At 33.8% G+C, this 60,948-nt stretch overlaps 11 protein-coding genes and 1 non-coding gene across 23 annotated transcripts in view; 6 read left to right on the forward strand and 6 right to left on the reverse strand.

Annotated features, from left to right (window-relative positions):
* Nucleotides 1–1,939, reverse strand: part of LOC140964749 (large ribosomal subunit protein uL6m-like) — a 5,227-nt gene extending 3,288 nt beyond the window's left edge. The window contains exon 1 of the transcript XR_012172919.1: nucleotides 1–1,939. This exon is cut by the window's left edge and continues 816 nt beyond it. The gene's annotated coding sequence lies outside the window, so the exon portion shown is untranslated.
* Nucleotides 1,940–2,708: 769 nt separating this feature from the next.
* LOC140965189 (GATA transcription factor 19-like) lies at nucleotides 2,709–4,311 on the reverse strand. The gene is made up of 2 exons (XM_073425302.1): nucleotides 3,364–4,311; nucleotides 2,709–3,249 (listed from the first exon to the last, which is right to left on the reverse strand). Exons 1-2 carry the CDS (start codon nucleotides 3,793–3,795, stop codon nucleotides 2,986–2,988), a joined length of 696 nt encoding a protein of 231 aa, XP_073281403.1. The 5' UTR covers nucleotides 3,796–4,311; the 3' UTR covers nucleotides 2,709–2,985.
* A 9,402-nt stretch (nucleotides 4,312–13,713) lies between these two features.
* Nucleotides 13,714–15,206, forward strand: LOC140964690 (uncharacterized). Its single transcript, XM_073424561.1, has 4 exons — nucleotides 13,714–14,474; nucleotides 14,602–14,691; nucleotides 14,824–14,891; nucleotides 14,995–15,206. Exons 1-4 carry the CDS (start codon nucleotides 13,818–13,820, stop codon nucleotides 15,119–15,121), a joined length of 942 nt encoding a protein of 313 aa, XP_073280662.1. The 5' UTR covers nucleotides 13,714–13,817; the 3' UTR covers nucleotides 15,122–15,206.
* A 2,615-nt stretch (nucleotides 15,207–17,821) lies between these two features.
* On the reverse strand, nucleotides 17,822–23,069 carry LOC140964701 (uncharacterized). The gene is made up of 8 exons (XM_073424573.1): nucleotides 22,580–23,069; nucleotides 22,408–22,503; nucleotides 21,285–21,395; nucleotides 20,737–21,046; nucleotides 19,881–19,971; nucleotides 19,119–19,461; nucleotides 18,875–19,023; nucleotides 17,822–18,542 (listed from the first exon to the last, which is right to left on the reverse strand). The coding sequence occupies exons 1-8, from the start codon at nucleotides 22,871–22,873 to the stop codon at nucleotides 18,029–18,031; spliced, it is 1,908 nt and encodes a 635-aa protein (XP_073280674.1). The 5' UTR covers nucleotides 22,874–23,069; the 3' UTR covers nucleotides 17,822–18,028.
* Nucleotides 23,070–24,276: 1,207 nt separating this feature from the next.
* LOC140964466 (U-box domain-containing protein 5-like) lies at nucleotides 24,277–29,559 on the forward strand. 6 transcript variants are annotated; one of them, XM_073424286.1, is made up of 7 exons: nucleotides 24,277–24,518; nucleotides 24,630–24,867; nucleotides 25,499–25,584; nucleotides 25,765–25,950; nucleotides 26,092–26,199; nucleotides 26,991–28,084; nucleotides 28,617–29,559. In XM_073424286.1, the coding sequence occupies exons 3-7, from the start codon at nucleotides 25,528–25,530 to the stop codon at nucleotides 29,281–29,283; spliced, it is 2,112 nt and encodes a 703-aa protein (XP_073280387.1). In that variant the 5' UTR covers nucleotides 24,277–24,518; nucleotides 24,630–24,867; nucleotides 25,499–25,527; the 3' UTR covers nucleotides 29,284–29,559. The 6 variants fall into 6 exon arrangements, with proteins under 6 accessions (XP_073280387.1, XP_073280389.1, XP_073280388.1 ...); XM_073424287.1 differs by having other exon boundaries at nucleotides 24,289–24,399; XM_073424290.1 differs by lacking the exons at nucleotides 24,277–24,518; nucleotides 24,630–24,867 and adding exons at nucleotides 25,120–25,166; nucleotides 25,248–25,405.
* Nucleotides 29,560–31,450: 1,891 nt separating this feature from the next.
* Nucleotides 31,451–31,524, forward strand: TRNAN-GUU (transfer RNA asparagine (anticodon GUU)). Its single transcript has one exon. It is a non-coding gene; the product is annotated as a tRNA-Asn (tRNA).
* A 178-nt stretch (nucleotides 31,525–31,702) lies between these two features.
* Nucleotides 31,703–33,668, forward strand: LOC140964538 (basic helix-loop-helix protein 79-like). 3 transcript variants are annotated; one of them, XM_073424402.1, is made up of 6 exons: nucleotides 31,703–32,095; nucleotides 32,218–32,430; nucleotides 32,552–32,686; nucleotides 32,773–32,844; nucleotides 33,210–33,422; nucleotides 33,519–33,668. In XM_073424402.1, the coding sequence occupies exons 1-6, from the start codon at nucleotides 31,772–31,774 to the stop codon at nucleotides 33,585–33,587; spliced, it is 1,026 nt and encodes a 341-aa protein (XP_073280503.1). In that variant the 5' UTR covers nucleotides 31,703–31,771; the 3' UTR covers nucleotides 33,588–33,668. The 3 variants fall into 3 exon arrangements, with proteins under 3 accessions (XP_073280503.1, XP_073280504.1, XP_073280502.1); XM_073424403.1 differs by having other exon boundaries at nucleotides 33,531–33,668; XM_073424401.1 differs by having other exon boundaries at nucleotides 33,210–33,668.
* Nucleotides 33,669–34,779: 1,111 nt separating this feature from the next.
* LOC140964539 (anaphase-promoting complex subunit 10) lies at nucleotides 34,780–36,917 on the forward strand. The gene is made up of 5 exons (XM_073424405.1): nucleotides 34,780–35,120; nucleotides 35,362–35,515; nucleotides 35,722–35,792; nucleotides 36,480–36,584; nucleotides 36,672–36,917. The coding sequence occupies exons 1-5, from the start codon at nucleotides 34,945–34,947 to the stop codon at nucleotides 36,739–36,741; spliced, it is 576 nt and encodes a 191-aa protein (XP_073280506.1). The 5' UTR covers nucleotides 34,780–34,944; the 3' UTR covers nucleotides 36,742–36,917.
* Nucleotides 36,918–37,505: 588 nt separating this feature from the next.
* Nucleotides 37,506–40,624, reverse strand: LOC140964409 (tubby-like F-box protein 5). Of its 3 annotated transcripts, none has more exons than XM_073424173.1 (5): nucleotides 40,338–40,624; nucleotides 39,419–39,757; nucleotides 39,253–39,340; nucleotides 38,473–38,602; nucleotides 37,506–38,375 (listed from the first exon to the last, which is right to left on the reverse strand). In XM_073424173.1, the coding sequence occupies exons 2-5, from the start codon at nucleotides 39,731–39,733 to the stop codon at nucleotides 37,724–37,726; spliced, it is 1,185 nt and encodes a 394-aa protein (XP_073280274.1). In that variant the 5' UTR covers nucleotides 39,734–39,757; nucleotides 40,338–40,624; the 3' UTR covers nucleotides 37,506–37,723. The 3 variants fall into 3 exon arrangements, with proteins under 3 accessions (XP_073280274.1, XP_073280273.1, XP_073280272.1); XM_073424172.1 differs by having other exon boundaries at nucleotides 39,419–39,790; nucleotides 40,338–40,623; XM_073424171.1 differs by having other exon boundaries at nucleotides 39,419–39,855; nucleotides 40,338–40,623.
* Nucleotides 40,625–45,223: 4,599 nt separating this feature from the next.
* Nucleotides 45,224–47,412, forward strand: LOC140963725 (serine/threonine-protein kinase SAPK7-like). The gene is given in 8 exon segments (XM_073423102.1): nucleotides 45,224–45,542; nucleotides 45,670–45,744; nucleotides 45,864–45,965; nucleotides 46,061–46,198; nucleotides 46,282–46,374; nucleotides 46,573–46,677; nucleotides 46,771–46,869; nucleotides 46,993–47,412. Coding segments are annotated over 8 exon segments (1,059 nt in total). The 5' UTR covers nucleotides 45,224–45,422; the 3' UTR covers nucleotides 47,320–47,412.
* A 350-nt stretch (nucleotides 47,413–47,762) lies between these two features.
* On the reverse strand, nucleotides 47,763–54,169 carry LOC140963724 (ferrochelatase-2, chloroplastic-like). The gene is made up of 10 exons (XM_073423101.1): nucleotides 53,962–54,169; nucleotides 52,847–53,171; nucleotides 52,600–52,743; nucleotides 51,878–51,979; nucleotides 50,916–51,019; nucleotides 50,706–50,832; nucleotides 49,795–49,947; nucleotides 49,127–49,227; nucleotides 48,788–48,989; nucleotides 47,763–48,595 (listed from the first exon to the last, which is right to left on the reverse strand). Exons 1-10 carry the CDS (start codon nucleotides 54,009–54,011, stop codon nucleotides 48,371–48,373), a joined length of 1,533 nt encoding a protein of 510 aa, XP_073279202.1. The 5' UTR covers nucleotides 54,012–54,169; the 3' UTR covers nucleotides 47,763–48,370.
* Nucleotides 54,170–54,754: 585 nt separating this feature from the next.
* LOC140965148 (TOM1-like protein 5) lies at nucleotides 54,755–60,409 on the reverse strand. 3 transcript variants are annotated; one of them, XM_073425214.1, is made up of 10 exons: nucleotides 60,089–60,409; nucleotides 58,999–59,117; nucleotides 58,530–58,608; nucleotides 58,300–58,398; nucleotides 58,103–58,216; nucleotides 57,378–57,556; nucleotides 57,161–57,236; nucleotides 56,893–56,978; nucleotides 55,747–55,914; nucleotides 54,755–55,352 (listed from the first exon to the last, which is right to left on the reverse strand). In XM_073425214.1, exons 2-10 carry the CDS (start codon nucleotides 59,097–59,099, stop codon nucleotides 54,980–54,982), a joined length of 1,275 nt encoding a protein of 424 aa, XP_073281315.1. In that variant the 5' UTR covers nucleotides 59,100–59,117; nucleotides 60,089–60,409; the 3' UTR covers nucleotides 54,755–54,979. The 3 variants fall into 3 exon arrangements, with proteins under 3 accessions (XP_073281315.1, XP_073281317.1, XP_073281316.1); XM_073425216.1 differs by lacking the exon at nucleotides 60,089–60,409 and adding an exon at nucleotides 59,905–60,071; XM_073425215.1 differs by lacking the exon at nucleotides 60,089–60,409 and adding an exon at nucleotides 59,288–59,308.
* Between the last annotated feature and the right edge of the window lie 539 nt (nucleotides 60,410–60,948).

Raw genomic sequence — 60,948 nt, forward strand, 5'->3', positions numbered from 1 at the left:
TGTGGACGATAATGGCTTGATGAACATGTCGGCGAGTTGGTGCTGAGAGCGAATGGGAAGGAGTTTGAGAGTGCCATGCGTAATCTTATAACGAACAAAATGACAATCGAGCTCGATGTGTTTCGTATGTTCATGAAAAATGGGGTTGGAAGCAATATGGACTGCAGCAGTATTATCACAAAAGAGAAGAGCCAGAGGTGTAACTATAATGTGAAAGTCCGAGAGAAGCTGCTGAAGTCAAGTCAGTTCACATGTTGTTGTTGCTAGAGCTTAATATTCGGCTTCAGCTGAAGAACGGGAAACAGTCGACTGTTTCTTGGACTTCCAAGAAATAAGAGAGTCGCCTAAAAAAATGCAGAAACCAGTTGTGGACTTGCGGGTGTCAAGGCAGGCTCCCCAATCAGCATCTGAGAAAGCTCGTAAATGCAATGAAGAAGAAGCAGAAAAGAAAATTCCTTGCCCAAGCGTGCCTTTGAGATAGCGAAGCAAGTGATGAACAACCTGTAAATGAGGCATTCGTGGCTTGGAAATGAATTGACTCGGTTTATGTACGACAAAGGTAATATCAGGGCGAGATAATGTGAGATATAACAAGCGCCCAACAAAGAGAAGGTCTTGCGAATGATCAGGCATGATCTCGCCTTCAGTGGAACTGAGTTGGATTCGGGGAACCATGGGAGTGGAGGCAGGCTTAGAAGCTAAGAAAACAGTGTCATCAAGTAACTGTAAGGTATATTGCCTTTGAGACAAACAAATTCCAGTAGCAGCCCGTGCTATCTCGATACCCAGGAAATAACGCAGCATGCCCAAGTCTTTGAGTTTAAAATGAGAGTTTAAGAACTGTTTAAGGGACGCAATTGCAGTATAAGAAGGGCCAGTAATGATTATATCGTCAACTTAGACAAGCAACGTGATGAAGGATGAACCCGTGCCTTTGGTAAACGAGGAGTAATCAGACTTTGATTGTTGGAAACCACAATCAAGTAAGGCCTGCGGAAATTTAGTGTAGCACTGTCGTGAAGTTTGGCAGAGTCCATAAATCTATCGATTCAACTTGCAAACTAGATGAGGAGAACGATGTTCCCCCTGTCGAGCATATCCCATTGGCAAATCCATGTATACTTCTTCCATCAAATCACCATTGAGAAAGGCATTGTTCACCATCTAATCGAACCAAATTCCAACACTTGATCGCAGGCAAGGCTAATAAGACTTTTACTGTGACTGATTTTGCAACTGGTGAAAATGTATCAAAAAAATCGATACTTTATTGTTGGGTGAAGCCCTTAGCAACTAAACGAGCTTTGTAACGCTCAATAGAACCATCATCCCAGAATTTGATTTATAAACCCACTTGCATCCAATAGAGTGTTTACTCAAGGGAAAACACACAAGGGACCATGTGTTATTCGCCTCTAAGGCATCAATTTCACACTTCATAGCAGCACGCCATTCAAAAACCTTGACCGCTTGATGATAAAACTTGGGCTCAACATGGGAAGATATATTCAGTGCAAAGGTTTGATATCTAGATGAAAGGTTTTCAAAAGAAATAGATTGAGATATGGGATACAGAGGAGAATTGGAAGAAATGAGAGAATGAGGGGTGTTGGTGAGAAAATTACAGTATACTCTTGTAGATAAGAAAGTGGAAGAGACTGTCTGGAAGAACGACGAGGAGGCACAACATCTGAATGTGCGGAAGCTAATGGTAATGGGGATGATACAGAGGAATCTCAAACGAAAGTTGTAGGAGGCCTGGGTAGAACTAACTCAGGAAAAGGATCAACAAGAGAATAAGAACGTGAGATAGAATGAAAGGGGAAAATGTCTTCGTGAAAAACAACATCCCGAGAGAAAAATATATGTTTGTTTTCGAGATCGTAAACCTTGTAGCCTTTAATTCCTAGTTGGTAGCCAAGGTACACACATGTGCGAGCCCGAGGATGGAATTTAAAACTATGACAGGATGTGGAAACAAAAGCGAGGCAACCAAAGGTGCGGAAGCATGAGTAATCGGTTGGAGAACCATAGAGAAGCCCATGAGGAGAATTAAGTTTAAGCACTAGGGATGGAACTCAGTTGATAAAAAATGTAGCGGTAAGCACACATTCATTCCAAAAATGGATAGGAACTTTGGATTGAAAATATAAAGAACGAGCCACATTTAACAAGTGTTGATGTTTGCGCTCCACGACAGAATTTTGTTGGGGACGATCCACACAAGAAAATTGGTGCAAAACTCCATGTTGGGCAAAAAAATCTTTAAATTCAAGCTCCTTAGCATTGTCGGAGCGAAATAACTTGATAATAGTATGAAACTGAGTTTGAACCATTGCAAAAAATCTTGATATGACAAAGCTCATATCAAATTTATGTTTGAGCATAAAGACCTATGTGAATCTAGTACAATCATAAACAAGAGTCACAAAAAAACGTTCCCCATTATCATTGCATGAGTTTCGAAAATCGTTTTTTCAAAAATAAAAAATTATTAAACGTACGCATTTCGTGTGTCGGTCACTGATATAAATAATATATCAAACTTATATAAATATAAATAAATGATAATAATCAATCATGATATAAATAGTAATAATTTAATTTAATTTAACTTTTGAAATTCGACAACAATCGTCAATAGAACATCTGAATACATAGAAAATATATAACAGGCGCATATAAAGAGAACCCATTGGTCTCAAACTTGTCGTATTAATATTAATTAATTAAAGAACAATGCAATATGTTCTGAGACAAACAGAAAAAAGGTACCAACAACATTAACATACAACAAAAGTGAAAGTTTGTAACAAAAGAGAACACTCCCATCCTATGTAAGAACCAATGGGACCAAAAAAAGAAACAGCTGACACGTTGGATTTCTTGACCAACGGTCGCCATCGAACGGCGGGATTAATATCAGTAGTCAGTAATTTAATTGATTGGTTTTTTAAGATTCTTGGGACGAATGATCAACTTAATTCATGATGTAAAGTTGTGAACAAGACTTGGCCTGTCTGTGACGTTGAACCGCCACGAAATCGAGTTGCGATGATCGTCTTCTTCTGCTAATCGGAACTCGTTTGTGTAGGAAGAAGGATGATAGAGAGTTCTCTGAGGTGGAGCCGCACATGAATCATTCATCGCGTTTTGAGGGTCGCCGCCGCCGCCGTTGGTGATGGAGGCGGCTGCCGTGGCTCTTCTCTCTTCTTTCTTGAAACGTATCCCGCATGCATTGCACAGTGACTGCGATAATATAACACGTGAATTCAATTAAACTAGCTAGAGTAACTAATCACTAGGACAACAGTAACGATCGATTTAAAAAACAATTGAAGTCATAAGGTAGCTGTTTATGACCTTAGGGCCTCTGGGACCGTTCCTCCAGAGAGGAGTAGAAGTGGTGTCGCAATTAGCACATCGGCGGGCCAGGAGAGGATCCCTGCCGGAGTGTCCAATATTATTTCCTCCACGGTGACTCTTGACAGTGGTCGGCGGCGAAGACATTTGTTTAGAAGGTGGAAAATTGTTCCATCCAAAGCCAGGAATGCAAGAAGACCGCTTTTTCTCATTACTGATCAGACGAGTGGAAGGCGTGCCCAGAGAAAGAGTACAATCAACAGAAGACGGCGGAGAATTAGTAGCGAAAGAGTACATATCCCCTTCATCGAAGTCAAGATATCCATCATTATTCTTGGAGAAAAGCATCGAAAATGAATTCCCACGAGTAGGATGGTACATGCCACACGTACAACCCCCCACCATGTTCGAACTACCGCACCTGTGCATCATTCTTGAATGTTTTCCACTCAAATATATCCCTACTTTCTTGAACTTAAACACACGGGTTTTCTTCTTCTATTCTAAAGAAAGAACAAGTTCCAGAAGATGCGAAGAATATCAAGGCAAAATTGATGCCGGGAAACGAATGTATACGGAGAGAAATAAAATGGCCGAAGTGGGGGGATCTGTAATTCTTATCAAGAAAGAAGTGGGTAAGAGCAAATAGTGAATCGAAAGTGATGTATGATAGTGATAATAATACATTATTTGAACAACAACAACATAGAACAGAGCTGGTTCGAGTGTACGACAGATCAGAGATATAGTATATATATTTATCTGTTAGCTTTATTAAAGCTATTGAAATGGCGAAATGTCAGTCGCAATCTGCAGCGTTCCACGTTCAGATTGATTGAGAATATCTGATCTTGTTGAAATATTGCATAAGCATAACAAAACTATCAGTGAAATTACGTGAAACTGGATACACAGAAAAAGAACACAGGTTACAGCTTGCAGTGCGTAATCTAGTGAAAGAAAGGAATATTTCATACAAGGACACCAGAATGTGTGTATATATAGAGATGATCGGGTATTGGAGATATGTGTGTGTGTGTGTGTGTGTGTGTGTGTGTGTGTGTGGAAGTAGAGTGATATAGTTGGTGATTGGGCAGTCAAAAGAACCCACGTGACTAGGGGGGAAACAGTCTTCCATTGCTCACAAGTTCAATGCATCAAACTTGGTAATGGTCAAAATTTTCCTTATAAACAAATTATTTTACGATTTCACGTGTAAAAAATTCAATAAATAAATAAACTATTATACTAAAACTAAACCGATAATTAAATGAACAAAAATAAAATATTTGTAAATTACATGACCACGAATATTATTTTTTGTCATGAAAAAGGGACAAGAGATTTGAAAGACTAAAGGTCGACGGGGTAAGATTTTATTCTAAGTAAAATTCAAGGATGTAATCATATATATGTAAGTACATTATTCATATGCATGCCGACTAGTTGTTATAGACGATCCAATCATTTTAAAAAAAAACAGAAAGAAAGAAATTTATATGTGCATAAAGTTATAAATTTTGGCAGTAAAATATATCAGTCATTTTCATATATACATGCCATATTCAAATTAATTAATTCAAAGAAAAGCGTAAAAATTATGTTTTCTCCATTTACTTGCAAAGTGTGTAAAATATGTAAAGAAAAGAATATATCGAAGTATGTTTGAATGTATTAATTAATTCATAGGGGACAATACCAAAAAGTGAAAAGGGTACTAGTAAGATTTATAATCATCCTCTATACGTTTGTGGATTTAATGAAATCTTTAAGTATTAAGGTGGTTTTATTTTATTTTAATGGAAGGAATTAAGTAAATAATTCTATTAATTTTTATATGAAATCTTTAAAAATTTATATTCTTCTTTCATCATGAATAAGCAACAAAACAAAACAAATTTGAAGAATATTAAAAAATATGTATATATAGTTGGATTAATTGTTCTACGCTCGATTAAACTACGTACCGTTTGTTAAAACACCAGAACTTTTTTGAATGAATATGTTTTTATAAATATTATATTAAAATAAATCATGAATATAAATATGATATACTAATTTATAATTGCATAATGTTTTTATTAAATTATTTTATATATTTTTAGGAAACTATTATTATTATTTAATTTTAATTGAAAATTTATTCATTTAATCTTAAATTAATAGAAAAAAAAAGTATAAACACTTTTTTATACTTAAATTCATACTAATCTCACTTAAATTTGAACAACTTGAAGCCCGACTTCTACTCTTTGACACGTTTTATTTATTTTGAACTTTTGCTATAATTAATATAAATTGCAAATTTGAATGAGAATATTTTTTTTAAAAAAAAAAAGAAAACATCAAAAGGAGGACCCTTACATAGAGATGCAGAGGGAATCGGATCGTCTTGAGATTGGAGTCTCTGTATGTATACAGTTTAATGTAGTGTTCCACAAAACTGGAAATTAATTTAAACAAAATCCATCAACTATTTTCATGTACAAATTTATTCTTAATTTGTCATCTATTCATTTTTTACATTACTGAAAGTTTGTAAATTATATTTCATAAAAAATTTTGCGAGACATATCTTATATTTTGAGTAACCGATGAAAAAATATTATTTTTATATAAAAAAATATTACTTATTATTAAAAATATGAACATGATTGACATCGTCTCAAAAATAAAGATTCGTGAGACCGTCTCGAATAAGATCTAATAATTATATTTTTTTTATACAATTTGTATTTTGTAATATTTTCACATAGATAAAAATTACTGTCTTTTTATTTGTACTTGTGAAACATACCAAAATTGCATCCAATTTTTAATATATATATATATATACATATATAATTATCGGGACCCAAAACTGGACCTAGTTTCTAAAAACCTCAAAATAATAACATCAAATCTTCTTTAACAGAAACCCAAAAAAGGTCTAATCATTGCCGTTGATCCACGTGGCACTTGATGGGCTTACCCCTTGCATGAATGCATAATTTGAATGATCTGTATAATTTAATCATGGATAGATATCATACATCGAGATTCTGAAATTCCTCAAACGCAACGACATGCATCTGGGATGATGACTCAATCCCAGTTTCCCAGTTTTTATATATCATACCCAAACAAGTTAAGAATATCTTTTCGACAGTGGACGGAATCAAGAAACTAATTTTTGTTCGTAAAATACAGAATAATATATGACAATTAAGTTCATTTTTGGGACTAAATTTTTTTTTTAGTACTAGATTATATTTTTCTTTTTTATTTGGTTATCTGAGCTAAATACAAAATTTTTAATGTTTCTGTTTTTTGTCTTTATTTTTTTTATATGAGCTAAATAGACTAAATACAAATTTGAACAAAAATCTCAATAAAAAAAATTTAAAAATAGAAATTAAGATGTAGCTAGGGAGAGCTATCAGATGGCTCCACACTCGACTGTCGAGACTCAGTACTATTGGTTCAATAGAGCAAAATTGAGCACAAAGTGTGCATGTTACAAAGATGAAACAATTATGATATCACGAGTAAATGACGTAAGATGATAAATTATAAAATAAAGATAATATAATGATTTATGAACTTTAATGATCGTATAATTTGAGTTAAAGACGAGATAATGCAATGATGTTGAATCAAATATTTCACACTAAATAATAACACGCAATGCAATACATGATACGAATTGAGGTTCGAGTGCTGGTCAAATATGGGGTAATTAACGAGGCCAGTAAAGTTGGTAAAAGGACAAATTTGAAAAAAATACATCTGTACATGTTTTAGTTAAGATTCAGTACCTAGATGATTTATTTTATAAATTAATACCTGACAACACTACAAACTTAATTTTAACCCCCTACAAAGATAAATTTACTTTTTTGCCCTTTTATTATATAAATAAATATATAATTTTATCCACCAAATTAATTGTGTGTTTCCATCTACCAAAATATCAATACCTATTATGGAGTTTCATATACTTGATTTTGTTATTTGAATACTCCAAATGTGTAAAAAAATACTATATTTTTGAACAATCACTATAAATTCAATCATTGTTGGTTTTTCATTAAAAATGCATTATGATTACTTATCCATGTCATTTTATTTTTTAAAAAATATAGTTGCTCACTCATTATGAAATAAGATTAATTACTTACTTTGACATATAAAGTATTTATTTTGAAGTTCCAGATACTTGATTTGACTCTTTAAATACTCCGAATGTGTAAGAAAATACTGGATCTTCGAACGATCATAAATTCAGTTATTGTTTGTCTTTTCATGAAAGGTGTATTTGGATGACATATTCATCTCATTTAATATTTTTTTGTAAAAAAAATTAAATTCCCAACTAAGCATGTAAATTTTAAAGTACTTATTTTTACTTGAGAAATACCTATTTTGAATTTGCAAATACTTGATCTCATAAATGAGATACTCACAAATATGTATTAAAATACTGGATATTCGAATATATAACGTAAATTCACGAAGTATTGGTATTTCAATGGAAAATGCATTTAGATGACATATTCATCTCATTTAATATTTTTTTGTGGAAAAAAAATACAAATTCTAAATTAAGCATGAAAATTTTAAAGTACTTAGTTTTACTTGAGAAGTAACTAATTTGAGTTGGCAAATACTTGATTTCGTAAATAAGATACTCACAATATGTATTAAAATATTAGATATTCGAATAGGCAACGTAAGTTCTACAACTGTTGGTATTTCCATGGAATATGTATTTGGATGAGAAGTACCTAATTTGATTTTGTAAATACTTGATTTGATATAGAAGATACTCATAATATGTAATAAAATACTGGATATTCAAATATGCAACGTAAGTTCACCAAGTGTTGGCTTTTCATGGAATATGCATTTGGATGACATATTCATCTCAATTATTATATTTTTTGTAAAGAAAAATCATAAATAAGTATGAAAATTTTAAAGTACTTAGTTTTACTTGAAAAGTATCTAATTTGAGTTGGCAAATACTTGATTTCGTAAATGAGATACTCACAATATGTATTAAAATACTGGATATTCGAATAGGCAACGTAAATTCTTCAAGTGTTGGTATTTCCATGGAATATGCATTTGGATGAGAAGTACCTAATTTGAGTTTGCAAATACTCGATTTGGTACATGAGATACTCATAATATGTAATAGAATACTGGATATTCGAATATGCAATGTAAGTTCACCAAGTGTTGGCTTTCCATGGAAGATTCGTTTGGATGACATATTTATCTCATTTAATATATTTTTTGTAAAAAAAAATTCCCCAAATAAGCATGAAAATTTTAAAATACTTAGTTTTCCTTGAGAAGTACATAATTTCATATTGCAAATACTTGATTTGATACATGAAATACTCATAATATGTAATAGAATACTTGATATTCGAATATGCAACGTAAGTTCACAAAGTGTTGGTCTTGCTATGGAAGATGCATTTGGATGACATATTCATCTCATTTAATATTTTTTTGTTAAAAAAAACAAATACTAAAATAAGCATGAATATTTAAAAGTACTTAATTTTACTTGAGAAATACCTAATTTCATATTACAAATACTTGATTTGGTACATGAGATACTCGTAATATGTAATAGACTACTGGATATTTGAATATGCAATGTAAGTTCACAAAGTATTAATCTTTCCATGAAAGATGCATTTGGATTACATATTCATCTTATTTAATATTTTTTTGGTAAAAAAATTTCTCAAATATGCATGAAAATTTTAAAGTACTTAGTTTTACTTGGTAAGTATCTAATTTGAGTTTGAAAATACTTGATTTCGTAAATGAGATACTCATAATATGCATTAAAATACTGGATATTCGAATAGACAATCTTTCCATGGAAAATTCATTAGGATACTTATTCATGTCATTTAAATAAATAAACATAGTTCATTATCCATCATGGATTAATTGGTAGATGCATTATGAACATAGTTCGTAAATGAGCTTGAAGTTTGCACTTTAAGCATATCTATCGATTCTTGGATTAATGATTTATAAAATACTCATCAATATTACTTTACAATACTTTTTTATATTCATTGAATGACTTATTTGATAATTATACTTATTTGACATAATACTTATTGGTAATTATTCATTATACTTATGAGTATTTTTTTTCTTTATACTTATGAGTATTAATTTATAATATCATTAATATTCATTTACAATACTTGTTGGTATTCATTAAATGACAAGGCAATACTTCATTTGATATCATCTTCATTAGTATTCATTCATAATATTTATTGGTAATCATTCATTATATATATCAATATTCTTTCATGATACTTATTATCAAATTTGAATTTTTAAAGGGTAAAATCAATTATCAGTGAAATCTAATTATGTAATACTTGTAACAATTTAGGTATCACATTTTTATTTCACGGATCTTATCATGTATTAAATTAGATGAATATGTCATCCAAATGCTTATTCCATGGAAATATCAATACTTGGTGAATTAACGTTGTCTATTCGAATATCCAGTATTTTAATACATATTGTGAGTATCTTATTTACAAAATAAAGTATTTGCAAACTCAAATTAGGTATTTCTCAAGTAAAAATTAGTACTTTAAAATTTTCATGCTTAGTTGAGAATTTGTTTTTTTTTAAAAAAAATATTAAATGAGATGAATATGTCATCCAGATGTATCTTCCATAAAAATACCAACATTTGGTGAACTTACGTTTCTTATTCAAATATCCAGTATTTTAATACATATTGTGAGTATCTCATTTAAGAAATCAAGTATTTGCAAACTCAAATTAAGTACTTCTCATTTAGGGAGTAAAATTAAGTATTGGTAGACTCGAATTAGATACTTTTCGTAATAATTTAGGTATCACATTTTAACTTCACAAACGACACATCAAAAGTCACTCAATATTACTTGAAACTATATTTTTTTATATCCCAAAATAATCAAAATTGAGTCTTAAAAAGGTGAAATCAAGTATATGTGAAATCAAATTAGGTACTATTTGTACAAATTTAGGTAGTACGTTTTTTATTCACAAATCTCACCATCAAAGAACATTAAATATTATATTCGAACTATATATTTTGACATACTCAATCGAATTTGAGTATTTAAAAGGTAAAATCAAGTATTTGTGGACTCAAATTATGTATTATTTGTAATAATTTAGGTATCACATTTTTACTTCACGAATATCATCATCGGCGTCACTTAATATTAACTTCAAATTATATTTTGGTATCCTCAAATAATTGGATATGAGTATTTACGGGGTAAAATCGTGTATTTATAGATTCTAATTAGATAATATTTGTACCAATTTAAGTATCACATTTTAACTTCACAAATGACACCATCAAAAGTCATTTAATATTAATAGAAACTTAAGTATTTTCTTACACATTTGAAGTATTCAAATAGCCAAATCAAATATTTGAAACCCCAAAATAGGTATTTTATCAATCAAAATAAGTATTTTTTCTAATTCAATAATGAGTGAGAAACTGTGTTTTTTAAAAAATTAGATGAATAAGTCATCTTAATGCATTTTTAATGAAAAGAGCAACAATTATTGAATTTATTGTGATAGTTCGAAGATCCAGTATTTTCTTACACATTTGGAGTATTCAAAGTGCGAAATCAAGTATCTGAAACCTCATAATAGGTACTTTGTATATCAAAATAAGTATTTACTTTTATTCCATAATAATTGAGAAACAATATTTTTTTAAAAAATTATATTGTAAATGGAGAAGACACATATAAATTTTGTGAATAAAATAATATATTTATTTAAATAATAAAGGGTAAAAAAGTAAATTTTGTTTTATAAGGGTTAAAACTAAAAGAATAGATTTGTCAGGTACTGATTACTAAAAAAATATGTCTAGGTACTGAATCTTAATTGAAACATTGACAGAGGCATTTTTCTGAAATTTACTGTTGGTAAAAGAGACACCGTACGTAACCTCAAATTGTCTCCTACAAGGAGAAGACGATCGATGAGGTCTAGTACTCTTTCTGCCCTAAGGAAGCTAATTCTCCACCTTTTTCTTCTCTCGATGATGACCAATCAATTATTTTCATGCATTTTTAATTATGGCAATTTTGACTCAATTGTTTCATTCATTTTCATGGTAACTTATGATAATTACCATGCGTACGTAGTGGTGCCAAAAATAAATAAAGAAACTAAACTATAACATCTTTCAATATTTGCCCGCAAGTCTTGCTATTTAATTAGAACAATAGTAAAATTGATTAAGATATATGGATAAAAGTAGGAGTCACTGCTCTGACCAGCCACCCCTCTAGGGTACGCACGTTATATATATATAGACACACACACACACACACACACGTTTATTTAAACGCACATATATAGATGATATGTTGCATGGGTTATTTATGATAATATGAACATGTAAGTGGGAAAATGTAAACTAGGTAATCGGTAATCAGTTGATGATATATAGACGGAATATGTTTCACCTGATGTATTCTTGTTAAGGGATTATATATATATCCTCAAATTTTCGTACTGTGAATCAAGAAAGGTTAATACCACTCGTAACCCATGCTGATCATGTCCAAAAGTTTTGAAGGCCCGTGAATTGACACCTTCCCCCATTCTAGAATGGGCTCTATCATCAGTCTATTGGGAAATGGCCCACAAAATATTCAACGATCTTTTTATTTTTTATTTTTATTTTTAAAAATTATGCAGCCAAAACTTTTTGATGATACATTTATAGAAATAAAATAAAATAAACTCATAGAATGACAAATTGTCCTGATAAACAATCAACATCAATTAAATCGAGAGTATATAACTATTTTGGTATAGTAAATGTTTTATTCAGGGTTTTGGTCAACCGAGATTTCAAAATTTTGTATTGGTACATTGAATTTGGTTTTGTTGTTTTTCATTTCTATTTTTTCATAATGTTGACGAGGCACCAAAAAATATAAATGTGACATAAGACAAACAATTTTTGAAGTCACATCGGCATTTGAAATAAAATAGACGAAAAATAAAAGTTTCAGTTCAAAAAGTTTGTTAAACCAAGTAGGGTTCTATCGAATCTTCTGATAGAATCTTTTTGAAAACATAATAAACAAAGACATAGAAGTTAGAATTTTTATTTCGAACATCCATAAACAAATTTTTGACTGATCTATTCACTTTTTTTTATCTGTCTTTACATTATACTATTATTTAAGTATATCAGTTCATTTTGTACCACAAGCTTTATCTGAATTTTCAAAAATATAGTTGTTAGTTGTATTTTGTCGGATTGAGAATTGAACTCGAGCCGCTAATTTGGCTTGACTTCACAAGTTGCTCTTGCAAATATTTTGAAGTGTACGTATATTCACTCATCTAAACTTAATTAATTTCCTCTAATTACAACAAATTTATAACTGTTCATGGGACTACCAATTCATGAACGTCACTGAAACAAAATTAATTTTTTATAGATTTATTCAACGGAGGAGAAACAATATATACGTGGCTGGATTAGAATATTGAGTTCATTTTTTTTTAATTAAAATATACATTTAAGTAGAGATGATTTTTTCGTTTTCACGTGGATTCGAATACACATCTCTTCTAAAAACAGAGACGCCACTTCATATTGAGTTACATGTTAATCGATACAATTAGTAGTAGGCCATCCAACTTCTTCGACAAAATAAACCAAACAAGTCAAAAAGATCTTTAAAGGTCAATTGCTTGCAAAAATTAAAGTGACAGATAAAACTTGGCTTATATAAATATACTTTGAAAATTATTCATTTGTTCCTCCAAAAATAAAATTTTTTATTCATTAATAATCATGATGGAAGGCAGACAGTGGACGGAATGGTTGATGAAAATTCGAACCACCTTATATATTTAATCACCGTTCTTACACAAAGTACTTCACGTACTTGCTTACTTAAACGAACATATAATTTCTTTTAAGCTAAATATTTCGTGCAAGAAATTGTTGACATAGACTTAATTATCAATCCATTAAATGCATAAAACAAAACCTAACAAAATTATAAAAGTTTTCATTTATCAATAAATAAAGTTAATCATAAAATTGTAAATTTTTATATTCATATGTTATAGCAGACACTGTACAAAAATACCATTGTAGGTTAATTTTATGTTTAAAAAACACACCATTTTATGATATAATTTATCCAAAATTTTAAAAATATTCTATGTTTGTTTTTAAAGAAAAATCTTATCCTTCAAATTCATGAAATCAGCCACACCTAATTTTGTTGAATTGAATATAATGCTCATATCATTAAAGGAGGCAACCTAATACCAACTTCCAGTCATCCATCCTCGTTTAAATTCCTCCTCCGTTCTTCATCATCTCTGCAAGCTCACACAACGAACTGACAAAAGGAAAAAGCATGGTGAATTTTGTGGCAGCCCAGAAGCCATTGTTGCTAGGCTTGATGAAGATGGCCGGAGTTATCCCCCACACAGTTGAAATCGAGCCCGGAACTGTCATGAACATTTGGGTCCCTTCCGAAACAGTCAAAAAGCCCAAAAAATCCGAGAAAAGCGCCATCATGGCCACAACCAAACCAACCAAACCCGTAGTAGTACTCGTCCACGGCTTCGCTGCCGAGGGCGTCGTCACGTGGCAATTCCAAGTGGGCTCCCTCACGAAGAAATACTCCGTCTACGTGCCAGACCTTCTCTTCTTCGGCGGGTCCATCACCGACAATCCCAACCGCTCGCCGACTTTCCAGGCGGAGTGTCTGGTGAAGGGGCTGAGGAAGCTGGGGATCGAGAGGTGTACGTTGGTGGGTTTCAGTTACGGCGGCATGGTGGCGTTCAAGATGGCGGAGCTGTACCCGGAGCTGGTGGAGGCGGTGGTGATCTCCGGGTCCATCCTAGCCATGACGGATTCGATCAGCAACGAAACATTGAAGGGGCTCGGGTTTTCATCATCTTCGGAGCTGTTGTTGCCTGATTCTGTCAAAGGTTGTAAGGCGTTGCTCAAAGTTGCGGCACACAAGAAACTGTGGTTCCCCGACAAGCTTCATAAGGACTTTCTAGAGGTCTCTTTCATCATTAACTGCACATCCCACTCTTCTTAAAAAAAATATTTTTTGTTTAAAAATATAAACTTGGACCCTAAAAAATTAGAATTGAGAAAATTGAAGGAACTGATTCGGTGATGAACAGGTGATGTTCACCAACAGGAAGGATAGGGCTGAACTACTTGAAGGTCTGGTGGTCAGCAACAAAGATGCCAACATCCCGAATTTCCCCCAGGTATTCTATTCTTTCGCCGCTACTGCGCGCTTTAATCATCGATATATATATCAATCCTCCCACCAGAAAAAGGATCTAAAAAACAAGAAAAACAAATTTGAGACCACTTAATTAATATAGATAATCTTGCAGAGAATACATCTTCTGTGGGGTGAGAATGATCAGATTTTCAAGCTGGAACTTGCTCAGAACATGAAACAGTAAGCTAATTAATTTCTATCTATTATTAGTTTAACAACACTTTAATTTGTCAGCTCGAATTCGATGTATAACCAAATATAATTGGTATTTGCATACGTACAGGCAGCTAGGAGACAAGGCTACATTTCAAGTCATAAAGAAAGCTGGTCACCTGGTTCACCTAGAAAGGCCATGTGTCTACAATAGATGTCTCAACCAGTTCCTTGCTTCATTGTATCTCAATAAATGAACCACGTTGTAATATTAGATCGTCGGACTGTCGAGACTCGGAGTACTTTTGATTTACGCTTTGTACTTGATCTTTATTACGTAAATGGCCAATTATTATTCTTGAAAAAATAAATCAATCTATATGTAGAATGGAATTTAATTAAAAAGTTAAATCAATCTATAATTACCACTTGAAATAATCGTGTCATGCATGGAGATGTATGGTATCCCACTTGCAACTAATTCAATCATTGGGCTTTAATAGCAATTTTATTAAATCAATCAGCAAAAGTTGCAGGCAAGATATATTATCGAATAAATAAAATAATAATTTAGGAACTGAGCTCTAATTACCTTTTGTTTTTAGATACTTTCTTGCATCGTAGTTTTTTATTTTATATTTATATATGTAAATTATTGGACAAATGATTGATTATAAGAATTTCAAAATTGATGTTAAGTTAATCTATCCTATCGCTACATTAATTCGATTTTTTTTAATACATTGGATGAGCTTCAAATAGGTGAAAATGCATTATCTATTGATGGAGAAAGTACAATTTTTTGTCATATAATTTATATATTTTTAATTTTTTGTCATGTTATAAATCAATTTTCCAACTTATTTCATTAATTTATAATTTTTTTTAAATGTTAGTCTTTTTCCACCTAGGTTAGTACACAAAGGCGGGGGCCATGTGTGAAGGCCGGTCCAGCCCAGCCCAGCCCATACGAGTAATATATATTAGCCCCCACGTATATTAATACTTTAGACTATTTGGGCACACAATTTATTAATTTAAACTTACCTTTTTTAGCTTAAACTTTTATTATCCCCACTTTCTATTTTTGTTTTATTTGGGATTAATTTGTACGTATTTAAGACATCTAATTTTTGCTATGGATAAATTTATGTAAAATCAAAATTATGTTGAAAAATATGTAATTTATGTGTAAAAATCATATTCAAAATTAGATATAGATGTTATATTTTACTATAAATTTAAATATAGCTATTTAATTGCTCTAATAAAGACTACATATTATCGAATAAAAAAATTTAATTTCTTATGATAAAAAATGAGTGAAATTTAAATTGATTGAATGGAAAAAATATGAAATATCTAGTAATTAACGTTCTAATTTCATTTTTCAACACATTGGTCTTTATTATTTAAATAATATAGATATTTTTTTAATATATATAATATATTTAGACATGTACATAAATTAAATCTAGAAAATTATACCATATATTATGAAAATAATATAAATAATATTACAAGTGTGGACAAATGTATCGTCATCCTATTCCATCTTCCACACTAAATCATCATTCATTTACCTTTGACGTAAGTACCTTAGAGCAGCTAACGCTTAACCCCACAAAAATGAAAAAATCCAACATTTATATCAAATACATATGTTATGCATAGTACTATTTAATCATTAATCAAGAATCGACCTCTTGAGAAGTTCTCTTTGATCAAGCTGTTGATGTTTGATTTGCTTGGTTAAATAGACCGTAAAAGAGTAACATCAGATCTTAATAGATAATATTGCATATGCAGGGGACATGTCCGGTGATAGGAAAATGAGAAGACTGATCTCTAAAGATATGAGACATCACTAACAGATAGATACACAACTCTCCGAACTTGTGAGTCTAAAATCTCGGCCCATTAGCAACCAAATAAGTGCACAATGTGCTACCACAAGTATAAGAAAATAAAATTGTGCTTTGAATAATAACTATACATTTGGTCTAGTGGTAATCGTTTGATCATAACACAAACAAATCAGGAAATAATTCAGATTCACGTGTCATCATGTCAATGCTTCGACCACCATGTACAACTGAATTTTTTTAGGAGATTTTTTTTAATAAAATGATTTACAAATTTCATGTTTAACAACTTACCAATTCTTAACAAATCAACACCATATTTAGAAAAGTAATTTGTGATTAGTGTTGCTTAGATCTCCTACAAAAATACATCCGAACTCCAAGAGATATATCAACATATTAAAACTAATTTTAGTTATAAATATGATTTATTTATTTATTGAGTAATAGTTCGATTAATGAATAGCGATAATACTATAAAATTGATAAATAAAAAATAAATATTTTTATTATGTATTATAATATTTTAATAGGAAGAGTATGTTCTTTATTATATTATACTTTTTAAATAAATATAATATTTAAAAAATAGTTAATCAATAAAATAACATTAAAAAACATAATTGAAATTAAAAACAATTTAGTATAAATAAATGCAAAATGACTTTTTAGTTGGACGATTTACCAAATATATTCCAAATCCATATAATATTTTATTTTAGTTTTTGTTTTTTAAAAAAGGTTCAGATTTATAAAATTTAATTACTAATTAAAATAAAATATAAAACTTGCCAAAACTGAAATATTTTGTTTCCAAAAATAATATACCATCGGCCAGAGGCGCCTATTTCCAAATCCCAAACAAATAAATGGAAACCCACATTTTCCGTCAAAACCCAAATATATTTTTCAGCATTATGGGAAAAAAAAAAAAAAAAAACCCACATTCTGTTGTTTTTCTTCAGATTACACCGTCGACTGACTTAATATAATTTGTTTTAATGTTTTTGATAAATATGACTTCCACTTACAGTGTACAATTGGAAAAGAAAATCCGGACTGCCAAATCAATCTGAGCGTATTAATCTCTATTGAAAAATATTCTCCCATAAAGTCAAGAAACCTCAATTCATTTTCGTTCAGTCCAAGATATAAATATAATATCCTCAAAGTTAGCTAAGGAAGCATGTCTTTCAGCAGTAAATAAATGGTAATGGAGCCATATCTTCAGTCTTCCCGAGTCTCATCCTTCACCCAAACAAACCGTATGAACGAGTAATAATTATACACCAAAAACATTTAAACCGACTCACGACCTTCAGCTGCTAGTTTTATTCGCTGGTGATGTTCAGCAATTTTGTAATCCACGATCTCCTTAAATAAATTGGAGTCAAGAACACAATCAGGGCGTCCGTAAACAGCTGCTTGAACACTTGCCATGAGTTTCGCTATCTCGCGTCCTGAAAATCCTTCTGTTTTCTGAGCAGCTTCTTTGATGTCATTGTCTGACAGATCTTTTATGGATATTTTTTGTGATTTCTTATTGAATAGGTGACTCCATTGGGAGTTCCTGATGTCATCTTCTCCACAGAGGTACTTGGTCAAGTAAAGTTTCAGCAGTTTGAAACGTTCATTTTCCTGGGGAAGAGGGAATTCGATAACCTCATCAATCCGATCAGTCACAGCACTGTCAAGATCTCCAGGTCTGTTTGTGGCTAGAACAAGAACAACATCTCTAGACTGGTCTCCAGTACGGAAGAGCAAAGCATTAAGGGCACTTCTTTGAGCTTCGCTCATGTGTTTGCTGTTACGTCTGCATGAAAAGATATCGGGGTATGCTTAACACACATTAGTAGGAAAGAATATGTAATATTTATAGATGTAAATTAATGCTTAGCAGCCTGAGATTTCTCTAAAGGTACCAGCGCGGGAACTAAAAAAAAATATAAGGATTCATAAATACAATGAGTTGTGCATGAAAACAATTTATATTTATGGTGATTTTAAGTGTTCAGTAATAACTCCATTCTGTCCAATACGTTTAAACGTTAAATTTCTCCTCCTCCTTGGTAGCAGGCTAGCAGCTATAGCCAAAATATAACATTCAGGCCTTAGCATCATGATCACAATAAAAAAGTTACTTACTCGCATAGAAAAGCATCAGCCTCATCGATGAAGAGGAGCAAACCTTTCTTTGACTTTTTTGACCAATCAAATATGTCATGTATTTTGGTAACAGCTTGCGCTCCCAATGGTGCAACATCTCCTCCTGTCATCATGGCATAATCCAGGCCCTGCAAATATTAATCTGAAGTTGTTTATGTGCATGTGTTGTATGGAAGATCATAATACTCACTAGTAATTTAAGAAATCCGATATAAAGACGTACCGATTTTCGGGCTATTTCCCTAGCAACCATGGTTTTACCAGTACCAGGGGGTCCATAAAATAGCATATTCCGAAATGGTGCCTGGTGGACTTTGGTATTTGATGTAGCTCGAGCAAGGTGCTCTATTCTCTTTTGCAGAGAAGGATGCAGAACAATGTCTCCAAGGGCAGATTTATTTTGTGCAGGTGATGCCGCCCCAGCTACTGTACTATATTTAACCACTTTATCAGCTGCTCGAGAACCTATCCCTGACCATGGAAACTTTGCCATAGATGATTCCCGGATCAAAGATGGCTGACCAAGAATCCTATTGACATAGCCCCAGATAACTCGAGCACCTTCCCTGAGCACAAAAAGGATTTTAAGGTAAAAAGCTGTTTCTTCTAAGCACAATAACAACATTATAACTAACAAATTTTAAAGAATTACTAAACTTCAGTGTTTTGGTACTGCAAAGTATTCAAAAGTGAATTATTTCAGATTCCTGAAATCAGACTAGAATGAGATGAGGTGAATAAGAATGAGATAGACATCAGTATTTTAACTTGCACGATGAGCTCCATATGCTTCGGGCATGAAAGGCAGTAGCAAATTAGTAGTGATTGATAAGAATACTCAGATGTTGCCCATGCAAAACTGGAGTCATTAAAGAAACCGAGAGCACAAACACGAGTAGGAACAAAAACATTTAGCAGCATTAAATCACGTTTCCGATTTCAAAAATACGGTAAATAAAGTAATACGGGGAAAAAGGAATTAAACCTAGTGGTATAAACTCCGGCAGCTAATGCAGTAGCTCCTCCAACTGTCATCACTAACCGACTCCTGTCAGTCAATAGAACTCGAAACCCCCCTGCATATTACGCATATATGTGACAAACTGCTACAGAAAATCTTTTTGAACCGCTATAGATGAATAACAGTCACCACTTAGTACTTCGAGTTCGAGCTTAAAATTTCCCCTGAAACTGAGTTAGAACGTAAAAATCCTAGAGCTCCACTCTAGTTTAATATGTTATATCATGAACGAAATTATAATGATAAAATATTTCAAATATAAAGAACTTTTAATAGAGAAACAATCATTTTAGAGCTGGAGTCCAGATAATATGCCTGGCCAGCTTGGACCCAAAGAATTTAAGACCTTGTTTCGGGCTCGACCTGTAGCAGTCTTTTAACCTATGTAGTCATAAATAACATGATTCTATCAACCCTGAAATAAAGCCCCACATTTTAGAATGAATGTTTAAAGCCCAAGCACATAAACTTTTCGACCTTGATTATTTACACCCCCAGTTTATGCCCCCACATCCACTTATACATTTGATTTCTTCGTAAATGCAAAAAGCATAGAGCAGAAGATACAAAATTTCCAAAGATCCAACATGCAAATCAAGATATACACCAAATTCACCAAAATTTAATTATAGAATCAGACTGGAAACAAAGTAATTAACACTTGGTAAAATAATAAAAGTAGGTGTCAAATCCAATAGCACTACAAGTAGAGATCCCTAACCTGATCTGAGGGTTGGAACAAAATTATGGGAATGTATGATGGAAATAACCAAGCTTTGGCTTAAAAAGGAAACATAAATATTTCAAAGCACGTGAGTACCTTCAATATGACTGAATGTTGTATTTATTGCAGCAAGCCATTTTTCTCTTTCACCATTTATCTTCTCTAGAAGCATTCTTCTGTTATGATCCTCAGTTAATTTTGCTTCATGTGCTCGGCCTTCTGCTTCAGCCATTGCCTTCACTCTTATTGTTTCTCGTTCTATTTCAGCTTTCTCTTTCTCTGTGTGACGTTGCTGAGCTTGAATCTGTTCTTCAGTGGCTCGCCTTGCCTGTTCTTTTCTTATGGATGACTCCTCTTGCATTTGGACCAATTCAGCATTATGTCGTCTCTGAGCTTCATTATCTGTCTGAATTTATGGCAGATGATTGAGATAACCATGCACAAATACTGCCAATGCACCTCACGCCTACCAAGATCTATGCTACATTTCAAATTGTTTCAAAACTGAGGGAGCAATGTATACAGATAGAAGCATACAAGTTTCTAAATTGATAGATCAACTTAAAAAAAATCAAACAATTCCTATTAAATTCTACTACCTCGATTTCTCATAATGACAGGACAAAAATAGTGATGACAGATACCTGCATTCTTTTCCGAGTCAATTCATCTTCGTATCTCATCATTTGTGCCTTAGCTTGAGCATGTTGTTGATACAGATTTCTCTGGTCTTCAGCCCACTTTTGCTGCTTGTCCTGGATATACAACGTTAGTTTTAGATTAATTTTGATACACTAAATATAGACCAACACAACTCCAAAATCAGGTCAATAATATGAGTTTTTGGTATGGGTTCAAAACAAATGCAAGCGGAATATAATAACCAAACTAAACAATATATCCTCGTAATACGTAACTGTAAGTGCCTATTTCAAGATATTTGGCCAATGAACGGGTAAAATTAATCATCAACAAAAGTCAAGGACTTAAATCAAACCATTGTCTTGGAGCATTTGAGCCACAGAAATTTCAAATATTAAAATAAGTCTTGTATCAAGAGTATAATGATTCAGGGATGCACCGAACAAGAGGGCGAGGAGGGAACCCCCTTCCCCTCATTCAAAGTAAAAAAGATTAAGTTTCAAGAGTAAAATTTTCAAAATTCAATTTTTGCCTCCTCTATTCCGAAGTCGTATCTCTAGTCAAGTAAATGTTCAAGTGTATGATAAAGATCATATAATAAAGACTTGGACCTGTTATCCTGGGGTTGTTTCATGATAAAAATGCCAAGAAAATAATAATTTTAAATTTGTGATATTGTTTTCTTTGAAGGACAATGAATACAAGCGCAATTTATTTAGCACAAACCCTTCTGGATTTCTCATGTTATAATTAAATTGGAGACTTCCAAAAAAGGCACAATAGCCCCAACACCAGCACAAAGTAGATGAAGCATGTATATCATGCATGCAATATTCCGATAAGTCTTAAGAACTTCTATTAAAATTCACAATAATCATAATAAGCTTAATGATATTATTTCATTTCCCATCGCAATTGAAATGCGAGCTAAGATAATTCAGAAAGGTGAAGAAAGGCACTCTTCAAATAATTTTTTTGTTGCCAACGCTCCATAAAGCTCTACCCTCCCCTAGAATCGTCCTCATGAAGGAAAAAAAAAAAGAACAAGAAAAAAAGGCTGAACAGAGAAGATAAGAGAATGACTCGTTTTATCTAATTCTTTAAAATCTAAACAGAACCACACACAATGTCAGCGTGAGCTTGAATAGCCTCAAAATTAGCCTTCTCTGCAGCCAATTCTGCCAGACGACTTTCCTCCTGCTTCCTCATCACCTCAAAGACCTTCGAAAATATTAGCAAACCGTCAAACAATCATCTTTTTCCCTTAAAAAAAAAATCTCCCCACATATAAAACTACCTGTTTAGAATAAGGGGAGTTATTGATTTCTCTGAGAGCTTTAGCTCCCCTCTCTAACGACTCGGGATCAAACCCGCGTTTCGAGACGTCAACAGCCGGTTGATGCTCCGAACCGGTAGGATTCGTGGCTGAAGCATCGGGAGGAGGTGAAGGAGGCGATGCAGAAGAGGAGAAGGGATTAAATCGAAATGGTCCGTCGGCGTACACACCTTTGGAAGATGTGTTTGAAGAGGCTGCCGTCGCCGTTGCCACCGCAGCTAATGCCGCCCAGGACGAAAATCTCGATCCCAACATTTAGAAGACTTGATCCAAAATTTGATAGTTAATCAACAGATTACTACGACATTTACCAAAATCTTCGGAGAACCAAGAGTTTTGAGGAGTGGCGCCATGCATCTGTCCTTGGAAGAAATGGGTATCATAAACCCTGTTCGCCGGTAATCAGAGACTAGGGTTTAAGAGGTCCGTTTAATTGTGGGGAGATTTTGGTAAATTGCGAGTTGAACCTTTCTTGCTCTACGGGTAACCATTTCTTAAAAACATTGAGCCCAATGGGCCTTTTTGTTTCTTAAATCTCTTTGTTATGCGTTAAAATTACCAATGGGCCTCAATAAACTTTACTAAGTGACAATTAATATCTTTATTATTTCTTATATGAATTAATATTTCAAAATATCTCAACTTTTAGAAGGTCACATATTTCAAAATTTATGATATTTGTTGGTTTATTTTATCTTTTAAAAAAAATTAATGGAAGCAATACATTTGTTCTCATTAAATGGACCTATTTATTAAAAATAGTAGGTCCCAGCAATCACATCAAGCTCTTTTAAATAATTTAATTTAATTTTTTTAAAAGTTGTTATCTTCTGCGTAGCTGCTTCAAAGCAGGCAACCAACCAACCAGACTTTAGTCACTTTAGCTTCTTTTAATTTTATTTGGAGTAAGATTATGATGTAATATGGATTAATTATAGTAAGTCTTTTATAATACGATTTCATAAATTTATAATAATAAGATGAGTCAGTCTGACTTCATTTATATACATATATATGTATGTAATATTTTATTATGTATCATATCAGATAAAATTAATATGTGAGATTACGTCACAATAATTTTTATTAGTTGATAAATATTTCTTCAACCTACCAAAACCCAATGATTTCAAAATTTGAATCTTTCAAAATAAGTGGCCAATCAAATAGTCCCTAGAAACTACAAAGTGATACGTCTAAATCAATGGATTATTTTATATTGCGTGGAAATTATTTTCATTTTTAATATTATTATTAGCATATGTAGAAAACGTCGACCACTTCTTCCACGGGCTTCGTAAATTAATAATGACCAAATATAATTATGTACTTCATTGTTAAATAATTTAGTTATATATATTTATAATTTTAAGTAATAATTAATATAAAGGAAGAATATTAATAAAAAAACCGTGGAAACGGAGAAAAAACTATGTTAGGGTAGGTAGAGAAAATGATTTTTATTTTTTATTTTCTTCCTTGAATATGTGAGTATTATAATGATATTTGAGAATATTTATGTATAATTATATTGGTATAATTAAGTTGGATTAAAGAAAGTAGTTTGAGACTTTATATAATAACAATAAAATATATATATTTCTTATCATCGAAATATATTTAATACAATTACTATTTAGATTAGTGGAGGGGCTCTCGAGTTGGGATTAGACAGCAATGTCCGACACTTTTATTCTTAATCCTCTCTCTCTTTGCGGAGATTCACTGTAGGATAAAGGTGGCACACGTAATTGTCAAAGTTTCTTTATTTTCGGATTGAGGTGTGTAGTTTATAAGGGTCGGGTGGGATTGCTAAAATTAAGTGTTTGGTGTGCACTTTGATTCTGGCTCAAGCATCGTTTAACTTTTTATTCTGTGTGTGGAAGTAGAGTAGTTGAAGGTCGGATATTTACGTTCGACTTTTAAGTTTTTATGGGGAAAATAAAAAAATAATATCATTATATTCTGATTTTGTGGTGTTCTTGATCTAATGGGTCGTTTTCTTTTTCAGCTTTACGAAGTAAGAAGGGGATGTTTTTGGTTAGAGATTGAAGTTTTTTGTGGGAATTCTTTTGTTTAAAGAAGTGGGGGTTTTGGTTTGCTGGCAAAGGCCAAAGATTTGAAGTATTTAATTAACCTTTTTTTTTTGTGAGTTTTGTGTGAAGAAAAGGTTAAATGTGGCAAAGCTGTCCTTTCTGGTGTGGCGGAGGAGGGAAACATGACTGAGTTTCTGCTCGTTTGTTAACCGTGTAAGAAATTTACATGCCCTTTAAATTCTTGATCTAGGCGTTCATGAATTTTGGTTGTTTCGGTTGTTATTGTGAATCTGTGATTAGCTTTTTTCGTTTTATTTGTATGTTCACTCTCTCAGTGCAATTCTTATCACTATAAAATGCATTTGTTTAGCTGAGTATCGTTTAATCTCGTCTTGGATCATTTAGCTATTGGAATTTTGTGATTTTTGATGTGCAAAAAACAGCCAACTCATTTTTAATTTGATATGAACCATTAGACCGGTTGAATTTCAATTAATCTCTATTACAACGAGGTTTGAAATGATTCTGCTACAATGTTGAATTAAAAAATACCAAAGCATAAGTTTACAAACCATTTCGCTAATACTCATCAGCTTCGTATCTCCATAATATGGTATATGAGGAGTGATCACAGCATAATAAGACCAAAACACGAAACCACTGAGGTATCAGTCAAGTGAGGACTTTGTTACATGTGGGCCGACAAAGATTCTTCCCCACCCTACGGATGAAGTTCCTTGTTTACTTACAAGTATATTTCTGCGTGAATTCATAATCGACCTGTAGAATATATCAATTGATAAATATACAGGCCATATAAATACTGATGTTCAATTGCTTGCAGCTGAGTTTTTCAGATTTGATTTATTTCTGATGGGAAATGATACTGAAGACATCTTGGAAGGACTGCCAAATACTTGGAACATTAAGGTATAATTACTTTCTTCGAGACCTCCTTATATTGGATTAAATTCAAATTCCTCTACGAGTCTACGAAAGCACAAAGTGTAAGTTTTGAATTTTTTTATGTCGCAATCATGGTCATCGTCGCTAAAATAAAAACCTCCAATTCTTGCATTTTATTAGACTTGATATGTGATATGATTGCAGGTGCATGCTCGAATGTGTTTGGAACTCCTTAAACTCGTCATCATGGTTTCTAAGATAATTCCAGAAATTGAGGCAGCTCGTCCACGTTGCACATCAGGAATAGAGGCGCTTTGCTTGTTAAATAACGGTATTATTAAAGCCAAGTCTCTGCTTCAACACTGCAGTGAGTCCAGTGCACTCTATCTGGTATATACAATATATTGGTCCAAATTTAACTATATTAAAACTTTTCTAACATGATTGAAATTAATCTACAGATTCTGATAGTTGTTAAAAACTTGTTGTAATGGGTGACAAGTATTTTTTTTCTGTTGTGTAAATATACAGGCACTTACTGGAGATGCTATAATATCCAGATGTAAAAAATCAAGGAACTTATTGGAGCAGAGTCTTGATCAAGTTCAGAATATGGTTCCAGTAGTGCTGGCAGCAAAGGTCAGCAATCAAGATCCCTGTTAGCAAATAAATCTTCCGAGAACAATTTTCCAAAACTTTGAGTCATTTTTCTCCTGCCACTCATTGGTTATGTGGGCATCTTAGACTTCTTAGTCAGTTCATTGTTGTTCATTCTAGGTATTCTGAAACTCCCTTTAAACGTTTGTGATCACTGTTCAAACCTTGAACTATACATAATGATAATGATAACAACAACAAAGAGCATGTCATTACATGCATGGAATAATGGCAAGACCTCTTGGATGATCATTCTAGGAAATTCTAGAGGGGTGTGATTTTTGTAAAAAATGAATGGCATTTTTATACAAGGAAAAAAAAAGCAGTCACAATGTGCCTGATCATCAGGCACATTTTATACCTCATCTTCTAACTACTACAGTATTTGACAATTATATTCTCTTTTGATGTTCTTGTGCTTCTTTGTTTCATGCATTCTTTTCTCTTCTCAAACTAATACAAATCTCTTACTTTTTCCTTCTCTCTGGAAAAGAAAGGAAAAGCTGGGAAAATACTTGATATCATTTCGGGACAAGAAAAAAGAAAATCTGGTTGGGGGAAATTTACCTTCGAGGAAATCTCTCTAAACAGATTCCTTTTTATCTTATAGGTTTCATTCAGTTTTATTATTTTATCTAGTGTTACTCCCACTGTTAACATGCTCCATTTTTCCCACCGTCAACAAGGTTGAAAATTCAACCATGATCCTCTTTTTTCTTGTGAGACCAGAAAATTTTAAACTTGTGACATGATTTACCAAATGTTACTATCAGATTGCTGGAATTATTTCTGATCTGAAGAGTGGAACTTTTTGTTTGGATCCACCTGAAGAGGAGGCTGGGAAATTATTGCGGGATTTGCTTCATGAGTATGGTTCAACAGCTGATCCCATAGAGAAAGTCACACTTTCTGCTATTCAAACTGTTTCTTCCCTACTTCATCTTACATCCCAAAAAGCTTTATTGACTGAGAAAAGATCCATTAGAAAGCTTGTTGATAAATTTGGTGAAAGTGAACCGACTAAGAGGAAGATCTTGTTGTTCTTTCTGAATCTTCTGAACAAATACGGGAAACTTGTCATTACGGGGGTAAAAAAGAATAGCTCAGCTGTAACTGAAGACTTTTCATCTAGGGGCCCGTATGATTTTCCTGGAGAAGTTGAGCTTCATATGAATTATAGGTTCGATGAATCTCAAATTAAAATGTTAAGTAGGCCGGTTCCACCAGAGGAATTCATATGCCCTTTAACATCGAGGTTAATGTATGATCCGGTTGTCATTGCTTCTGGGCAAACATTTGAAAGGATGTGGATACAGAAGTGGCTCGATGAAGGTAATGACACTTGCCCGAAGACCAAAGTGAAGCTGGCTCACTTGTCATTTACTTCAAATTCGGGTATGAAAGATCTGATCTTGAAATGGTGTGCCATGCATGATGTGTCAATTCCTGACCCAAAAATGCAGGATTCATTGGTAAAATCTTGGGAAACATCTTCCAATTCCATTTCTAGCTTGAGTGATTCAATGAATGACCTAAATATTCCCCTAGATTTCAGATTTTTGCCACTTACATCCAGTCATGGTTCAGATCCCATAAATTCTAAAATCAGTGATGGTGCAAAATCCTCTCATGAAATGGATGTGGAATATTTTGCTAAATTTAGTTCACTTCCCTGGGAGTCTCGGTGCAATGCGGTGGAAGGTTTCAAAAGAATGTTGGAAAAGAATGATTCATCTTGGTCTGTTGTGCCACCAGAAAAGTTCATTCAACTACTTCTTAGATTTTTGCAGGATGCTTGTGATTTTGCTGACGCAAATGCTCAGATGTCTGGATGTCTATTATTGCTAGAATTGGTGCAGAAAGACAGGTATTTATATATATCATCTTGGAGATGACTCTAATCTACTATCTTCTTTAGTAATTCTGGAAAACAATAATTGTAGTGAACTGGAAACAAAATTATGTAAAATGTTATACCATTTGTTCTAGTTACTTCTTTCCAACTCTTGAACACGGTACTAGCAAAACCTTTCTATTGGCACATAAAATCAAAATGGTTTATTATATGTATAATTCATATTGCCTGCTAAGGCTGAATTAAAAAACTGTAGAAATATTATGAAGTAGAGACTGTGCGACAAATAACGGGATTTATTGCTTTTTGACCATGATAACATGCATTCACAACATAATACCCAGATTGCTAAAACTCTTTTAATCGTCGTCTTTTTATATAAATGATGTTTGTATAACTTTGATAGGAATTTCCTAATGGAAAAAGGATAAGAAAGATATATAATAATCAATTTTGATAATATTAACTTTTATCCTAGAATATGTAATTGATTTCTCCCAATAATTTTATCCTTTGCTTATCTGTTTTGTCTTGCTAATTACAGAAACAGCAGTGTATACATGACAGAAGACGCTTTAGTTATTCTGGCGTCATACATTGATACGAAGGTTGCTAAACACTCTCTCTTCATATTGGAGGTGCTATCCTCACGCCAAAACTGCGGTTACAAATTTGCAGCATCTGGTGCACTACTTGGAATCGTCAATATACTCGATCGCCAGATTCTAGAATTACTGGAACCAGCCTTAAAAATATTGAGTAACTTGTCGTTGAGTGATGGTCTTGCTTCCATCATCAGGCCTTCAGACTTTGTTTTGAAACTTATTCCATTCTTGGAGGATAATGCTCTAGCAAGATATTGTGTTACCATATTGAAAAACTTGTGTGACACTGAAGAGATTCGAGTTTCTATTGCTGAAACTGAAGGATGCATTTCTGCCATCTCAGAGCTACTCGAGAAAGACAGTGATGAAGATCAAGAGTGTGCGGTATCTATTCTTCTTTCGTTATGCTCTGAAAGTGTACTTTATTGTCAACTGGTGATGAACGAGGGTGTTATTCCTGGCCTTGTTCGAGTATCAGTCAATGGAAACAGTAAAGCTAAGGCCATGGCTCTGGAACTACTTCGAATTCTCAAAGAGGAATTCAGCACTTCTGGAGATGTTAAAGAGTCTACCGAACAGCGAAATGATAAAAAAACCACTCTCTAAATCTGGGGGAATGTTTGGTAAAATCTTTTTGAAACAAATTGTTTTTTCTTCGAAGAAAAAAAATTGAAACCCGTGGGCTAAAACCATTTAGCTGTTCATGTAGCTATTTAGTTTCATCTGATATAGTTAGCATATGAGTGTTAGTTGCAGGAAGTGATACTTTAGTTTTGCTCCTTCGAAAACTGAACTTGGTGATTTTTATTGAAGATTAGTTATATATATGTATAGAAGTGTATAGTGTGCATTATTCGGGGAAGAAAAGATTATGTTATAGTTTTCTTTTATTCCCTTCTTATATAATCAATGTAAATTCTTTTGAGGCACTCTTTGTGGTCGATAAAATAAATTTGAATGGTTCAATCAACATTATATAATAAATAATTAAATAAATTTCTTATATTTATCAATTTTTTATTCCAACTTATATTTGTTTGTACTTTTTCAAATTTATCAATCATTTTCAGCAAAAGAAAAATTAAATTTTACTGATTGAGATTATTCTTAAGGAATAATATTGGAGTAAGTCATTTCTTAGATGGTCTCATAAATTTTTATCTGTGAGACGGGGCAATTCTACCGATATTCACAATAAAAAGTAATATTTTTAGCATAAAAAGTAATACTTTTTCATAAATGACCCAAATAAAGGATCCGACCCACAAAATTGATCCGTGAAATCGTCTTACAAAGTTTTTGTGATAATTATTGTGGCAAATTAATTTTTTTTTATGTTTTCTTTATTAGTGGTCCACAAAGAATTTATCCACACAAGATTACAATCAAATCGATACCATCAAGAACTAAGGTTGAAAAAACTAGGGGACCAATTTATGTAGTATTCAAATAATAAAAAGAAGGAAAATCAATAAATGAACATGGTGTGTGGTGGTTGAATTGGGGTAAACAATTTGTTTTTTTTATTGGGGTTGGACCAATGTTGATTTGAGCATTTAAGTCAGCGTGGTAGGATCCTTCTTCATGATTAAGCAAATAAAGGAGTAAGGCTATGTTTGAAACTATGATTTTTTTTTTTTATCGGAGGATTTAATCTCTGTCTTACAAGGTAACATCCTCGTTTGCCTAACTAAAACCGATCTCCAAACATAGGCATCATCCCGATATGTGCATGTATGTCCAATTTTTGGGCTAAATGGGATGTATAGTTCAATTATGTGAACTACTTATTTATGCGTTGGCTGGCCATGACCAAATTAAATGTATTATCCACTAGTATGTGAACAATTTTTCAACCGAGGAAGGAGCAAACGTTATCCAATGCAATATATTTCAAATATTCAAGAAAGCGAAATCCTTGAATTAGCTCCATCTCTCCTTATCCCTTTTTGCATCCATCACATGTTTCCTATTGTCAACAACAAATATTTAGTAATTTTATAATTATAATATTTTGCAGGGAAAATTATATTTTTGGAACCAAAAATTGCATATTTCATTTTTTCCCACGAACCACATATGTGACATCGAACGAGTCAACAATGTTCGTCGCCACGTCAGTATTTTCGGTGTCATATAAACACTTCGATGAAAAATAAGTAAATTCGGAAAAAATTGGGATAATGGACTAAGAATTTACTATATTGGAATATAGTTCGATTGCTTCTCTGAATTTGTAGGCTTAGTCTAAAATCAAATGCTCTCAAAGACAACATACCATGTGGAATTGGGCAAATCCCTTTTGTATTTTTTGGCAACAGTAGATGTCTGTATCTTGACTTGATGTTGAATACCACCCCCATGTTTTTTTTTTGGAGTAGTGTATTTATTTTTATATTCCTACTGGAAAGTGGATAATTGAATAGAAAATTTGTCCTACAATGAAATGATGGTACACAAAGACATAATATGTTGCCACTCACTATACCTTTGTGACAATGATGGGGAGTAATGATGGTCGTTTTTCTCCTTTTAAAATCAAAAAATTATTTTTTTTTAAAGAAAATAGAAGATAAAATTTATACTTATTTTATTAATGGTGAAGATATTTTTTTTTTCTCCTCAAAATATTCTTTTATGTTAAGATTAGAAATTTAATGTAATTAGGATGAAATAATATTTTTTCCATCATAATTATAATCATAATCATAACCATAAACTAAAGACGCAATCAAATGTACAAAATGTTATATTAAAAATTGTCTATCGAGTAGCTGGAATAGCTCAGTTGGTTAGAGCATGTGGCTGTTAACCACAAGGTCGGAGGTTCAAGCCCTCCTTCTAGCGAGGCTGCTTTTTGATTTTTATCAAGAGACGATTTACCAAATCACCCTTCCTCGGACAATTTTACATGGCGGCGCGTGGGACACTGGGCTCCACTCTCCACCCCTTTCCGCTCCCATATCATTTTATCAACATTTTACTCTTCTCCACCTTTCATCTTTATATATCCTTCCTTATATCTCCCATCATCATAGCCGAACATCACATTTCCCCAAATTCCCCCGCCAAATCTTGAATTTCCCTGTTGATCATGGACATAAGTGTGCTCGATAGACAAAAGGTCATACTACAACGCCTTCGTTCTTGTAAAAATCAAGAAGATCTTCTTCATGCTGGAGTTAATCTGCACTCTGTATTCGATCATCACCAAGAAATACTATCCAACGGCTGGCATCCCATCAAGGCCGCGCATCAATCATCCAGTGTTACGATTTGTTTTTCTGCTGTTTCGAGCTCTAAAAACTCGTCCATGGCAAGTGTTACCATCCCGAAAGCTCACAGCCAATGTAACAGTAGCTTGGTGGACAGGGGAGGCAGTGTTTCCTGTTCTGTTACGAAGAGAAAAGCAGCAGAGGTTTGGCTTGAATTTCAGCTCTTTTCCATGAAAAAATAGGATCTTTTTTCATTATGGATTTTTTTTTTACAGAGTTTCATTATGGTTTTTGGGTTTTCAAATTATTATCTTTTTAATTTCAGTTTAGTCTAGAACATGAATGCAAGGACAAAGGACTTGTTGCAGAGGAAGCGGGAGACGAGAAATCAGAGGTTACTGCAAAAACCGAGCGGGAAATTTCAACAAACACTTGTTCAAAGGAAGGTTCCAAGGTTTCTGAGGCACCAAAGACCGATTATATTCATGTCCGGGCACGGCGTGGACAGGCCACCGATAGCCACAGTTTAGCAGAAAGAGTACGATTCTTTTCCTTTCATTTGCCATAAAAAAGAACAATTCAAGGACCACATGGAAATTTAGCAGGATGTTTTTAGCTTTCTTGATTTTCTAAGACGATTTGTCTGTTGGTTTTTGTAGGCGAGACGGGAAAAAATCAGTAAGAAGATGAAGTGTTTGCAAGATTTAGTCCCCAGTTGCAATGAAGTTACTGGCAAGGCCGGAATTCTTGATGAAATCATCAACTACGTTCAGTCTTTACAAAAACAAGTTGAGGTACCAGCTGTTTCGTTTTCTTGGTTTGAAATTAGCATTTTATAGAATCGCTTGTGTTTTACTACCATTTATGTTGCAATCTGCAGGTTCTTTCAATGAAACTTGCTGTTTCAAACCCCCGTCTTGACTTTAGCTTTGACGATTTCTTCACGAAAGAGGTAACTCCCTTGAGTTTCACCATATCCAATGAGTATGAATTTTTTAGAGAAGTGATTTTAAAATCAGTATGAGAGACTTGAAGTCACACTTCGCAAAATCTTGGTGTCCAAAACCTGATATAATCAATTTTTATGACTCTGTTTTTCAAAGTACGTGGTTGTACTTTAGATATTAATGTTGGGCGTATATTAATCATCATTTTCCAACTTACACATGTGTGGATGTGTTCAAACATAAAACTACTACTGTCAACACCTGACATGAGCTCAATTTTTTGAAAAATAGAATACAATTTTAGTTGGTCGGTTCCCGACTTAAACGCTAGCGTATGGGACTAACTTTGTGATCAAATTTTGGATTCAAGGTTCCTGCATACGTCACCAAAACACCACAAACACCTGCAGCAATAGAATTTGAAGCCACCAATTCGGGGTGTTTCCAGTATAATCCAACGCAACAAGGGACCTCAAATCGTGGGACTGATGTGATATCGAATGAATCTCAAATGACAACTCAAAATGCAGGATCCTCTAGTGTGCCTGCCCCTGAAGTTTTTCTTGATTCCACTTCAATACCTGTAATTTCCTGGATCTCATTTCTTCTTTCTTACCATGTGTCAACTCATTTATTCCTCCTTGGCCTTCTCTATAAGTGACTCATTGATCTTTTGCAGCAATTTCTGCAGTTATCGGGTTGGGACTCCGATTTCTCGAATATGTTCAATACGGGTTTTCATTACTAGTACAAGAATACCCGTTGTATCACTCTACCATAAGGTCTGGTTGTTGTGAACTCATAAGCTAATCTTACTTGTACCCCGGTATTCAAGATTCGTGGAAAATCTTAAGAAGAAACACAGAATTCTCGATCGGGGAATTGGTAACTGGATAATAGCAGTAGAGGAATTCGTTTTCTTGGATGGATTCTAGATATGTGTGTATTGCGTAATGAGTTTAAAGAGACATATAATATAATTCCATTTGTATTACTTCTTGTAAGTAATTTATTATCTCATTGTACCTATTCATTGAAAATTATATGATTAACTGGATTTTATCTATTAGCAGTAATTGTACCGTCGCCTCATGTCTGTTCTATAAAAAACCCACCAGATTCAAAAAGCTGGAACAAGGACATATTTAGCTACATATAATTTCCTTTAATTGAAAACTCCACGTGAAAAGCTGACTCATTTACTTTTTGATATTAAGCTGATTCAAAATGTTGATATTATACGAATTTTCTTAGTATATCGATTGACGGATGGACTAAATTTTATTGACAATTCATATTTCCAACGAATTGAAAATTTTTATTACTCGTTGTACTTGATCTAAAAAAAATGCATGCTTTCGTCTTCCTATGAAGTATATGATCTCTTATTTACGTCCAGTCGAATGGAAACAGGAGATAACAGCTGGGAACTTTAAAGAAAAGTGGGCACAAAGGACAGGCGAACGAAAGGTAAAGATAAAGAGGACGCAAGGACTAGTTGTTGTTAAGGTGGTGACCACTTAATAGGACCATCATCACTTGGATGGCTATTTTATTTATAGCTAGGAAGTACTGTATTTTCACTGAGATTTCTTAATCTACACATGAAATGTTTTTCCAATATCTGTAGATATTCAACACACAATGTCAATTTACAATAAAATGCGAGAGACTCATATAAGAGACATGAAGAGAATTTACTCGAAACATGAAATATAATTTTTGACCATATTTAACATAAAAAAATTATGCATTATATCTACATTAAAAGTATCTAAATTTGACACATGATATTTATAAATAATTTAAAAATATACCAACTTTTCGAATTTCAACCCACTTGAGGTTCGGTCAATGGGCTTTTAGGCCCAAAATAAATGGTCTGGACTTTGATTGATTAATCTGGGCCATTAAGGCCCTATTTGAAACAATTCACTGCGATTTTCCTACTCTTTCTTTACACACGAAAGCATTTGTTGATGTTCCAAGAGGAATTCTGCTTTTCCGTATTGTTAAACTGAGATTCTTGGCGCTTGAATGAGAGATTTTGATCAGTTTCTGTAGCATAAGCTGAGATTTTATCGATATACGGACAGAAAAGAAGAATGGCGGAGTCGTCGGAGGGCGAAGAGGAGGGCAAGCTGACCGGAGGAAACCAGGAACTTGTGGTCGACGAAGACCTTCGAGAGATGGCAAAGAAAGCCGCCTGGAGCGTCAGCTCCTGCAAGCCGGGAAATGGTGTCGTCTCACTCCGAGACGACAATCTCGATACTTACTGGCAGTACCCTCTCTTTCCCTTTCCCTTTCCCTTTCCCTTTCCCTGTTTGTGTGATTGTGCTACATATTCTCCGCTCAAAAACTGAATCTTTTATTGAATTTATTTTTACAATTAATGTTAACTTATGTTATGGAGTTTTAAACTTGTATGGTTAGAAAAATTAAACATAAATTTCGATTCTTTTTAGGAATGCGCTACCAGAATGTGATTTTTTCAGATTTAAAATTTTTCTTGTGGATATTAGGTCGGATGGTGCCCAGCCTCATCTAGTAAATATCCAATTCCAGAAGAAAGTTAAACTTCAATTGGTTGTTATCTATGTTGATTTCAAGCTTGATGAGAGCTACACTCCTAGTAAGATCTCAATTCGAGCTGGTGATGGTTTCCACAACTTGAAGGTAACGCAATTGTGAATGAATGTTCAGGAAGTGTGTGCGATTTTTCCTTGCAGATTTTAACTCTTACAACTGTATTGGCGTATATAGTAAATGGTATCAGTATTCGTGAGTCTACACAGAAACTCGATAAAAGTGTTCTGCGATTTTGATGTGATAAAAGATAATGGAGAACTTTGATGCATTCCATTCGTGCAATGATTGTTCAGGAGATAAAAGCAGTGGAACTTGTGAAGCCAACTGGATGGGTGTATATATCATTGTCTGGGAGTGATCCAAGGTGAGAAATCGATGCTTTCCAAGTGTGTGATCTTTGTGTAATTCCCCATCTAAAGCTGGATGAAGATTGCTGTTCATAAGTTTGGCTTTGCAACTGTAGTGATGTAGTGTTTTTTTATGCATCTGGATGATGACAAGAGTAGTGATTGACGTGTCAATTGAAATATACTGAGAAGCTGGATTGAAGTATGAATATTGAATCTTGGAATAAATTACATGTTTGGAACAAATGCTGAATTTACATATTTGTTTTCTTGGTTTGTGGTTACAAAATTGATTCCAGGAGTAACATATTTGGGAGCAGATGCTGAATCTACAAATTTTGTTTCTTCATTCCAAGAAGGGAAAAAATGACTGACTGTTACTTGGATGTTATTTACCTCTTTATCAGATTGGAAATCATTGAAGTTATTTCCTTTGTTAACTATGTGATTCGGTATTAAAATGAGAAGTATACAAACAAACGACAATGCTAAATATGCAATCTAAGGGGTATTTAGAGGACTAAGTAGACAAACAATTCAATGGGATATTTTTTTTTAACTTTTGTCAACTATTCTTTTAAGAAAATATCCTACTCGTACATATTATAATGTTTCCATTTCTTTGCACTAGCCCATCAGAAAGGCTAAATCCAATGTATTCATCATTGCCGAAGTAATAAATTCTTGGGAATTTTTTGTGGCAGGGAAACCTTTGTGAATACTTTCATGTTGCAAATAGCAGTTTTGTCTAATCATCTGAACGGAAGGGACACGCATGTGCGCCAAATCAAAGTTTACGGGCCCCGACCGTGAGTCAAACTATTCCCTTGTTTACCACTCGTTAAAAATGATTTTTGTCCGTTCAGTTGGTGGAAATGATTGTTTCACGTTGACAGGAATCCCATCCCACACCAACCATTTCAGTTCACTTCGACAGAGTTCATTACTTACTCTATCCTTCGATGACATTGATCGAATATGGTCATTGCTTTTCGATATGTTTTAGCATCGTGTACTAGTTGTTGTGGCCTCGACACTTTTCAATATTGCAAATCAATTTGTCATTAGTGTTTGTAAAATTTATACCTGAGCGCGTAGCTCTCTTATTATATGATTAGCATCCTAGGTTTCACCTTGATCAACATGGCCTAAAGCATAGTAAGATGCGATAACTTTTCATATGCTTTTTCAAATGTCTTTTGTCAGTGCTGCTTAATGTTTGAAACGATACGCGATTGTATGGAAAAATAATCAAAAGTTTCTTTTTGCTTCTACTGTTGACTTGACGCCATTGCTGTCTCCGTCGCAGAACCATACGGTTCTTCCCTTAATCTACAAAGGAGAATATTAATGAAAAATAAGTGAATGTTCTCATCATGGATCGATCCTAGTGTTTTTACAAGAAATCTTTAGCCAACCTTTCCATGAGATATTTTTTTCTTAATATTAAGCGTGTTGGGTTTCAGATAGAAATAGAACTCCAAAATTTATTGTCTTAACAACAAAGGTAACTAGGGAAGATAGGGACACTCAAACTTTATTGAATATATCATATACTATATCCACTCCATTTGCATGTGCATCGGTTCTTTGGAGCTTCGTAAAGGTCTACGTTTTTTTAAAGAAAGTTGAGACAAAATACACCACCATTCACATCTTCATAAAATAAGTTTGCGAAGCAAATGATTAATATAAACAACCTCGAGAAATAAAGGTCTAGTTTGAGCATCATGGCTAGCAATCAAGCTCGTCAAGCTTTGATTAACGTGTTTGTAATTGAGTCAACTCCTTCTCACCACAATCAAGCTTCTTAGAAACATATGTTGCAGAGTAATAAAGTGCACAACCCAAGAATCTGAACTTCCATACAGAGAACAAAGACGTAACTTAAACACTCCGAGAAATAAATAAGCAAAAGATGATATTGATCTATATAATCCATGTGAAATCACTCGCAGGCTGGTTTACCATCGTAGCTGCTCAAGCAGATTGCAAATGCTTGAAATGCAGATAATGGGTAGCGATAATCCATAGTAAAGATATCTTTTCCAATCTTTCCAAACTGTAGAATCACCTTTTCTTGTTCTGCAGCAGGGATGTTAAGTGAAGGATCCACAACTGCCACGAGCTGGAAATTTTTAACAGATGCTACAGTGACACGACCTCTGAAATTCAGGCACCAGCATTGCAATTGCTCGTGCCATCTCGGGGCTTTGTTTTTAAGAACAAGTGCCTCTGGCATACTCAGAAGATTTGGAGAGCTGAAATGCGTGCTGGGCTCGCTTCCTTTAGCGATCAGTGGGGATGAGGTATTTTCATCAACACACAGAGGAAATGAAGTTGGAGTTGGGGCGGTGCCACCTTCTTGAATAGATGAGACGGGAATTGAATGGATTACACAATGCAATCTCCTAGGACCTCTTTTTCGAAGAACATTGAGCTCATAGGACATTGTGGCTATGCTATAGTTAAATGCAGGTAATCTTGGAGATACTTGTCTAGCGCTAAATCTTCGACTCAGCCGAGTAGTATGTTGAATTGCAGCATCTTTTGGGGGTTGACTATCATATATAGTGAACTTGGTTCCCAAAAAATTAGACCTGATTATAGAATATATGCTGTGTCAATAAAAAAACAAAAAACAGAAAACAAAAAAGGCAAAATGATTACATACAAGAGTGGTGTAACAAAACTTGCCTAAGTTTTCCAAGATACGTATTGCTGGCTCGAGAAAAATCATCCGCGACCAAAGAAATTATGAAGTCTGTGCTTGTTGCCCTTCTGATCTTTTTGGCTGCCAACAGTAATTTATCACTCTCGTTCTCGGCTGCCATTAGAAATTCAACAGTTAGGTATCTATATCTAACATATCTAGTTGACCTGCTGAAGTAACATTGACCTTCTAAATTATTATTTCTAAGGCAAAGACATTTTCTATTATTTGCGAGCCATAGAAAAAGACCTCAATATCCTTTTTTCTGCCATATAAGGTCATTCACTTCTTGGGATCACCCTTACATAGAGTCAAGAGTTTGTGTTTAAGCATGGCTATTTTTCCCTAATTACTTCACACAAGAACACAAACATCAACAAAAAAATAGCTCTATCTAGTCTGCTTAAATAACATAAAATGTCCAGATGGATCAACAGAAACAACACTCAACACACACCGGATATAATCTAAATAAATCTAAATTGAGGAGGCACAACTTTAAAATGAAAGTACGAAACCATTGTCGTTTCCAATAATGTATGCAAGTTAATATTATACACACACATGGTTATATTGATATCTTATAAGATTCAATCAACTTCAAGAAATTATGCTGCATAAAGGTTCTATCCAGAATGATTACGTGAAAGTATCTAATCTTCTGGATCTTATTGACAAATTCTTCCGACAAAACAAATTGAAGGGAATACAAATGACAACACACGAGAGAGGACCAAGTCTTTTAGGGAACAAAATGAACTTACATGGGGTCAGACCAAAATAGAGGCAGTAAGTGGAAGTTGTCCTATCCCTCTTGATATAGCATTGGATTGGACTATCTCGCGGCCCCGGCTAGCATGAACAAAGAATTGCTTCAATAGAATCACATACAACATTCAAACGGGAATTAGATCAACTCTAAATGAATACCTGCTTCAATGAAATAGGGAAGGTAAGCTTCCCACATTCCTCAGGCGTTTTGACGATCTCCTTGGTGATCTCTCTCCAACATTTACAAACTGAAGCACAAAAGACAACAACGGTCCTCGCAGGCCACGAAGTTTCGCTCTCTTCAACCCTTCGAATAATGTCCAAAAGCAATTCCGGAGGTAAATTTGCCCACCGCCCTTGTTGGATTGGCTCGGAAGGAACTACAACATCAGGGGCTACATATGACCCAGTTCGGCTTCGCCAAAGCTTCCCCTCAATCCCTTTCCGTGATAGGCTGCCAATCCCATCTTTCATATCCTTTAGCTCTCGAACAATGCTCTTAAATGACATCAAGATGGGTCACACTACCAACTAGTGTCAACAATTATATATATATAAGAGAAAAGTCCACTTTCAAGAAAATGACAACATTCAACCTGAAAAAAAGGTGAAGACTGTTCAAGAGAGGGAAAATAAACCCCAGGTCATTTTCTTAAAATGTACAGATCCAAAAGATTTATATATCAAGTTTAAAGATCAATCCATTTCCAATTTGCACATAAATTAGTAGTATTTGAGCGGAACAAGCTGGAAAAGTGCGACACCCAAACAAAGAATTCGGATTTCATTGAAATAATGCATAAAATTAAACCAGTGAGAAATAAATAGATCAATGACAAGCATTTTTCGTAAACAATGAAAAAAAGTCGAGCCCATTAAGCCACAAGATCCAAAATTTTTACACATCATACATTCGTCATCACCCGAATCAAAACACAAAACAATCCCCACATCCCAGATCGCATGATATCCCACCAATTACTACCCGGCACACATGCACTGAGTGAGAAACAGACTTTCGAAGCTCCAAATCTTTCTTGGAACCCATTAAAAATGAATCGGTATTATCCACACCAACCTCATGGGAAATTCAAAGAAAGAGAAAATCTTGTGAATCCAGAGATCGGATGGGAGACGGCAGAGTCAGATCACAAGCACATCTGATTTCCGTGGGCCCCACATAAGTCTTCCCCAAACCCTCTGCATTTCTCCTTCCACAGAGCTGAAACGCCAACGTCTCCGCCCCTCCGTCACCTTCCCGACCGCAAATCGGTCACGATAGAAGTGCAGAATTATAGCTCTTACTTGATAAAGCTTTTTGTCTGAATAAGATCCAATGCCTTGGTTTGTATTAACAGTGATTTAACAAATATATATGAAGGTAAAGATTTCTAAGATATATTGTATTTGTTAAAATTCTGGGCCAAACAATTTTTTTAGAAAATAAAAATTAGGTTTAAATATTATTTTTATTTTATATCTTGATAAATATTATTATTTTTCATTATTTAAATTAAAAAAATCTAATAATTTTTATAAAATAATAATAATAGCTCAAATTTAAGAAAAAAAATCAAATTAATGATAATAAAAGTAATAAAGTTTAAAATTTTAAAATCGACAACACTAATAAAATTTGAGTAGGTCTCTTGTGAGACGGTCTTATGAATATTTATCTGTGAGACGGGTCAACCCTATCGATATTCACAATAAAAAGTAATACTCTTAGCATAAAAAGTAATATTTTTTTATGGATAACTCAAATAAGATATATGTCTCACAAAATACGATACATGAGACCGTCTCACACAAGATTTTTTATTTTATACATTATTAAAATAATTATTTTTATGAAAAAAACCCAATAATTGACCTGGTTAAGCAAAATTTCGATTAAATCGGATTAATTAAAAATTCCTATTTGGTTGATTCGATTAAATTAACCGTTTTATTTTTTAAAATAAATTCCAGTTTTTTCTCCTTCACTTGGCCAGTTACCCTATCCAATGAATCAAGATCCAAGGCTCCAGAAAATTGAAGAAATCAAGAGAGCATCAATGTATTTTCCAATCGGCCTAACTTTTAAAATTAATACCCAAGAGAATCAAGTAATCCTTGTTATGCCCATCAACGGGAGCATGATCCGATTACTGTATCTTGTTTGAACTCTTATTCACTAGTAGAATTTCCTTCATTTACTTCGCATATTCAATGAAGTCATAGGTAGATAATTGTCGAAGTAGACGCACGTGAAGTAATATGATACCATTTTACTTCGCATTATCACTGAAGTCGTATCCAAGAAATTAGCGAAGTCGTTGGCCGGTTCAATGAAGGAAAACTGGTCCGGAATTAGACCGATGCCGAAGTAAAACAACGACTTCTACTTCATCGATTTCGTAAAGTGCAGAAGTAATAGCTTATATAAAACTACATAGTTTATATTAAATGACGAAGTAAATGTGTTTATATAACGTCACATGATTTGTATTTTAGTGAAGTAAATGATGTGGAATTGGGGTACATTAGCGACGGACTAAAAACTGTCGCTAATGTTGCGACAGTTCAAGAACGAGTTAGCGACGGTCTTATTAGATACACCGTCGCTAATTAGCGACGGTTCGTCCAAGCTGTCGCTAATTAGCGACGGTTTAAAACTAAACAGTATCTAAATTATTAGCGACGATATTAAATAAAATGTTATTAGCAAAAACCGTAGCTAGTTATTAGCAAAACTAAACAGTATCTAAATTATTAGCAAAAACAGTCGTTAGTTATATTTTTTTTTAAAAAAAATTATTTTGTAATTTAATAAAAAAATATTTAATTTTGTAATTATTTGTAAAAATTTTTAAATAATCTTCTCAACTATCCGATAATCTATAAATAATCTTCTCTAAAATATCACATTTTTAAATTTATAAATAATCTATATAATTATTTAATTTTGTGATAAAATAAGCGAAAAAAATTAAAATTCATGAACATAAATTAAAAATAAAAGCGACAAAATTTACCGTAAAGCGACACTAAAATCGCGCAGAAGAGAAAAATGGACTGAAGATGTGAAGTGGTGTGGAGGAAGAAAGTAGGCAGAAGCAGCGACATTTTATAGGCAATTTGCGACAGTGTTATCAAAACCCGTCGTTATTAGCGACCGTTTTAAATAAACCGTCGCTAATTAGCGAAGGTTTTATAAAAACTGTCGCTATTAGCGACGGTTATTAAAACTGTCGCCGCTTTAGTGTAGCGACGGTTTATAGCATTTGTCGCTCATAGCGACAGTTTTTAAAAACGGTCGCTAATTAGCGACGATTTTAAATCCATCGCCGATCTAATGAGCGACAGTGTATAGTAAACCGTCGCTAATAGCGATGGTTCATGAAAACCATCGCTAATATGAAAATTGTCGCAAATATTTGAGATGATTTTGTTAAAAACCGTCACAAAGATCTTTTATTACTTTACAATTTACCTTTAATGACGAAATAATAGATTTAAATAACTTTATTTTTTTTTTATTGTAGTGAAGTAATTAATAGATAACGACTTCACAATTATTGAGTTGTGGTGAAGTAAAATCTTTCTTTAACTTCGACACAATTTTAATATGACGAGTTATTTTGTATTTTATTATCTCATTATTAAATTTAGTAGTATATTTAAAAGACTTCATTATTTTGTATTGTAGTGAAGTAATTAATATGACGAGTTACTTCACACATTTAATGACGAAGTAGTAGATTTAAAAGACTTCAATTTTTTGTATTGTAGTGAAGTAATTAATAGAGAACGACTTCACAATTATTGATTTGTGGTGAAGTGAATTCTTTTTTTAACTTCGACATAATTTTAATATGACGAGTTATTTTGTATTTTATCACTTCATCATTTAATTTAGTAGTAGAATTAAAAGACTTCATATTTTTGTATTGTAGTGAAGTAATTAATATGATGTGTTATTTTGTATTTTATTACTTCATCATTAAATTAAGAGATAATATAAGAGAAATTAATTACAATTGTGTTTCATTGTTTTACTTCACTAAATACAAATTTCAAATTTTTTTTAACTTTTTACTTCATCAAAAATATTCTGTCGAAGTAAAATGTTACAAAAAATTAGAAGTGAAGCCCGTGTTTTTTAAATTGTGAAGTAAAAAATAATGTTTTACTTCGTCAGTGTTTTTACCGAAGTTGATTGTTATATAATACTTCATAATTAATAATTACCGAAGTAATCAGTAGCAAAGTAAAAACCAAAAATTGTACTAATGATTGTTCCATATGTATATATAGACCATTGACATGAAATAATGAAATGAATTTTTCTCCTTTTTATATTTTCGGTTAATCCGATTACCCATCGAAATAACCGACTTATAATTTTGTTTAGTTTATATTTTTTTTTTAAATGGGTGTTAAATGAAAAATAACTTTATTCGATTTTCCAAATTATGTTCATACAGGTTCTTAATATTATTTGTTTTGAAAAATATAGGATATTTTAGAAAATTATTTGTTTGTCTATTATTTAACTTAACTTTTAATTCTCAGCTCTAGAGCTCGAGCAATGGAACTCGGTTGACAACAACAACATGAAAGTTAATTTAATTGTAACTATGACCAAATTTTAATTGGCATATAATCAATTGGGATTTCGATCTGAGAAAGCATAATTGTTACAAAGAAAAGAAATGTATGGGATATTTTAATTGAATTAAAATGATGAAAGATTATGATATAAGAATAATAAATAAATAAATATATATGAATAATTTATAGTTGTAATATTTTAAATCGAATATTTATATCAATCAATATGTGTAAATACATATGTGTTATGAATGACTTAAATATAATATTCGTCTCCCAAAATCGATTCGTAAAATCGTTTTACATAAATTGTGCGTTGAACAAAATAGTGACACATATATCAAAGTGATTTTTCTAATTTCTTATACTTTCAACCATAAAAATTGTTATTAAAATTTTGGTCGGTGTGGTGACTTCGAAGACTAGTCAAAAGCAAGCAGCTGGGCACCGCCCCTTGTTTTATATTTCTCCCAAAAGCCGGCCTTTTTGGAGATCCAAATCCCATGGCACGTTAATTGCATCATAGATAACATAAAAAAAGATTGTACGGATTCTTTGTTTTTTAAGCCAAAATTAAACAGTATATCGATAAAAATATAATTGACAAAAATCAATATATTAAAGGATTCTTCATCCCCATATATATTCATTTTTAAAAAAATTTACGAGACGATCTTACAAGTCAACGTAGTATAACGAATATCTTATTTTAATCACTCGTAAAAAAATATTAATTTTTATGTCAAAAATATTATTTATTGTAAATATTTACAAGATATACACATTTTACATATAAAAATTAATGAAAATGTCTCACAAAAAATATATTAATATTTAAAATATCACAAAAAGTCAAATATTTTCTCTGTATCGATCGATTCATTCGCCTACACACCGACGGGCGGTGCGAAATTCTTCACATGGGGCCAACTTAGAAGTACATGAAGCACCCAATGACATCTTCTTATGTTTACCATATATATATAAATACATATCAGCATATTATTTGGATAATATTTAGGGAAACTGCAATTCACGTTAATTTTTTGTCAATTTAATTTTTTTTAATATGAGGTAATGATGTGACATCACATACAAGTGAGTGTCACGAGTCAAAAAAATAACCAAAATTGATTAAGACTAAAAATATCAAAATCACAAAAAACAATTCTTGCATGTATGTATGTATAATAAATACTCTGGAAAGAGGGTTTTGTTAAAATATGGAGAGAAAGGATCAAATTATAATTCCGATACATTCATAGTCCACCTCCCAATATATAAATCCATGTAAATAAAATAATAAAATCAGATCACACACACTGATGTGTATCTCTCTCTCTCTCTCTGTGTGTGTATATATATATATATATATTTACTCTCCACGCAACGAAGCCTCGTCTTCTCCAATCTTCATCACTCGTCGAATTTTCCATCTGGATCTGCTCTGCTGTAATTCATATCCATGCATGGGTATTAATCGAATGCAGCTAGCTAGCATAGTTATATATCAATATCTCCATTATTAAATAAATTAACTATATTTGCATATATACAACAATAAAAAATGGACAAGTACGAGGTTGTGAAGGATTTGGGAGCTGGAAATTTCGGCGTCGCCAGGCTTTTAAGGCACAAAGAAACGAAGGAACTCGTCGCCGTGAAATACATCGAGCGTGGCCATAAGGTACGTACGTAATTTTAATCAATACATATATATATATATATCACTGATTCAAAATTTTGTTTTTTCCCCTTCGAATATTGATTGAAGTTGATCTTGTTTTATGACTGCGATGAAATATGTATTGCAGATTGATGAGAATGTGGCCAGAGAAATAATCAATCACAGATCGCTTCGACATCCCAATATAATTCGCTTCAAAGAGGTACGTACAGAATCAGCTTCTCGATCTCGGGATCTATATATATATATATATTTGAAGAATTTTTCTTTTCATTTCAACCTTTGTTAGATTGATATGAATTCAATACTGGATGTTACTAGGTTGTGTTAACACCAACACATTTGGCTATCGTGATGGAATATGCAGTTGGTGGAGAACTATTCGATCGAATCTGTACCGCCGGTAGATTTAGTGAAGATGAGGTCAGTTTGTAATTTTAGTTATTCTTTTTAGACACCGTTTGACTCGTAGGTTGAGTTCTGATTTTTTGGGATCGATTGAATTATGTGTGAGGCAGGCCAGGTTCTTCTTTCAGCAGTTGATTTCTGGAGTCTGTTACTGCCACTCCATGGTAAGTATAAATATATAGTAAANCACTTTACTAGACGGAAAGCCAGCACCTCGGCTCAAAATCTGTGATTTTGGTTACTCCAAGGTCTTAATTAATCTCATTCTATAAACTTTTTTTTTAATATAAATTTTCATGAAAACTAAAAAAAAAATTTGTTGTTTGTCTAGTCATCTGTATTGCATTCGAGGCCGAAGTCAACGGTCGGCACACCGGCGTATATAGCACCGGAAGTTCTCAATCGTCGAGAATATGATGGAAAGGTAATCAAGTTTTGCACGAAAAATATATATAAAAAAATTTATAATTTTTAATAAAATGGAGTTTCGATAAGATATTAAAAGTAAAATTTATATTTAATGAAGTATAAAATCAAAGGCTTTTTGTTCGAGAGGTTCCAATAAGTAAGGGACTGTTGTTCACTTATGTTTATTACATTAAAATCCTTGTACTTGGAATAGATGGCAGATGTGTGGTCGTGTGGAGTCACACTTTACGTGATGTTGGTGGGAGCTTACCCTTTCGAAGATCCAAATGATCCGAAGAATTTCAGGAAGACAATTTCAGTGAGTATATATGTATATATTTACAAACCCACAACAATTGGAAATTACAACATATAAATTTTACATTTTTAATCAATTCTTCTTACTCTTCAGAGGATTATGGGCGTTCAATACACGATCCCAGATTATGTCTATATTTCTCGAGATTGTAGGCACCTTTTATCGCGTATTTTTGTCGCACTTCCATCCCGGGTATGTATGTATGTATGTATGTATATTGATCCATGAATAACATGTTACACTATTAAATCAGGAGTCAATTATGTAATTCAATTATCGCCTTTGAACGACACAAGTGTAAATTTTTACTTGCAGAGAATCAGCATAAAAGAGATAAAAAACCATCCTTGGTTCTTGAAGAATTTGCCAAGCGATCTTACTGAAACTAATCAAGCAGTGTACTACCAGAAGGATAATCCTAGTTTTTCCTTTCAAACCATTGATGAAATAATGAAGATAGTTACTGAAGCCAAAATTCCACCTCCCTCATCTAGACCAGTTCCGGGTTTCGGTTGGGGAGGAGAAGTGGATCAAGAATGGGAGTCCGATATAGAAGAAGATGATGACAACAACGAAGATGAGTATGATAAGCAAGTGAAGCAGGTTCATGCAAGTGGAGAGTTCTATCTTAATTCATCATGATTTGAACATTGCATTTTAACAAATAAATCAAGTTTGGAAGTGTGTACGAGTACAATATATAAGCAATATTATTCGGGGCATTTAAATTTATAATCTTCCTGCCACATTTATTTTTAAAAATGACATCCATTTGCTAAAAACACGTAATGCAACTTGTTACATCATGCTATTTTGATAAATTGAGGTCGTTTTTTTAGATACACATGGAGATGTCATTTTTGAAACTCACTCTCTCATAATATTCACAAAGTCTGCAATAATTTACTCAATATTTCGGTGGACAGCATCTAAGTTACAACGTGTTTGTGTCTGGAAAATTCAGAAGAACTACAATCGTAGATATTTTGACTAGAATCCCTGCAACAACTTGCATGTATATAAATGTATATTCAAGACTACCAACAAAATCGAATGAAGTACGTGTTAAAAACAAAACAACAGAATAGCTACATTGTCCTTCACCGCAGATCTTTATATCGTTGATTAATTAACTTAATGTCCCTGTAGATGTACACAGAAATTCCTAGAGTATAGTAAGTAGGTTCATGGTCTGGAGCCAATTTATGAAGAGAACAAACAAAAAAGAGAGGAAAACTTTACACAAAATCTAAATGTCGACAAGTCGAGCATGTTTGAACATACATTTCGCAGAATTCCCAAGGTCAAACATCCTTTGATCCATTGGATGTTTCTTTTCCAATTTTATAGTAATTTATCATTCCTTCAAACCTCTTCTTATGGTCTTTTTCAACCCCTTCTCTTCTTTGGCACTAGTTTAGAACCACGTACCACAAGTCGTTAGTGTAATGATACTATGAGCCAAGAATCTCAGCAGAAGCTTCAGATAGATTGTGACACAAAACAACTTCAAGAATCAGAGGCCCAGCGTATCTAGGTCGTACTTGAAATATTAGTATAAGACTGTTGAGGACTTGACTTCTTCAGTTTAACCCAAGCTTCTCAACAAATGTTGGCAGGAATTCATATATGTATATAAGCATGTGTAGAAGGTGTGAAACAAAGGAGGGGAGCGAGGATGGACAGGTTTCTTTCATCGAAACAAGGACAAAACACCCCACTGATGTAAAAAACCTTCTCCAGTGGTCACTTCAAGCACCAGCAGAACAAGTACAGCCAGCATTGCTGCCCTTCCATTCCATGTTTCTGCACTTTTTGTCCAGCCCCATTCCCAAACAAGAACAGGGGGAGGTAACTGCCTACGCTGTGAATCATATGCAGCAAGAAGCTCTTCCACACTTCCAAGTGGAACTAATGACTACAGTAAACATCAGATACATCATAAATACAAAGTAACATTTGAAATCATAAAAACAATAGAAAATAAAGAGAAACATAAAATGAGCCAAATATCTTAAGCAATAATCATCTGTCTTCCTCCAACTTTTGACAATAGATTAGCCAGACAAAAAACCACTCGCTGCAAAAAAATCGAAAAGTTTTCACTCACCTGTCGAGCTTCAAGATTGGAAACGGCCATTGCTCCAACATATGGAAGACTTTCAATTACTGCATCAGCCAAATCCAAAATAAAAGTAGGTTCACAGCCAAGTGCTGGAACGCGTCCCCAGTTCTCTATGCCAGATTCTAAAGCCAACTCCTTGTATTCAACATCGATTTCCTCTAATGTCTCAATATGTTCGCTCACAAAACTGTGGTATGATATGAGATGAGACACTTATTCGTAAAAAAATACAAGATTAAAAAAACATTTGCAGCTAAAAGCAAAGCCGAGCTTGGAGTAATTTCAGACACTGAAAAAAGTGGTGAAATGATGATTTAGCAGTACCTAATTGGGACAGCCAGGAGACTCTTCACTCCTTTCCTTCCAAGCTCAATTATTGTCTCATCTGTGTATGGCTTCAGCCACTCTACTGGCCCAACCCTACTCTGCAGCAAATTAAACCAAGCAAACCAAATCAATATAACAATATGATATTCACTTAAAAGTAATATAAGCTGTAGAGGCTATATTTGCCAGGTTGAAAAAGATCAAAGCTTGAAAATAATGAAGTCATTGGTTCCAATAGCAAATAGAAGACCAAAACCGGAGGCGTCTACGTAAGCTAAGATGCATTTTAGATGACAACAATTTTCTAGCCCAGAAAGGAAATTCATATCACCTCATGTTGCGAACTAAATCTTCAGTTGATTCAAAATAAAAAGAATTACACTAATATGAGTGAAACGCTCAGCCAAGGGATTAAATCTTTTACAAGATACCCTAGCTCAAGCTAGTTTAAACATGAATGAATCCTTCTAACAAAATCTAACGTTCCTTATATTCATGTTTCCACTTCTACAAGTCACTATTAGGCCCAATTCAATTAAGCCCATTACAATACCAAATCTTAAACTATTCAAGCCCAGTATATTTAGGTTCCTAACACCTCACACGTGGTGCACTGATAATTTGACTAGATCGTTTATGGCAAAAGAGAGAACGGCATAAAGCACCTGATAGGCAAGGGTATATGCGTTGTCTATCCTTCTCTTTTCCAGTTCTTCCATAATCAAGTCCACGCATTCCTCCATTTCAGCCTTGTATGGATCACCAGCATCCTCCACGTATGCAAGAGGTACCCCGTGAGCACTAAAAAAAATCATCACCTATGACAAACAAAGATAGTGGATCATAAAACATAAAGTCATATCCAGGTTAATGGTCAGGACATGCCATCACATTTTTAAAGTTTCACATGCATGGTACAAATACGAAGATGTGCATGTTTAGGAGGAGTTGTCAAAATTGTTAGACATGATGGTTGTACATCAGACTCATGTTTCAGATAGGGGCAAGGCTGTCAATCACTTTCAACTTTATATATTCCTAGATGGCCATGCAATTATTTCAGGCAAGAAAGATTCCCCTCCCTCAAATTCTTATAGCCCTGACAGGCCTAAAGGAAAGAAAGATCTTCTGACTATGTATAAGAGCAGTAACCTATTTAGAAGAGAGAAACCATCATTCATGTGCACCACAGAGCTAATCTTTGCTTCCCCTCGTCCAAAATGACCACCACTGGATCCTCAGTCCTAAATTCATTCCTATTTCCTTCAAATGAATGAAGTTCCTGAAATTCCTTTCCTATTTAACTCAATCTCATCCCAACTTCTCATCCTCACGGTTAAAGCCCCCTTGAATATAAATGTAAGCCATTCAACACATGAAGCGAACAGGGACATAATAGTTTCAGCATATTTGATCAGGTCAATGATACCCAGTATGCCTAGCTATCAAGTCTAGATATAATAATTTGAATATAAATTTTGTGGGGATGAACATGTGGTATATGATTCAATACAAGTCTTGGACAAATGAAGAAGGATGTTTCAACAAAAGCGTAACAAACCACCGGTCGGATTACCTCCTCTGGGCGATCAAAATTTCCCAACTCTTTCTCAATCAAGTCTCCCATAGCTTTTATATATCCTTCACGCTGATACCATGAAGGAATGACAGTGTGTTGCATGTTCACTAGATATTCATCCTCCCTGTATATTGACACATTCAAGAATCAGATTATGGCATTGATAGTGAAAAAAATCACGAAAGAGTCACAAGCAAACAGCTATACCTGAATATATTCTCCAGAAGCCGAAGGCTTGAACCACTAGTTGATATTGAAAATTGGGGGTAGAGAGGAAGTACAACGAGTTTTGTAATTTTGTCTCGCTTAATCTATAAATAAATAGAAAGCAAAATATCACAATAATAACCGATAAATTGACCATAGCAAACACAAATATCTCATTACTGATGAGCTGGCGATAGCAAACAAGAGAAAATTGACAACACAGCGGGAGGGGAGCAAAAGTCATACTATCATAGAATAGTTTTTTGAATTTCTCAGTCACAAATTGAATGGCCTGTTGCCTTTTGGAGCAAACGAAACAATTTTTATTTATGTCCCCCATTTGAAAAGGACGTGAATACTAAATCATACTTATTAATTCTCAAATAAAAATATGGCAAACACTATCTGATTAGCACAGAGAAAGGGAATGGAAAAAAATACTCACAGCTTGCACAAGAAAGCACAAGTCTAATATCTCATGACAATTGGAAAAAAATCAAAAGACAAACCCCATGTGCAAGGAAATAGTCTCTAAACACCCAGAATGTCACCCATCCCGAGGCTTTCCCATATTCTTATATCCAGATTTTTAATAATAACTCCAATTTAAATTTCCACTACACACTTCGATGTATGGTTGTTCACCACTTCATGAGATCTCTACATCTGCAGGCTCTTAAAAACTAAGTGAACTAAAAACATCTATAGCACACAACAAGATGCAATTGTTTCTGGCAATTATTCAAAGTTCATGTCAGCATCATATTCCAGGAACAAAAGAATAATGTGAAATATGAGTCCGTACAATCATAAAACAAATTTGAATCAACAAACCATGCAGTTATTTCAGCTTGTTTAAGTTTGGAAGTGTGACAATTGAAAAATATTGCCAGCATTATAGACTTAATAGTGAGGGAAGATGGGTGGGGAATTCAATTCAGGGCAAAAAGGCAGAGGATCACCTGTTCAATAGCTTCTTCAGTAAATGGATGCCAGTAACGCATACCAACATACACATTCGCAAGGACATTCTTAGCACATAGTGCCTTTTTCAACTCCTCGGCCTGGAAAAAGCAACCCCATTCAGATTAACTTGTAGAACCAGATATTTAAGATACCATGGGAGAAAAGAAACTGGATTAAAACCACTAGCAAAAATATTATTGGTTTTTCTCATTTGCAGTTTTTAGCACAGAAATTAAAGAAATGAAGGTGTTCAACACAGAGGGAACATTATAAAAGTGGTCATTATTCTATCTGCATTTATATGCCAAAAAATCCACATTAATTTGTACAACCTGGTAAAGGCTGACAGCTCAAAAGAGAGAAAGTTTAAAAGTCCAATGACGTTATCCACAAGCCATCTTACTTACCTCCCCAATGCTCTTCACCTAACCACAGAAAAAAGTCATGTGATGATTCAACCAGAAATGTCTAGGGAATTATTAGTAAAGTGTTTCATACGTCTACAAATCAAACGTCAATAATTTTGTTTGTCTACAATTCTAATAGTAAATAAATCATACGCCATTCTCCATGATGACTCATGGACAATCAAATTATAAAATAACAGGCCCTCGTTAACAAATTAAAAGAAAAACTTTTTCATATTAATAATCATCAATCACCGTAGATATTGAAATCCTTAAGCAAGAATTTTGAATCAACTTCGAGAAAACCATGCCTGGGCATCAGTAATACGCCGCAGAGGAGAACCACCACCTATTGAAGCATAGCCTTCTTTGCTCTTAGGAGATCTAACAACAGATACGAACTGTGCCAGAGGCTTTTGAAGAAAACGAAATGGCCTTGGCAGTCGAATTATATCCTACATTCCATATTACAATCCAAAACATTACATAAAACGAAAAATAACTTCAACGTTTCTCCACAGTAGAATCAAAAGAATGGTCAAACTGAAAGGAACCAACCGGATCAGCAAAAAGGTTAAACAGGAATGGCTGCACATCTTCTAGAGTTTCAGGGCCTCCAAGATTAAGTAATAGAACCCCTAACTTTTCATTACCAACAATTGAAGTAGAGGACATTTCTTGAGATCCAGGAGTGGCCAGAACTCCTGGCTGTGATGAGTTTGTGTGCAGAGGTTGTGCCATAGTTACAGGTGTCCTGGGCCATCCCAGGTAAAATCTTGTAGCCAGGGATCGCTTTGCCAAATTATAAATGGACAAAGCCTCCAATTGTACTCTACTGCAAGGACATGTCTCATGGGAAGAAAGTTTGGCCCGCGGCAGTAGTCTAAGAAAATGCATTAAAGCAACTAGTGTTAAACCATTCGTGTATCCGAACAAACAGAAAACAATTCACCAGAACTATGCCAGCTTAGATAATCAAAGGCTTAATCTTTAACAAGCTTGACATTTTGAAACCAGAGAAAAGTTATATGCCTTATCATCTCTCAAGCCTTAACCTACTTAGCCAGTGATATATTAACAACAGATATTGTGAGAATATCAAACAGAACCATAAGGTTCAGAGGTAGAGACACAAAGCTAGTCAAAAAGATGACTTAATATGCAAAAAAAATTACAATTTAGAAAACTTAAATGCGGAATTTAGTACCTTTTTTTCAATTGAACGGGCTACTTAATTTCCCCCAACCCACCTCCACCGATATGTAAGGCACGGGCAGCATTAAAACTCATTCTAAATGAAACCACTCATGCTGTCAACATTCAAAAACATTTCTTGCTCACCTACATCACAAGAACATCGACAACTATGCCATCCAGGTAAAACCCAGTTTCTTAGCCAAGTCCCAAGCGGTCTGCTCTAAATTTTGCCCAGTTCCACCGTCCGATTGAACAGAAGAGTGGTACCCACTTACTAATAATTCGCCCCGATGATGAATCTTACGCATGCACAAAACACAAAGTCTATTTATGCACAAGGAAGATCAAATACAAGTTCGATTTCACATACCACTGAATGAACACAAAATTTAGATGCAATTTTCAACTGTAAATCACAGTAAGCGCAGATACTGAGAGTTCAGTAGTGAGTAAACAAAGAAGAAAAAAATCCTTACAGTGGAGGGGAAGGGGTCTGAATTCGTATATTCATCGATGATTGGTTCATTCCGAAAATGGGATTGGGATTCCGCGAGAATCAAAGGCGAATCATGGCAAAACAACAGCTATTTGTTTGTGTAGAGCAACCGGCCACGTATTTCTCAAATTATCCTCTTGACCTCCTCGCTTCCTCTGGCTAACTCAAAGAAACCCCCCACAAAGTGAAGACCTCAACTGCAATTATCATACCATTTAATTTAAGAGAAATGATATTTATATTCCAAAAAATTTATAATCACATCACGCTTTTGATATTTAATGCACTTTCTTACCAAATTATCCCTTTTTACATCCATATTTTTAAGACTAATATATCCTTCTTTATAAATACACACACACACACACACACACACACACACACATATATATATAGTAGGTCTCTTGTGAGACGGTCTCACTAATCTTTATCTGTAAGACGAGTCAACTCTACCGATGTTCACAATAAAAAGTAATACTATTAGCATAAAAAATAATATTTTTTCATGGATGACCCAAATAAGAGATTCGTCTCACAAAATAAGACCAGTGAGACCGTCTCACACAAGTTTTTACCATATATATATATATGTTGTTTTGTCAAATGCAATCAAATGTTGCTTACAAGTGACTTTCAATATTTAATTATTCAAGAAAAAGTTTGCTGACAAAAAACCGCTCTGTAATATAATTTTTCTCAAAATAATTATTATAATAGGAACTCAATTTCTGCCATTTCGACGAAATACGATAATAAAACACAAAAAATGAAGATGAATAGACAAATTACTTTTAAAATTTTAATAAGACAATAGATCATTTAATATACTTTAGTCCAGAGGTATGAGTTCTTATGGTCAAATTATACATCATCCAAAGAAATTCAGCTACGAAATACTTCTTCCAAAACCAAGCAAATCTTACATGAACACCAAAACATCCCCCCGCTTCAGAGATAAAATAATTAACAATATGATTTCCAACAAAAGAAATACAGTTTTAGTCACTGAAATCCATACTTCCACTGCGAGAGCTACTGGCATTTCGACTGTGTAATGAGAGGTTTCTCATATGGCCGTTAGCCGTGGTAGAGCCGTCTGGTTTATGCTCCTGGAAGAACTTCTCGCGCTCCACATGTTTAGCTGGTGGCGGTGGGATTGCAACTGTGGGTTTACCTGTAATGGCTTCTTGTTTTGACTCCACGGGTGATGACCGGTTAACCATTTCTTGCTGTGGCTCAAGAGTTAGAGGTCGTATGAGGGGACGATGGAGCATTTCAGATGGCACAGAACGCCCAATCAACCCCAATGGTCTATCTATGGGGTGGTCTCCGTCATCTTCTGGCCGTATACAAGCTTTTCCTTTCCTTATCCTGTTCAAGAATGGGGTGTTTTTAGGATGGACTCTGATAAGATAAGCCAGAGGTGGCAGTAGCTGACACAATCGTTTTATAACATAATTGAAAAAGAAAGAGTGACCATGGAAATAAATTGGCGTTTGTATCATAAAATGATCAAGACATAATGTCAAGCTAGAAGCTTGAGAAGATGATCCAAATATAATAGACTATCTATTGTATGAGAGAGACACTCAAGTTTAGTTGCCACTCTAGTATTAGTTGCGGTGCCATACGAAATACTAACATAACGGCCTAAACAAAATCAGCTCAATTATTACATTTTAATTGATATGCCTTGCAGAATAGCAAGAGCAATTGTTGATCATACAGACACAATAGATAATCTATATATACTGGAGTAGCATACCTTCGATAAAGTTGTTCTGCCTCCTCCTCTTCTTCTACCTCTGTTTCTTGATGATCCATATGATTTGGAGTCGACGTTGTCCTGCAAGCTAAAAGAGCATCGTGCCTTTGTAACACTCTTTCTAGCTGCTCATTAAGCTCGATTGCTTGTGAAACCACCTTTTCATCCCTAAAAGATACATAAGAAAGATAAAAGACAGCAACTCAAAGACTAGGAATATATTTTTTATATTAAATATGCCGTGGTTACTCCTGGTCTACCCAAATCAACGTCACCAAAATTTTTTTGGTTAATTCGGCTGTCAACCAGCACAACGTACACCACCACAAGTTTTTTTCTGGATGGAGTTTATGTTATGTTGCATGGATACGGGCATGTATAGTATCGAATATTCGATACAGGGATACAACATTTTTGAAAATATTCGAGATGATACGGCTGAGATACGACAATTATTAAAATATATATAAATATTATATATTCATATAAATTTAGTATTAAAAATTATAGAGGATGTTACGGAGCTATGAGGTTGAGAGGCAGGTCTAGGGTTCAGCACAGTCAGGGAACATGGCTATGGCTCGTGACTGGCTAGGGTCGCGAGGCTAGGTCTAGGTTCGCTGGTCAGGGTTCGTGACTGGCTAGGGTTCGCCGTTGGAGTCGCACGTCCTGCTAGGGTTCACTGGTTGGAGTCGCTCGCGGCTAGGGTTTGTTGGTTGGCTTCGCTCGCGGCTAGGGTTCGTGGCTGGCTAGCGTAGCACAGCTATGTTTTGTGGCCGGCTAGTGTCGCACGGCCGAGGATGATCTTTGATATAAAATTGGAACTATAAAAGAACCAAACATCAAATTTCATTGCTATACAACTATTCCATTCCATTATTTTTCTGTGCGTCTCTATATATATATATATATATTGAAGGGGGGAACGATAATTAATATATCGCTAGACCATTATGATGTCAGGTGATGGAGGTCATATTCCTCTGCAGACCTTTTTTTTCAGGGTAGTAGTTATAGAATTTCAACACATTTAACAACAAAGCAGGTCGATACCAAACTTCCAGCGCACTTGCCCAATATGCATCATAAATTGTCATCAGTTTTGATCAACCGAGAGTATAATACTTTACATGAAGGTGTTCTTACCTAGAAGTCATAGCAAGATGCATTACTCGTTGCTTTTGAAATGAACACTGTTCCACGAGATCAAGTGTAAACTCATCCTTGGCTCCCTGAAAGGAAAATAAAGTCAGGACAATTGGGCAGCGAGCAACCAGACAGAAAATTACAAAACATTTTGCAGTAGCTAAATGGTACAAAGACTAAGAACAGTAAACTTATCAAAACAAAAACTGGGAATAGAAGTCTCGTCATTGTTGATAGGAAAATACAAATTTCAATAAATATTAAATACCTCAGGATGTTGAGTATCAACAGCATTGAGTACGTCCCTCAAAACTTCTAATGCCGTACCAGCCTTTTCAAGAATACTGTGACAGGTAATAAATTAAATTGTTTAAGACAAGAAAGAAAGACGAGCCAGGACAGAGATGCTTGGAAAAAAGGCATGTTTCAGCTTCCTAGCAGAACAAGTAAACACTAGAAACTCATTCGTTTGTAACAAAAAATACCTTAATCCAGAAACATTCTCATCCTGTGCTTGTGCTTGTGCCATGTTTCTTTCACTTGCAGGAGCAGCAGATTCCTTATCTGGTGGATTATTTTTATTCACATTCGCTGAATGAGGTTTCCGGACGTCTTGAGGCCTCTGAACGTCTTGAGGCCTCTGAGGAAATTGCACACCTGAATTCTGAAGAAGAGAGACAATCCTCCTTAGGTCACATATCCAAAAAAAACCAGAAATAAATTTTTTAGTATATTGTTTCTCGCCTTTTTAAGGGGGATTAACACTACCAATGGACCAGAATCTCCCTCAATTTAACTGATTTTATTTACAGATATTCCAAATACTGTTATAATTACATCGGTTTACATGCTTCTACTTCTACAATTTTCCTATAGTTGGACATTTATATAAAAGTGGAACGAGTTCAGTTGGTATCAGAATACAATGGATGTACAATTTCAAATTCTTATCAACAGTTTTCAAGCACTAAATAACAGTAATATCGTTCGGTATCAGAATACAATTGATGTACAATTTCAAATTATTCTCAAAAGTTTTCAAGCACTAAAGAACAGTAATATTGTTCTCTGGCCATGTTAAAATTCACCGACTGCATAATGGATTTTGAATCAATCAAACAAGCTGATTGAGCACAGGTTCACCCAAGGACTAAAAAGTAAACCAAGATGTAAACATTAAAAAATTCAACATAAGTCAGCGATGGCATACCACTAATTCAAAGTAAACACTATAATACTGAGGAAACCTTCCAGAAGCTCCGCCAAGAGATGTCTGAGCTGCATCTAGCAGAAGAAAAATCTTTTCCCGTACGGGAAGTTCCGACTGTGAAAAGAGACAGAAGAATTAGTTAATGATCCAATTTAGTCAGTCAGCTATTGAGAAACATAAATTGCTTAAAAGCCTACCTTTTTCTTAACTATTTTAACAAGTATAGGAAGAATTCCCATCTCTATAACCAGCTTGTGGACAGATTCTCCAACATTATTCATTAACATTTCCAGCAACTGACAAAAAAACGGTTTAAAAGAACAAACATGTAAATAAAGCTAGCATGGTCATAAGATAAATTGTTGAAGGACAATAAAGTTCTTATAAAAAAATTAGGCAGTTATTTTCAAAGTACATAAGCACTCACCATCACGGAAAAGAGTTGAGTGTTTGAGTTTTTGCTTCCAAGACGTTTTTTAATAGCTTTTATGACAACTTTAGCTTGTCTGCATGAAAAAATGGACAAATAGTGGTGAACATATAGCTTGAAGTCTTCGAGGCATATCATCTGCCTAACACAAGATTCTTCTGTATTTTAAGAAACATTAAAATATCATGATACCTTCAAGGACATTATCTAACCATAGAAATTATCCAAGCGCAAAAACAAGTTACACGACAACTAGGAACATATCAAGCATCATGGATAATTAGCAAGAATATTTATGTGTGTCACAAAACAAGGAATAAAAAAAAGATAATAGAAAATTCTCGGTGAAAAGAATTACTACAAATGAGCATGGCAAAATCCCAATCAGCATCAGAAAGAATAGCACAACAGCACACAAACAACACCTCCACGTCAACAATAGCTACACTTTAGCACTAAACCTTACTTGTGATCATGGGCGACTAGTTCGCAGATTTCGATATTTTTTGTCCAATCGGTATCAGTAAGTTTGTCGCTTGTTGCAAAACTAACAAGTTCGGCGGCCATATCTGTTTCTGATCCTTTCTCTGCAAGTAAAAACGTGAAGTTAAAATCATCATCAAATGGATTATTCGCCTCTATTAACTGAAACTACAAGATCTGTCCACTTGGACAGGTTCAGCAAGTGGCGAGGGAGGAGTGCGATCCCAACTTTTAAGTTACTTTTTGTGATGTTTGTAAACTGTGAGCCTTACTCCTGCAATCCAGTCAATCACACACCTCACCACTCCTCTCCGAAATGCTTGGATCCACCCTTACCAACCCAAAGCTAACACAGAAGTCACCACTTTTAATCAATATATCCATTAGCTTTTAGAAATCTCCTTATGCACACAAATCCGCTGTCATTAACTATTATGCCATCAGTAATTACTTATCCAAGAATTTAACCAAATCTTGCAATGAAAGAAAATGAGGTTCATAGACTGGATTTGAGTCTTCTTCTGCCTCCTAAAATGTATCGTTAAAGGTCAACTGATGTGGTTAACGTTTCAATGAACAATAGCTAATTCGAGATTACAAAAAACAAGAGATTGAAATTGACATATCTAACACATTTCTTAATATTTTTTCAGTTGACAGTCATAACAGCTCCTGATCGCCGCAGTTCAATTCCTTTCTTAAGGGATTACAAACTAGATGAACTAAAAAGTCATTTTTCTGATTAATTTATCTTCTGCTGATAATCCCCAAATTCAAATAATAAACCAAGATGGGTCTTAACGAACTCCTTAGTTTATCCTTTAGTTTCTTAACACTGATCACAGTAAACTAAAAAAATATGTATTAAATAAAAAATCACCATATTTACCTTCAGATCTCGTACAAAAAATCCCAACTCACAATCCCATTAAAAGTGTAAACATTTTCGTTCTTCATTAACAAAAAACAAAAAACAAAATGTAGTCCCCAAAATTTGCAGGCAAACCCACCCTTCAATCAGGATGAAAAATCAAAACCAAAAGCAAAAAACACCAAGATTTGGAAATACGCACCTGGGAAACAAGCAAAAAGTAAAACCAGAAGCTGCAACACTCCAATCCGTTTGTATGTACGCGTGTGTGTATGTATAGTTCTTACAAGTGGTGACACGTATATACAACTGTATACATATGTAAGCTAATCATGAAATAAATTTGAGACTCCTCTGTAATTTTTTTTTTATTTCAATGGGTTGATTCAAATTTTTTCCTCCTTGATTTAACTTTTTTCCCTGAAAACTTATAATCAAAATTATTTTTAAATCTGTCTCTCTAATAATCATAAAATATTAAAAAGTGCAGTTGGAGAGAATCTATGTTTTTTCTCAATCAAATTAGTGTGTTTGTGTGTGCGGGTTTCTTTCCTTAATAGCAGAGATTGTGAAAGCGACGCTGTCTGTTTATGCTATTGGTTGTCCAATAACACTCCATTTGCTATTTTTAATCACACTTGAAAAACTCTCCCCAAATATATGATGTGTATCTCAATTTTATTTTTTTTAGACCTGACATTGAAATAACAACATTATACGTTGATGTATGTAGTGTCGTATCAGTACTCCGATATAATTTGTAAAATTGAAATATGTATGACTAAATCATAAAAATATATAATTTTTTCTTTTAACATAACATTAAATTTAAAGTGAAAGAATTAATTTTACAACTATATAAATTTATCATAAATGTTAATTCTTGATATGTCATGATAAATATATAATTATAAAAATTCTTTTGTGAGATGGTCTTAAGAGTCAATTTTGTGAGATATATATCTTATTTGAGTCACCTATAAATTTTTTTTACTTTTTATTCCAAATGTGTTACTTATTATTATAAATATGGTTCAAAGTTGACCGGTCACACGGAATCCA

The sequence above is a fragment of the Primulina huaijiensis genome, chromosome 18 (assembly GCF_012295235.1).
Source record: "Primulina huaijiensis isolate GDHJ02 chromosome 18, ASM1229523v2, whole genome shotgun sequence".
Lineage (NCBI taxonomy): Eukaryota > Viridiplantae > Streptophyta > Magnoliopsida > Lamiales > Gesneriaceae > Primulina > Primulina huaijiensis.

What these genes read in the sequence shown, in the direction of transcription:
- LOC140965189 (XM_073425302.1), bottom strand. Translation starts at nt 3,795, where the DNA reads ATGATGCACAGGTGCGGTAGTTCGAACATGGTGGGGGGTTGTACGTGT. An exon ending in ACGGTCCCAGAGGCCCTAAG is followed by an intron (nt 3,250 to 3,363) that starts GTCATAAACAGC and finishes ATATTATCGCAG; the next exon opens with TCACTGTGCAATGCATGCGG.
- LOC140964690 (XM_073424561.1), top strand. Translation starts at nt 13,818, where the DNA reads ATGGTGAATTTTGTGGCAGCCCAGAAGCCATTGTTGCTAGGCTTGATG. An exon ending in ACATCCCGAATTTCCCCCAG is followed by an intron (nt 14,692 to 14,823) that starts GTATTCTATTCT and finishes ATAATCTTGCAG; the next exon opens with AGAATACATCTTCTGTGGGG. An exon ending in CTTGCTCAGAACATGAAACA is followed by an intron (nt 14,892 to 14,994) that starts GTAAGCTAATTA and finishes GCATACGTACAG; the next exon opens with GCAGCTAGGAGACAAGGCTA.
- LOC140964701 (XM_073424573.1), bottom strand. Translation starts at nt 22,873, where the DNA reads ATGTTGGGATCGAGATTTTCGTCCTGGGCGGCATTAGCTGCGGTGGCA. An exon ending in TTCAAGCTCACGCTGACATT is followed by an intron (nt 21,396 to 22,407) that starts GTGTGTGGTTCT and finishes TTGTATATCCAG; the next exon opens with GACAAGCAGCAAAAGTGGGC. An exon ending in AACATTCAGTCATATTGAAG is followed by an intron (nt 19,972 to 20,736) that starts GTACTCACGTGC and finishes CGTAATATGCAG; the next exon opens with GGGGGTTTCGAGTTCTATTG.
- LOC140964466 (XM_073424288.1), top strand. Translation starts at nt 25,528, where the DNA reads ATGGGAAATGATACTGAAGACATCTTGGAAGGACTGCCAAATACTTGG. An exon ending in CAAATACTTGGAACATTAAG is followed by an intron (nt 25,585 to 25,764) that starts GTATAATTACTT and finishes ATATGATTGCAG; the next exon opens with GTGCATGCTCGAATGTGTTT. An exon ending in CAGTAGTGCTGGCAGCAAAG is followed by an intron (nt 26,200 to 26,990) that starts GTCAGCAATCAA and finishes TGTTACTATCAG; the next exon opens with ATTGCTGGAATTATTTCTGA.
- LOC140964538 (XM_073424401.1), top strand. Translation starts at nt 31,772, where the DNA reads ATGGACATAAGTGTGCTCGATAGACAAAAGGTCATACTACAACGCCTT. An exon ending in CGAAGAGAAAAGCAGCAGAG is followed by an intron (nt 32,096 to 32,217) that starts GTTTGGCTTGAA and finishes TTTTAATTTCAG; the next exon opens with TTTAGTCTAGAACATGAATG. An exon ending in ACGATTTCTTCACGAAAGAG is followed by an intron (nt 32,845 to 33,209) that starts GTAACTCCCTTG and finishes TTTGGATTCAAG; the next exon opens with GTTCCTGCATACGTCACCAA.
- LOC140964539 (XM_073424405.1), top strand. Translation starts at nt 34,945, where the DNA reads ATGGCGGAGTCGTCGGAGGGCGAAGAGGAGGGCAAGCTGACCGGAGGA. An exon ending in AATCTCGATACTTACTGGCA is followed by an intron (nt 35,121 to 35,361) that starts GTACCCTCTCTT and finishes TGTGGATATTAG; the next exon opens with GTCGGATGGTGCCCAGCCTC. An exon ending in AAAGTTTACGGGCCCCGACC is followed by an intron (nt 36,585 to 36,671) that starts GTGAGTCAAACT and finishes TCACGTTGACAG; the next exon opens with GAATCCCATCCCACACCAAC.
- LOC140964409 (XM_073424172.1), bottom strand. Translation starts at nt 39,769, where the DNA reads ATGTCATTTAAGAGCATTGTTCGAGAGCTAAAGGATATGAAAGATGGG. An exon ending in TCCCTATTTCATTGAAGCAG is followed by an intron (nt 39,341 to 39,418) that starts GTATTCATTTAG and finishes TGTTCATGCTAG; the next exon opens with CCGGGGCCGCGAGATAGTCC. An exon ending in ACGTATCTTGGAAAACTTAG is followed by an intron (nt 38,376 to 38,472) that starts GCAAGTTTTGTT and finishes TTCTATAATCAG; the next exon opens with GTCTAATTTTTTGGGAACCA.
- LOC140963724 (XM_073423101.1), bottom strand. Translation starts at nt 54,011, where the DNA reads ATGAACCAATCATCGATGAATATACGAATTCAGACCCCTTCCCCTCCA. An exon ending in CTGAAGAAGCTATTGAACAG is followed by an intron (nt 51,020 to 51,877) that starts GTGATCCTCTGC and finishes ATTTATTTATAG; the next exon opens with ATTAAGCGAGACAAAATTAC. An exon ending in CTTCTGGAGAATATATTCAG is followed by an intron (nt 50,833 to 50,915) that starts GTATAGCTGTTT and finishes GTCAATATACAG; the next exon opens with GGAGGATGAATATCTAGTGA.
- LOC140965148 (XM_073425214.1), bottom strand. Translation starts at nt 59,099, where the DNA reads ATGGCCGCCGAACTTGTTAGTTTTGCAACAAGCGACAAACTTACTGAT. An exon ending in CTAGTCGCCCATGATCACAA is followed by an intron (nt 58,609 to 58,998) that starts GTAAGGTTTAGT and finishes TTTTTCATGCAG; the next exon opens with ACAAGCTAAAGTTGTCATAA. An exon ending in TTGATACTCAACATCCTGAG is followed by an intron (nt 56,979 to 57,160) that starts GTATTTAATATT and finishes TTTTCCTTTCAG; the next exon opens with GGAGCCAAGGATGAGTTTAC.